Genomic DNA, 72,089 nt, shown 5'->3' with positions numbered 1-72,089 from the left:
CAGCCCAATCAGCTTCGTTCCTGAGCAGCACGTGCCAGGTCCCTCCATCCCAGCACCGTAGACAGGGTAGGTTGAGCTATGTGCACTGTACGCAGGAACTAGGCTCGGGGCATCTGCAGTTTTTGAATCACAGCCCTCACTTAGCATCCACTCTGCTGGGCTTCTGCCTCCCTTTCCCTGTTTCTGATTCTCCAACTCATGGTGTGGAAACCTTTTCCTAAACCTAGCACACACAGCTGAGGTGCTCACGCCCTATCTCTTTCCAGGCTCTTGTCTCAGAGGGACAGGGGAAAGTAGGAAGCCACATTCCATTCCAATTTGCTGGTTTCATCCTTTTCTGAGTAGATCTACACTGCCATCTGCCTGAGGCTGAGCACTGTCACGCTTCCAGTACTACTGTGGCCGAGCCCTGGTCACCGTATTGGACATCCCCGGATATTCACACCTGCCAAGATCAGGGAGCATCAGGGAGGATTAATTCTATAGCTGGGTCAGATCCTTTGAGGTGCAAGTTTCTTCCACCTCCTCATTGCACGAGTGCTTGTCAGCCAAGCCCAGCAACTTACGACATGAGCTGAAAGGGCAAGCTCTAACCAAAACAGCACAGCATCAAAGAAAATCACCAAGTTCAGCTGTCAAATCTGTGTTTCCGCATAAGATTAGGGTGAGAAAAACTTCCATAGAATAGTCTGCTGTTAGATAAGAAATTATACGTATCTTTGGGTTTATACTGGTTCCTTAAAATTACTGACATAGTATCATTTGTTAAGAGATTGAAGTTAATATCTTTGTGATGTTACATTTTCATTTGTTTCTTATTTTGTCACTTAGTTCTTACTTCTGCCTTTTAGCTACATTTTCCCAACCAATCTGAACAGTTACCAGCCTCTCTTCCTGAGATTGATGTTGACAAAGCATCGTTTCCAGTTTTATTCATAATATTACATTTTATAATTCTGTAGAGAACTACATATATTTATGCATTCTTTTTTTTTTTTTTTTTTGGTGAGGAGGATAGACCCTGAGCTAACATCTATTGTCAATTTTCCTCTTTTTTTTTCTTCCCCCCAAAGCCCCAGTGCATAGTTGTATATCCTAGTTGTAAGTCATTCTAGTTCTTCCATATGGGATGCTGCCACAGCATGGCTTGATGAGCAGTGCATATGTCCACGCCCAGGATCCAAACCAGTGAACCCCAGGCCACTGAAGTGGAGCGTGTGAACTTAACCACTCGGCCAGGGGTGGGCCCCTACTCATACAGTCTTAATCGCTGGTCTCAGCCATGCAGGAATGTATCTTTTTAGAACTATACTTTGATCACCCTCTTGAGAATAGAAAAGGAGATCCCAAGGATTTGGCCGCAAATGTAATAGGTAAATTGCTCTGCATGGAAAAGAACATGAACTTGAGGGAGGGAGAGAAAAAAAGATAAGAAAATGAAGGAGGGAGGGGGGAGCAACATGGATGAGGCTAAAGCTTGAGCAATGGAAAAGGCAGGCACTTTGAGGAATAAGAGAACTGCCATTAACCTTCTAGTTGTTGGCCTTTCTGTTACGTCAATCTCTCCATTGCCTCCAAATCTTTAGTGACATTTTCCACACATACCAATGTGTTCTCTGAGTGCTTTTATGATTGTTTTGTTTTGTTCCATTTTGTGAAAATTAAGGAAAAGAGGTGAATTCCATATCCAGAACAATGTGAAACAGAATAGGACAACGCAAGTGTGATAAAGAGCTAAATTGATCTAATCTGCGTCACCAACTAAAGACAGCCACAAGAAAATCATGTCCAGTCCCCCTCCATTCTATACCACTATGACTTATAACCTCACTAATATACACGGCTTCGTAGCATAAGCCTTTGTAGGCTTTTAATAATGATTACTTTTTATTAGGTTGAGCATTCCTAAAGAAAAGGAAAAATATAAGGATCCATAAATCCAAACTATATTTGTCATTGGTTATTATTTAATTCTGTATATTAATTTGTAAATAACTAAGGCTGAGAATCTTTAAGAAAAAAAAGAGAATGTTTTCAAGGCTAATGGTGAGCCAGTTCCATCCTTCAAGGCTTGGGCAAGGGCAGGGTGTGGAATTCTGACACCAGGGCCCTTTAGATGTTTGGACATGAGAAAAGGAGCGGAGAGGAGACCTGTATCTCTGTATAATGTGACCTGGAAGTGGAACTTAGGTACTGCATAGAGGCTACCCCTTGTCTCTGAGGTGCATGTCAACTGGACGGTGGCATGTTGCTCAGACATGTATGTGAGTACTGCCAGAAAAAATGTGCCTTCCACATGGTCTTACTTCCGGATGGTCTGGTCTTTCTTAGTTTAAAAAGAAAATGTGAATAAATGAAATGGATTCCTCCTCCTTCCGAAAAAATTAATTACTGGTCATTTGATTCAAAATCCTTCTTAATAGGCACAGGCTTTGTTTGTGTGTTTCTGACAGTGTGAAGATAAAAGACTCTGCAAGGAATCCAGACTCTCTTCACTCAGTGGGCTCATCTGTGGTACCACAAACAGTGGAGCTCACAGCACTTTCTGCTCTTTATTTCCTGCCCAGTTCCCTCGGGCTTGTCTCCCTGGGACCCCAAGAAATTCCTGTTTTGAAAACTTTGGGGCAAAACCCTGTTCCAGCCAACCAGAACTCATCCAGGGGCCTCCAAGAGTGTGTTTCCAGGGAGAGTTCAGAAAAGAAGAATTTTTAAAACAGCCAACCTTGGCTGTGGTCAGCACCATCCAAGGAGGATTTCTCGAGTTAAGGTTTTGGCTTTCATTCTTTTAAAATACAGTCAACCTGGACTCCTCCCAAACATTCTGACTCAGAACATCTAAGGGTGGGGTCCAGGAACCTAGATCTATAAAAGCTCCCTATGTGATTCTGAATATATCCAGATTTGGAAATCATATCTTAGAACATTCTTAGCCATTGACATTTAACAACAATCCTCCTAGGAAAGAGTCCTAGGACATAACCCAATGCCAAAGATGATTTTGTAGTTTCAAAGCTCACATAGAAGAAGACTTGTCTCACCTCTGTCCCAATCCATTGGAGACATTTCTGTAATAACCACTAGGTTTCCCAGAGGGGACTTTCAATAAATATGCACCTTAACTGTTCAATAAATGTATAAAGTTCATTTCATTATGGGAATAGACTCATTTTCAAATTAACTATTTATGAGCTTAATAAAAGCTCAAAAGAGCAAATCCTGGGTTTCTCTTTCAATCATGATGCCAGCACCCAGAGAGAACAGATGAGAAAGAAGCACACATAGACTGTCTCCTTGTCTGGAAATGCAAGAGACTAGAGTTTGTGCTGGTTAGGACATGCTCATTTATGCTGTGGCAACATCTTCTAAAATTGCAATGGATTAAAACTGAAAGCATTTCTTTCTTAGTTTTGACCATGATGGGTCAATGGAGACTCTGTTTTTCACAGTCACTCAGAGATCCAAGCTAAGCAACTGGCCACCATCTTGAATATTGCCAGCTTTTATCTGAGAAGGAGAAATTCTGGAGAATCTCACACCAACAATTACTTTGCACTCCCAACTCATAGCCTACAGTAGTTGTGTGGTCCTACTATACCACAAGGAAGCCAGGAAACGCAATCCTAACAGTTTCTTGGAAGGAGAGAGAACCAGAAGTATTTGACAAATGGTACCAAAGATAACTAGAGTTATTCTTCATATCCTTAAGATAATCTGTGCTTTAAGTGGAAGAGGATGTGGTCTTGCATAGCAAGAAGTGAGTCCTCCATAGCAGACACCATAACGGTCTGGCATAGCAGAAGACGGGTTGGACATGGATAAAAATGTTTTGTCAGTGGGAGAAATGAGACACCTAAATGGGCTGTTAGGGGAATGTCTCAAGACACCTTCCACAGGGATTTCCAAGAAAAGAAAGTAAATTACCTCTTGGATGACTTCAAAGCGAGGGAATAATCAGCTGATTTCCATTTCAGATGCTAAAACTCTCCTAATCCATATAGTTTTCTCTTTTAGGATTCTATGGTTCTAAGATCCTCATCTTTCCCTTTTCATTTACTCTTCTTCCTTCTATAACAAATGTCTCCAAGCTTTTCTTCCATTGAGTCTTCACAGCCATTGCCTCAATGAGACAGTGGCTGAGCCTCCTCACCAGGTTTGCTTAGCCTGGCAAAACATCTCTATTCACTCTTTCAGGAAAAGAATGTCCCTTACTCATCTCCAGTCCTATGCCGAGCCAGGCTCAAAGCAGGTGCCCAGGGGTTTGAACAAGTGAATGAATGAAGGTGGTCGGTTATTTTATTTCAAACTCTTTCTTGTTCTTTGTGGCTCTTAAAAAGACAAAAACCATCAATTAAATAAACCCTTAGGTGGAATGCAATTAAGGCACAAAAAATAATTGTCTGATTTGACAGAAAATAGCCATTTCTTACCTGTCACTTGAGGTCTATGTCCCATATAAACCATGTCTCTGTCCTTCAGTCTACATTCAAGCCAAACATATTCCCTCAAGCATCTTCAAGTTACTTAACTAGGTCATCAGAGCAAAGGGACCACAAAAACTTGATTAACTTCTTAAATCGAACTTTCAGTGCCCCACATGGACTGCTGATATATTACTTGGATTTCTTTTTCTGAAAGTGAAGCCCTCCAGGTAAAATAGAATTGAAATCATGCTGTTATGACCATCAATCCCCTAGCCTCGGAGAAGTCACTTAAAAATGAGCACTGGACAGAAGCCTACAAAAAAGGCACAAGGGAGACGACAAACAATATGAATCAAAGGCGGAACAGATGGCAGGAGCAGCTGTGGCGTGACAGTCACGCTCAGAATACAGTGTCCCTCTTCCCCATGTAGGCTGTGTCAGCTCATGTGACTCCAGCAAAAGAAGCAGACAAAGTCCACTCCATCTCGTGGAAAGTGGTGCACATTAGCTGCCCTTACAAAGATTTCTCCTTGAAAGAGCTCATTTCCCTAACTTCTTTAGCTGCACCAGGAGTTTGTGGATGCAAACTCCAACCTTTCTTCTCCCTCTTCGTTCTGCAATAAGCTAGAGTTGCAATTGGATAAACTAATTAGGTATTTCTAAACATCTGGACACTTGGCTTAACATAGGATTCAGTAACTGGTTTCTCCAATGAGAATTTTTTAATTACATTTATTGTTGTTCCTTTGTTTCCTGTTATGAAGGTAATACTCTATCCTATAAAAATTTGGAATATTTTAATAAGCAGAAAAAATTTAAATTCAGAGAGAAACATTGTTAACAATTTGATTGATTTCTCTGTTTTTCTATGATTGCCCATGTAAAAGTCTTATAAATACTTTCGCCTTAAACAGTCTCATAAATACATTTTTGATTATGTTTTCAATTATTCCTTAAGGTTAGAGTTGTGGAAGTAGAACAATTGGATCCAAGGATGTGAACATATTTGCAATGTGTAGTATATATTAACAAATTGTCCTCCAGAATATTTGTAAAAAATTATAACCCAAAAGTATATTAAGATATATTCAGACTGCTTTCCTCTTAACATCATGAATATGGTGTGTATGTTCTCTTTGCCAGTTTAATAGACAACTAATAAAATGACATCACTTTAATTTCTCTATAATTGCTTATTTTGGACTAATATTTTTATGCTATTTATTCTGTTTAGTCTTTTCTTAAAAATCACGTGTTCATCTGTCTGTCTCTCCAACTGAGTTATAAAAGTCTTGAGATCAGAGGCTTTGTTATTATTTCTTTATTTACCATGGTCTCTGGTACAATGCCATTCATACTGCATGCATTTAATAAATATTATTAATTAACTTTGTAGACATATTTGATTTTAAATGATCAACAGCAGAGCCAGAGTAGGAATTTCTAAGTGCCTCCAATATGTTGGAATAATACTTTTGTGGACATTATAAAAGCTTTTGACAAAGGTCCTTTGTTGTTTCAACTTTAAAGTGAGGAAAATAGTTACAAAGCCAGTTATAATATAGAATAGCTGTGAAAGCAAACCAGATAATATGACTGATCAGTGAAAAAGTCACAATATTATATAAATGTAATAATTGTATTTAAAATATAGTGTTAATAATTGATAATATCTATTAATGAAAAGTTGTATGAAGATGTCATTTAGCTCATTCATCCATCATCTATTATACTTTTTCAAGTACTAGAGGCTATATTTGTTCCCAAGTTTAATAACAAACTTCATGAAAGGAAAACAAATGCAATTGCTGCTATGTGTATGTTTGTGCCTTGTCATTAGTATTTCCCTAAAAAATAATGCAATCTCCAATAATAAATTCAAAATAACATAAGCAGAATAAGAAATGAAGCCCAAAGGAAAATATAATTCGAAAAATAAAATGAACCCAAGGGTATACACAGACATGTACGCCAGAAAGATGTAAGAAATTATTAAAACTGGGTTACTTTAAGCTTGACTTGAATTAAGAGCTTTGTAGTAGACTACCAAAGAAGGGAGGAAACCTGATTACTTACAAAATTTAAAAATCCAAAAAATAAAGTTTCTCAGGAAAAACTGGCTGTTTTCTGCCTCCCCCACCAACCCCAACCTCGACTTCAGCACTTAAGTCTAAGAGGAATTTTTACCCAGGAGCCTGATGCAAAGGTGAAGTTGTATGTGAAGTTCTAGACAACATCATTAATACGCAATTTACTCCACATTAGCAATTTTCATAAGGCTACTCAATTCAACTCGAGCAAATAAGGCCAAAGAACAACTTTATAAATACGATTCTATTAGGAGCTAAAGAATGTAGTCCAAGTAACCAGTTTTCCAACAAATGGATTCAGTCTTGGAATAAGATTCAGATGACCCCAAATTTTTCTAGGTGTTTTTCAAAGTCTACTGGGCTTTTACTGCTCAAAGTCCAATTTAGAAGATCTGGATGTTACCAAACACAAACACAGTTTCATTTACCCATCACACAGGAGGACCAAAAATAAACAAACTAGAACGCCAGGCTTGTGTCAAGCAAAGGGGCTTTTTATTTCAGATGGTGTCAGCCAGGAGATGAGAGAAAGCACTCAAATTCATCTCTCTGAAAGACAAAGGATGGGGAGGCCAGGAGTTTTAAAGGTTGTGAGGAAAGTGATTACATGGAGGGAGAGGGGTGGCAAGATAAGTGAATCTGCAGGTTGGTGTCTTTGGTTGTCTGGCCCTTTCTGATTAGTTTGTATCTTCAACCTGCATTTGGCCTTGTGAGGCTTAATCTTGACATTTGGACCTTGACTTTCTGGGAAAGACAGCTCACTTGTACACTAAGGAGAGACGGAAAGACCTGGTTAGTTTTAAACAACACTTGATTATGCTGAATATGGACAGCTGTAGTGAGCAAAGCTTATCTCAAAGTCTTTTGCTCTAACGAAGGTTTTTAACGTCTTCATTCTCAGTTTCATGGGTAGACACCAGGAATCTGTGGCTTTTAAAAGCTCTCCAAAGAAGCCTGAGGCACATCTCTAGCTGAGAGCCACAGTTTCAGAGAAATGAATGGATTGTCTATCCTTAAGGAATTCTTGGTGACGATTATCTTACAAAACTATAATTTCTGCTATCTTTAATAGCCCAACATCTTCAATTAACATCAATATTCTTAAAAGACAGTTCTGTGGGAATGCAAGGAATATATAAGGTAGATAAATATAGAGAGAAGGTTAGAGAGTTGTGTGTGATGAAAGGAGGTCAAGCAATCCAGGTACTCAAATGAAAGTGAGGTTGATAAAATGGTACCAAGACTGGGTTCTGGCAGAGAAGGCAGTGACAGGAGATGATGTAAAGTGGTACACAATAATATGACTCATTTTGAGCAGAAGCCTAAATCGTGAGACAGCAGGACACATGTCCAAAAAGACCAGCTATCCAAAATGGCGCTCCTTGGTATCTTGGTCCTCAGTATCTTTCCTAGAAGATAGGGCAGAGACTTCAGAGTGCTTCCGAGTCTAGCACTGTTTTTAATGCTCAGTTCTGAGCTAACCTCATCTACACTCAACCCCAGATCCTGCTCACAGAGATTGCTGAACCTCATTCTACCTCAGGGCTCATTTAACTGGAAGATCCTGGAAGAACAGACTTGGGGACTTAGGATGTAAAGACTTCACTCTTTATCCCAGGACCTCTTGGGCTCTTTTCCTCTCTCTTTCCTTTACCCAGTCTTTCTTCAGTCATCACAAGTCTAAAGGGATGAGCAGAACCCCAGTGATAGAGGGAAGTCAAAGATTAGAGATCAATGGAGATATCATGTGACCTTGGAAAGTCCGTTTATTTCTCTGTATATCCCTTCTCAATGATCTATAAATCCCTAATTCTGGTATTTATTGGGAGAAAGTGTGTGTGTGTGAATATAATTAAACTTTTTAATTGCTGATGAGTTAACTTTTAAGTTTCTGTGAGTTCAGAAAGTTGTAAAATGTCTAGTTTGCTATACATTTCCCAACAACAATTTAATAGGAAAGACCAGCATAAAGTTTGTAGCTATCTTCATTCATAATCCTGTTTTATTTTCCAAACCATTAACAAACATCATCTCATCAATTCCAAAAATAATTCATTTCATTCCATCTTTTCCATATGTGAAGAACTACAACCTTTTATTTTCATCTCTTTAGTTACACATGCAGATGTTATGAATAACCACACTGGCAGTAAATATATAGTGAATTCTATCTCCCGGCAAGTAATAATATTTCTTTTCAAATTATGATAAATAAACAGGAAGCTAAATGCGTACAGATAGTGTATCAAAATAATGGAATGCTTTCGAACACCCGTTTCTTATTTGTGTGTAATGATTTAACAAATACAAAATTCTGGCTCCAGACTCCAAGATATTCATAAAAAATCCTTGTTTACAAATGCAACAGTAACAGTTCATCAAGGAGCTGGGATAGGTGTCTGGTGGAACTTGCATTTCCACATTTCTTAGGATCTCATATATCTAGGTTCAAGCTGGAGCCAGAACTGTGAATGGTGGTTTTTTATTTCCTTGCTCATTTTCACCAGGCCTCAGGGACTTACATCCTGTCCGTAGGGAGACCAAGCTCCCCTCCACTGTGTCAATGACATATTTGGGTCTTCATGCTCTCCTCTCTTGCTCTTATCTCTCTTCTAAAGTCTGCCTTGAGATACTCTCGTTCTATCTCTAAACCCCCTTCTAAAACCTGTTCTTGATAAAAACAATGAACTTCATTTAAAAGGGGCTCCAAATGTATTAATAAATTCCTTCAAATCATGCAAACATGTATCAAGACCTCTTGCAAGAATTTTTTACATTTAAATTAGGGCCAGTTCCCCTGTTTGGCTACAGACCACAGAAAAAGTAGTCCAAGTGAAGTGTCTAGTGTCTGTGAGTGGATCAGGAAGGAGAGGAATTTTGGAAAACAGAGAACTCCTCTCAAAACCTCAGAAACAATATCACAGCAGCAGGCATATTTCCACTGCATCAGAAGGAGTGCATTGGCCAGAAGGAACATTTTGTGCAACAGACATACAGATATAATGTTTTCAAAAAGTTTTATACAACTGCAAGTTACTGCTTTTATACCGTTGTTGGACATTTCGAAGTATGTTCTCTCTCTCCCTAAATGTCTCTTAATAAGCCATTACAGGTCTATTTTTGGTCTCAGTTGGCCTTTCCAATAGACCATCTGTTAGAAAGGCACTGTAGGAAGCGTGGATTTGCAGACTGTGTTCAAGTGCTGGCTTTGCCTCAGACAAGCCAAGTGACCCAGGAGCACTTAGTTTTCTGGTGGCTTTTCTTCTTTACAGAACAGCCAGACAAGAGGCCATGAGGACTGGTGTTAGAGGGAGAACCACTGGTAATTGAAACTTCTTTTGGATGGGGCAGTAAATTAAAAACGAATAGAAGAAAAAGGCCCATCAGGAAAAGATCTGTCTCAAAAGGGAACATAAGTGCATCTCTGTATGCAAGGAGAAAGAATGGCAAGATTGATGGGAGGGATGCAATTTTTTTTGGTAGGAACATTATAAAATGATTCAGTTCATTAAAATGTATTATGCTCCAAATGTTTCCGATATTATGCTGGCTATTACATTCAAATGAGGAAGAAAAATATATATCTAACTAATTAATTGTGACAAATGCAAAATGATAAATGCTGTAGTTGAATATAAACATAAGGCTATAGGAGAACAGGGGAGTGAATAATTTATTTTGCTGGGAGATAGCTTTGGATGTTGGAAAATCTCAGAAAGGATCCATGAAGGAGGTGACATGTGATAAACCTCGAGCAGAATTTTGATAGATAAAAAAAGATGTGAAAAGCAATGACAAGGTATTCCAGAAAGAAAAAAATCAGAAGCTACAGAGAAGGCACAGCTGCATTATTCAGAGTCTTACAGGTGGTGTAGATGAGTGGTTCTCAACCAGGGATGATTGTGCCCCCCAGAGAACATTCGTCTATGTCTGGAGACATTTTTGTTGTCACCACTGGGTTGGGGGGAATGAGGAGACCAAGGATGCTACTGGTATCTAGTGAGTAGAGGCCAGGGATGCTGCTAAACTTCCTGCAGTGCACAGGACAGTTACCCACAATGAAGAATTATCCAAACCAAAATGTCAATAATCCTGAGACTGGAAAAATTCTGCCGTAGATGATGGTTTCTACCCTAAGTGCAGGAAACACCATTAATGTGTTTTGAACAGCAATTTTAAAAACAGGAATTTTGCCCATTGGGTGGGAAACTGACTGGGTAGGGGACATGACAGGATTGGGGAAGTCAATTGGCGGCTACAGCAGTAGTTTCCATGATAGATGGTGGTTTGAACTATGAACATGATAGTAGAGATAGAAAAAGTGGAGAGACTCAGGATATGTTCTGAATTCTATAAACAGGATGTGGCAGTGGATGAGGAAAGAGGAGCATGTGGATTTGCAGCTTATGCAACTAAACGGATGGAGTGGATGGGAGACATTTGGAGACATACATTGGAAATAAAAATTAATTCATTTGGTGTATTTTAAGTTTGAAATTTATTTTAGATAAAACTGAGCTTTCAAGTATCAGATATATGAGTCTGGGGTGCAGGAAAGAGACGTGGGGTAGAGATAAAAATCAGCGGTTCACAAAGATGTAATATTTAAAGATGTGGAAATGAATAACATTACCTCAGAAAGAGTGAATCATGAGAAGAGGCCCCAAATCTGAGCCCTACAAAATACGAATGCTGGGTGCTGGGACAGAGGAAAAAGGAGACAGAAAAATCACTGCTTGGGAAGCAGGAGGAAACACTGGAGAATGTGGTTTAATGGAGGCCAAGAATAGTTAACATTCTAAAAAGAAAGGAGGAAGTGACAACAGTCCCAAATGCTGCTGAGAACTAGGGAATATTAGGAACAAGAAGAGTCCACTGAATCTGATGTGGAGGTCATCGGTGGTATAAAAAGAGAGGAGCCTCAGTGCAGAAGCCAGACCAGAGTGGGTTGAAGAGTGGAGGGATGGTGTCATTGTTGAATGTCACTGGAGCCCTGTGATCCTGGAAAACAGTAATTATTAAGCAATCTCCCCACCATTAGCATTCCAAAAAACAGCTTACAGCAAAGAACCACTCTTCTCCATTTGATAAGACTCTTGAATGCCCGCTTGTGTATCTACAACATGGCCAGGCCCAGCTCCTCTGTATTCCCACTCTTGGCCTCATAACTAATGAGCTAAACTGCTTGTCATCACCGACTAGTCAGGAGAAAATGCTTGCTGACCACACTTTGCTTAAGATTCTCTCCTTCCCTTAGCTCTTTGACATTTGGTCCACCCTCAGTCTGACCTAACATGCATCTCCTCCCTAAGGGCCTTTCCTAGAAAATGGGTTGTCTTCCGCTAAAACATTCCATCGTGCCCCCTTTTCATCCCACTTCCCCATGTCCAGTTCTTTCTAGCCTCACTTTCTCCTCTCTGTAAAAGCAAAACACTTTTTGCCTAATCTTTCAGATGATTGTAGATCTTAAGACCACACGTTCTCCCTATTGCAATAATCCCCCTCCCCAATTTCAATAATTCTTCCAAATAAAATCTCTCCTTACTAAGTCCAGATTTGTTTTTTATTTGACAACATGAGAAAATATAGAGTATGTGTATAACTCTCTCAAAATCCTTTTTGTGAAGCAGCATTTGAAATGAGGTGCAACCCTGAGAGAGTCTGGATTGAAGTGGTGAAAAATTGAGCAGAAAGTCAGCAGAGGGGCAGGGACATGGCCTTGACTGGAGGAAAGGGGGTGAACCCATTCCCATTACTGTACACTTGTTACAGAACTAGGTTCCTTTCGCCTGCCGCACAGAAAGCCAATCATGGGAACGATGAGTTTGCAGCAGAGAAAGAGTTTATTCACAAGACAGCCAATTGAGGAGATGGGAGAACAAATCTCCAGTCTGCCCTCCCAAAAAATGGGGATTAGGGATATTTATGGGATAAAGGGGCAGCATAGTCTGAAGTGTTGAAATAGGTGATTGGAGGCAAGGAGAAGTGAGATATTTGATTATCTGCATAAGCATAGTCAAGCTTTGTGATTCTTCATAGGATGCATATTCACAAAATGGTGATGTTAGCATGATCTGAGGGTGGAGTTTTTGGCCCCCTGATGTCAGGAGGTCACCTGTTGGTCATCTGCACAGGCCCAGTTGAAGAGTCAGTGGCCTTAACTGGCTTGAAGTGAACAAAGAGTCAACTCTTAGATCCTGAAAAATTTAATCACTCGTTACCATGGTGACCCCAGAGTCATCAGAGATGTTGTTTCTGCGGTGGGCTTTAGTAATGCATTATCTAACTACTTTTGAAAACAAACGACTAACTGAGTATAGTTAAAGCAAGTTGACCCCTGGTTTCACATTCACTTTGATATTGATGAGCAGAGGTGAGAACGGGTTGTGGAACAGATGAGGGTCAAGCTTTTTGGTTTCTGTCCTGCTACTTCCAACAACATTGGAAAAGAATGATGGTATCTTGCAAAAAGCCAACCAGGAGTTTGCCCAATCATGGCAGCCACAAGTAGCAGGTAGGCCAGGCTCCACTGGTCCTTGGCTCAGTGACATCTGGAAATCCAGCCAGACAGAAGGTCAGGTATAGAGGGTTAGACCACAGAGAGGCTGCTTCACTGAACACAGACAAGACACGACGTGGAGACCAAATGCCCTACGTGGATGGCCATATTCACCGGGCTTCTGTTAATGAGGTAGGAAGAGTCCTAGTCATTTGGTGGTCAGTAAGAAAAACAAAGGAAAATCTACACACACTGTTTCTGAGCAAGTCCTAGGCCTGCATAGACTTAGAATAATCAAAGGTGAGCAAAAAGAAACAGACACACACACACACACACATTGGGACATCTTGAGGCCTTGCTACTTTCCTGTCTCTGCAACCTTACAAACCTCCTGTTTTATGGTCTGCTGCTGCAAGCTCAAATTGGATTCCATTGGTTACAACCAAAAGAGTCCTAAATCATACAAAATTACAACAGTCAAAAAACACTTATGCTCTGAACAACATTGCTTTGGCATACATAAAGTGAAATCTGCCAGAAATATGAGAAGAAATTGACAGAAACACTTTTATAGTGGGAACTCTAACACTTATTGCTCAGCACTTGACTGATGAAGAAGAACAAATAAATAAAGATATAGGTTCTGAATACTAAAAATGAGAAGGCTAAGTTTTTGGAAGCATATCACACTCTGTACTCTACACAAAGCATTCTTCCATTCAGTATATTTTTGAGAGACTATTATACATTAGAATTGTGCTAAGCAATAGGTTTTCTGTGGGGCATAAATAAAGATCCTGTGCTCATGGAGCTTTCAGCCTAGTGGAAGAGATCGTCTTTGAACATGTAAGTAAATATTTAATTACAAATTGCAATAAGTGCTATAGAGGAAAGAGAACGTGGAGTGGGAAGGGTAGATGTTCTTCTGATCAGATGGTCTGAGAAAGCCTCTCAGAAGAATGAGGCCTGTGGCTGGAGATGAAGTCAGCCAGGCAACCACACAGAGTCCATTCCCAGTTGAGGAACACCATGTGCCATGGGACTGAGATGGGAAAGAGCTCGGTATATTCAAGGATCAAAAGAAGGCTAGTGCTTCTGTGGAACACTTTGTGTGTGTTCAGGTCTTGCTTCTGTCCTGAGAGCAGAAGCAAATGGGGAGCATTTAGCCTATTAGGTTGAGGGATACAAACTGATTAATTTCTTCAAGTCACATGGCTGACAGGTGGCAAATGGATTGGAAAGGAGCAAGAATTAAAGCAGGAGAGAGGGGGTGATTCTAGTGGATGGAAAGAGAGATGGTGGCTTCTATGAGGGAGGTGAAGGCAGTGGGGCTGGAGACAAAGAGGCTGATGTAAACTAAATTTCTGGTAGACTTGACAGAGTTTGGGAATAAATCAGATTTGAATGATGTTGGGAAGGGAAATATTACAAATGCCTCCAGGAAAAATAAACATGTTGTTGAGGAATTTGTGTAACATTTACAAAAATTTATCATATATTCCATCACTAAAGAAATCTCAATAAATTCTCCCAAACAGATATGCACAAGACATGGTCTCTGACAACAATTCAATACAATAAAAGGTATAAACAATAACAAACGACTACAAGGATATTAGGAAAAAAACAAATAATAAACAAAAACTTTTATTGTCCTAAATAATAACTCTCAAGTCAATGAAGAAATCAACCATGAAATTATAGATTAGACATGAAGAACTCTATATATGCGACAGAGAGTAAAAGCCATGTTCAGAGGCAATATCATAAACTTAAATTGTTTTGTTAATCAATAAAATACAAGAAAAATAAAGTAAATTACGCCTTCAATTCAAAGTAGAAAAAGGACAATGACAAAATCCTAGAGAAAGGAATTAAGAAGAATACAAGCAGAAATACAAATATAAATCACAGAAAAATAGAAGAATAGATAAATAAATTTTAGAAATGACTGGTTCTTTGAAAACAAAATCCCTTCTGAAATAGACAGATAGAATGTCAAGTCAAATAAAATAAATAGAAAATACAAATACTCAAAATCACTGTAAAAAATGCTATGTCTCCCACTCTGGAATGACCCACTGCCTGGAGACAGAAAGTCCATGGAGAACGACCTTGGCTCAAACAGAAATCTGTTTCATTTTGTCAAGTGGTCCACATATGGGATTCCTAAGATTCATTTTAGGCAAGGACTCTTAGATTTGCAGGGATAACTTCCGCAATATTTCTAGGAGTTTAAAAGGAATCCAATATATTATTCATTTTCCCACTCCTTCTCTCTTGGGAAGAAAATGGAGGTGGAAGGCTGAAGTGATACCCAGAATGTGGAAGTTCTGAGTCATTCATCATTATGGAAAATATCTAAGGAGATCCTCCTATGAGGCTAGCAACATTATTTTATTTTTATTTAATATTTAATAAATGGTAACATAGTTCTCACTATATTCAGGCCTTGCTCATTATCTCATTTGACCCCCATTGCAAATCTAGGAAGTAAGGACAATCACAATCTTTGTTCCATACATGAGGAAGCTGTAAGAAGTCAAGAAACTTGCTCAAAGTCATACAATTAGTAAGAGATGGCCTGGAACTCAAAGCCCAGGCAGTGTGACTCCAGAAGCCGTGCTGTTAACCCCTTCATCATGCCAGCTTTCATTAGATCTCAGCATTTATTAAAGTTCCACATCCACTCCTTTTTTTAACATTAGGAGTAAAGCTCTTCATCATGATTATAAATCTTACCTGTCTCAATGCAACTCTCAACACCATGTAAGTCAATGACCAGAGCAATAATTTCCAAACTAGTGGACAAGAGGACACTGCTTTGAGAGATATTAATAGATGTGCACTGAAAAAAGTGTCAAATACATGTCAAATGCATTAAAGAAATTCTGCAGACTATACTCTTACCCTTAAGTACATAATGCCCACTGTTTCCAAGAATCCTGTAGCAAATAAAACTGCTTAAATCTAATAAATTATCTTAATTTATTTGAGCATGGGGCCCTCTCCCCTCCCCAAACCAAAGCTCTTAAAATTCCACCCACACATGGTATAATGGGCACCAGTTTGTGAAACAAAGAGTACTTTCTTGGCAAAATAAAGTGAGAATCCCTACCCTCATTACTTCTATCATTTAACATGGATCTGTTAGTTCTAGTCAATAAAATAAAATGTAAAAATGGGTTAAGAAATGTAGTTATTAGAAATACCAATTTTATTTTTGCTGCTCTTGTAATTATTGGCTTAGAAAATCCAAGTGCATCCACTAAAAACTAATGAACCCAATAAGAGTTTAATAAGTTTCCTAGTTAAAAATAAATTTATAATGAAGTAAAATATTTCTCTATATGCTACTGATAACCAGTGTAAATCATCATGTGAAAAATAAATGGTCCACTCACAATAGGAACATAAAACACTTCGGGTAAACAAGAAATATGCAGGTATTCTAGAAGCAAATGACCATTCTTTCCTGAGAGACGTCATCCCCACTCCCAACATCCTCAGGAAAGTTCACGGATATTGAGTGCTTCCTATGAACAGGGGATATTTGGGCTCTATAGATGTCATCTCAATTAATCTTCACAATAAGCCTATGAGGTATGTCCCATTGTCTCTATTTTACAAATGAGGAAACTAACATTTTTGTGTCCGAAAAGTATAAAAGAAATCTTAAATAAACACTGAAGCAAATAGTGTTCAGTTTGAATGAGGCTCTTGAATGAGCTTATTGTAAGTAGAGATAGTGTTAATTCTCCTTCAAATTAACATAGTTTTAATAAAATTCCAATCAGAATCCTAACAGAATCTTTTAGTTGTCATATTCAATTTACATTTTTCATCTGGAAAATTAATGGGTGAATACGGCCAAGAAAAACAAACTAAAAGAATTTTTCTCTAACAGATATTAAACCAAGTCAGAAGGCTACTGAAGAGCTAACCCAGAAAAATAATACTCAGACAAATGAGATGTTAGTCTGTGATGAAGGGGTTATTTCAAATCAGTGTGGAAATGATGAATTATTGAAGAAATGCTGGGGCAATTGGTCTCATATTCTAGAAGACAAAGGAGCATGGATGACTGACCAAATGCATAAATAAATTAACATATCCGGTCACCTGTCTTCAGACTGATTAGCTATCCTTGAAGAGGAACATTTTCTGAAACACTGACTAGCAGAATAAAGTCATTCCAGACGTAATTATCCTGTTGGTTTTTTTCCTTCCTGAGTTGAAGGAGAGAAAAATTGTGGATTTACAAGACATCTTACCTCACCCTCTCCCCTTTTTCCAGTGAGTACCAGAAGTTTACTGAATATGTACTGACTGTTCAGCATCATGGGAAACGTGCCAAGAACACGAATGAGAACAATGAAGAACAAGAGAAGACAGAATCATAAGGAACAAATTCTAGGGGAAGGGATAGCTGAGTGAGTGACGGATTAGCAAAGTAACTTCTGTGTAAGAGGAATTTGGAAATGTGTGGGACTCCGCGCAGAGGAGAAAGACATGAGAGGGAGTGTTCAGAAATGAAGGGGGAGGAGGCAAAGAATGAATGAGGACAGAGAAACAGTGCGAACCTGAGAGACTGGAACAGACGGCTCACCTGGGGGAGTAACAAAGGACGATGAGATTCTGAGTGTGGAGAAGAGAAGAAGCTTGAAAGTGAGTCAGAGCAGTTAGACGTGGTAGGAGCCGGCTCAGGTTTGGAAGCAGGTGAGTGACCTAGAAAGACAGTGGCAATAAAGAAAGGAGTCCCTGGCCTGAGGACGGAGGAGGGAGAAAAGGAAACCAAGGGGTCCAACATGAAGGCTAATGCTGTAATCCAGGTGTGAAGTGACAGGGATAAAGCAAGAGTCTGGTGATGGTGACAAAATGCAGCAGGCACTTTGAAGCAGCATCGCCTGGACAGACTGCAGTTACCTTACAATTACTTTCAACATCAAGGGAAGAACCAAGTGCGCGAGCCAGGTTAGCATGGAGGAGAAACAAGGTCTCCTTCCGACAGTGTCTCTGTCCAGCCTATCCTCAGAGAGAAAAAAAGGACTAGTCACAAAAGTCCCTCTGTCACCCACACCCAAGGTTGGTGGCCACTTCATTCACAGTCTGTAGAAAGGGGTCCAATCCAACCTCTTTCTCCGTGTGTCTTAAAAGAACAAATTTACATGTGTACAGTATTCCTAAGAAAGTCTGGGGCTTTTTCTTTGTTCACCATAATAAGAGGAAACATGGAAAATAAAAGTAAATTAGCTGAATTCTTATGTCTGTTCTGATGCTGAACACTTTGAGCAAGAAACGTCTGTCTCAATTTCTTTACTTGTAAAAAGGGATACTGCTTCCTGGTTTTCAGTGATACTGTGGAAAATTTAAAAATATATATTTATTATTAAAAAATTAAAATTATAATATGTATTTATAAATATATGTGCACATATTTATATAAGTAAATGTATTTTATATATTTTTAAGTTAAATTATATTTATTAAAATATCTATTAAATACCATTATTATGTGTTATATGAATAGTGTTATTATATATATAAATACATATATAACCTGCCAACCTAGTGTCAAGTACTTATAAGATAATAAGTAAAAGGTCCTATAAACTAACAATTATAAACTCAATTCTTTTTGAAGATTGGGTCAATGATTCTCCAAACAATTACATTTTCCTTCTCTTGCAGGCTCATTGATAACAACAGCCCCTGTGAGCACCACACACATGCAATTGGTTTCTGTTGCCTTAACATAGTAGAATTGAGATGCTATCCTTCTACCAAGTAAACTCTTTCTCCAAAGTGGCTCCACCGAGCACAACTCCTCTCCAGGACAGTTTGATGAACTCATTTGCTGTAATTAGTTTCCCCAGGGGAAAAATGAATAAAAGAATCTCATCAGGTGTTGGGGGGGGGGGGGGGGGGCTCTGCAGGTTCTCCAGCTGATTCAAATTCCATTATTTATTTTGTACATCTGGATGGTAAATGGAAGCACCCCTAGCATCGGTTTCTCCAGGCTGTCTTTAAACAGGTTTAATAAGAGGATTAGAAGTTTAAATAGGTTTCCAACTGTTAAAAGTGGTTCTCTCATTTTTCATGTTGACATTCTCAAAACCAACTTATCTGCTTGACCTTCTGGCTTGCTGCTCCCTCTGAAATGTAAGGCTGGCTCCAGCCAGCGGGGAGAAGGGACTATATGCCACTCTGTGATTTCCAGAACATTGACCCATTGGCTACTTATTAAGTACCTACTACATGCACAGAACTGGATAAGAACTAAAGAGAATTCAAAGATATTTGTGGGGGCCGGCTCCGTGGCCAAGTGGTTAAGTTCACGCGCTCTGCTACGGCGGCCAGGGTTCGTATCCTGAGTGTGGACATGGCACCGCTCGTCAGTCCACGTTGAGGCGGCGTCCCACATCCCACAACTGGAAGGACCTGCAACTAACATATACAACTGTGTACAGGGGGGAGGCGGGGATGGGGAGATAAAGCAGGGGAAAAAAAAATGAAGCAAAGATATTTGTGCTGTCATTTTGTGGGAAAAAGTAGAGAATTCCGTATGAAATATTAAGCTTCGTCATAAGAAACAAAAAAGGAAAAAACAAATATTTTGTAAGCTATTGCGGAAGAGATAAGAATGTAGAAATAAATCAAAGGAGAAAAAGAAATGCGAAGGTCTAAAAAAGTGCTTCCGAACCCTGGCTTCCCATTTGAATTACCCAGGAAGCTTTTAAAATTGCCAGTACCCAGGCCTTACCCCAAACCAATTAAATCAAAATCTCCCAGCAGTAGGACTTAGCCATAAACATATATATTTTTAAACCTCCCAAGATGATTCCAACGTACAGCCAAGATTGAAAACTACTAAGGTAAGGCAAAGATAGAAGATTCCCTGAAGGTCTGCAGTGTGACCATTAAGTGAGGTGGGGAGGCTGGGGCAGTGGGGAACAATCCTGATTCTGAGTACTAAATGCATTTTCTTATTCTGATAGTGAAAAATTATTCCCTATAGAGCAGTAAGTACAGGTACCTTCTTTGGTTGAAGAACCCTGCAGAATATACATGGACTCCTATGGTTACAGAGTAAGGTTGATACCATGTTAACCAACAGGTTTCTAAGACAGCATCCATGGTTGGTTATGTGGCTATGGAATTTAACCATGCCCATTGTCCCAAAAGTTGTCATCAGGGAGAGTTGCTGTTGGGGAAGTCAGTATACCTGTAACTATCCAAACAGAAGCAAAGAGAGAATCTCATGTTAGTGGAATACATGTGGCAGAGGGAAGATATGAGGGATAAGAAAGGTTGAAGGAGAAATGGGCATGTGAAGTTTGATAGGCATCATGTGGTAGGGTGATGATAGCCAATGAAAGAAGATCCATTGTGAGACCAAGGCGGAATAGAGAAATGCTCATGTCTTGTGAACTCATCTGCCCATCAATGACTCCCACCTTCACTTCCCTGTGACCTAAAATTCCACCCCTGGAAATATACCTCTTCTTTTTACATCCTCAGAGAAAGCGAAGATTGTTATATTTGGGAAATAATTTGGTAGTGTTTGATAAAGTTAAAGGCACATATATTATGATTTAGCAATTCTACTTAGAAATAAATATGGTAGTAATATTCTGGGTAACACTCTATATTGTCTGTTACAGTAAAAAATTGCGGGAGGTAGAATTCCACTATTTGAGAGTAGATTTAAATAATACAGTGCATTTGCACATGGAATAATATGTAGCGCTTGTAACAAATGACAGATAATAGATAATATAAGTAAATTTCAAAAGCAAAATTTGGAGTGAAAAAGGCAAGTACCAAAGTAATATGTACAGTATATACTACTTAAGTTTTAAAAACACACAAAACAATACAATCTAAATATTTATGGCTTAAATATGTAAGCAGCAAATGTATAAAAATTTATCTGGCAAGAAAGAGAGAAAATATGATTAGGCTAAGTATAAAGGGAACTTTAACAAAGTTTGGGTTATTAAAAAAACTAATCTGCAACAAATATGATAAAATGTTAACTACTATCACGTCTAGAAGATGGGTACCGTGCTTAACTGCACACACTTAATATTCAATAATAAATAAATAAATGATTAGGGAAAATCTCCATATAGTTTCCAGGCAATCACTTAAACCAGCAACCCAAAACTAACAACTAATATTCCCTACATGCTGCCTGCCACCACAGGCACGCCCAACATTTTGTACAGCCCTTTAGACCCACTTGCTAATTTGGTATTGTGGTTACAATTGGATGGGAATTATTACACACATTTCAGTTGCAGAAAATTATGCTCATAAAGCAAGTCACTGGCTCTAGATCCGGAAAGCAGTGCCCAAGAAGCTATCTTCTGACTATTCCTCTTTCCAAAAAGTTCCTGGCGAAACCGCAGCTGGGGTGTGTAGAAGCAGTGCCATCAGTGGGGATGAGGTTTCTAGGTGAGGCCATCATCCTCTGGCTTAGAGAGGGCGGTGATCACCTGGAAGCATCGCAGGTTGGTTTCAGTGGCTTGTGGACTGGGAATTAAGCAGCTTTTGACTTCCACTCTGAGAATTGGTCCCTTCTCAACTTGCATTTAATTCTTCTGATAATTTACAAGAGAAGGTATTAGTTTAGCACATATATGTACTTAACACCTGCTAAGGCTTGCCAAATTATCTCGTTAACAAAGAGGGCCTGAGTCTCAGACAGACTTTCAGCCGGCAGCAGTGACCAGCTTGAAATTAGCAATAAGGTTCTGTTTCTCTGTTTATTTTTATCTGTACTTTCTGGTTTTGGCAAGACATACTGGGTTTTCTGTTATGGTAGCAATCAATTTTTCTTTTTATTAGTGCATTTTAACTTTGAAAGTATGTCAATTAAAAGAAAAATTTTACATAATAACAATACAAGTGGTACTTAGCTGTGGCAAAAATGTTTAAGTTGTATGAAGCTTGGACATCACTACTCTAAGGAAATGCACATCCTCTTTCTTTGGCCTCTTTTCCATTCCCTCTCTGTACCTCATTCCCAACCCTGGGTTGTCCCTTCCTCAATCCCTAGTGCCTTCCAGCGCAGGAATGTTGAGAGCTGGCGGGCTACCAGCAGCCAATGCTACCCCAAAAGTATTCAAAGTTTAACAATTACTTCTCTTCTTCCCTCCTTCTTGACCTCTAAATCCCCAACTTACTCTCCAATTCCTTCAGTGGAGCTGGACTAATTCATACTTACATGTGAATTTAGTCACTCATTAATTCACTTGTCTATTCATTTAACATCTCTTAAGCCCCTACAGCACCATTGGGTACAACACAAACTTAATTCTCCTGACAAATGGGGAACTCTGAGCCAAAACTGAGTAGTTAATACTAGGCTGTACATGCTGTTAACAGATGTTTGAGCAAAGTACCGTAGAAGAAAGAGGAGAGAGGGCATAACTCTGCCTGTTCTGGAAAGAAAGAGAGTAGGGATGTTAAAAGGAAAGTGGTATTTGAGCTGAGTCATGAAAGGGAGTTTGTCAGGGAAAGATTGGAAAAGCTAAGTTGAATGGTAGGTGCAGCATAATCAAAGTTCAAAATTCTGCAATTTGAAAGGAATTGCTTAAGGAATATGCTTAAACATATTCAAATATGCTTAAGGAATAAAAAGAAGTTGAATGTGCAAGGACACTGAAAATGAATGGGAGAAGGAGGAAAGGTCAAATAGGAGGCTTGAACAGATGTCCAGGCCAGGTGGACAACCTCAGCAGTCTTGCTTCTAAAGGCAATGGGGATCCCTTGTACGTTTTCAAAGAAATGAGTCACATCATCTGTCCTGTGTTCTGGAAAGATAAGTGGCTGAAGGATTAAAGGTAGATTAGAAACATATGAAACTGGAGTTGGGTTGTCCATGACTTTTCCAGAACATAGCTAACTCTTCCATGGAGATCTAGAGAGCATTGGGGATCATCTAAATTGACAACGGGTTTCATTCTCACTTCATTTCTCTGTGCCAAATCTATGCTGTAGTCAAAATCCCTTTGGTCATATTATAGCAGCAAGAGACTTCAAGGCTGGAATCCTAAGATGACTGCTGAGAAGGTTCTTCACCCACCGGCTGCCTCTTGATTCGTTCTCCAGTCTTCTCTGTCCCGCTCTTGTTAACACCAGAAAAGGGAGTTCTTCTATTCGCCACAAGACAAGCCAATAGTCAACAGGCAAGGTGGTAGGAGAGAAAGGGCATTTATTAAGTTATAAACTAGCAGATTGGAAGATGGGGGGACTAATGTACAAAAGAAGCATCTTACAGAACAAAGACTATAGGAGCTGGTCTCCTGGGCGTGCAGATATCCGGTCTTAGTTCCTAATACTTTTTTGTTTTACTGGATATGCATCAGAGACCAGAGCAATGCCTTATACCCTGATTTAGTTTAAAAATAATAAGAAAAATATCTTTAATATGTATTGTAAAGATTACTGTTTACATAAGTGGTGACAACACTCTGTTCCATGGGGAATAGACCCCTACAGTCTGTATCACCTGGACTTTTTGGACCCTGGATTTCAGTTGACTTTTGTCTCAAAGAATCCCAGCCGGGAGCTCAGAGAGTAGGGAGACAGAAGTCGAGTATTTGTTCTCCTGACTCTCAGGCTGTCTGTGGTTTGGCAGCAGCTGCATTCCCCTGCCTAAATCTAGAGTTCCTATTGGGTGGCCCCTCCTCCTTGGTTACAGCTCTCGATAGATTCCAAGAACAGCTCCTCACAGATTGTTCAAAAATGTACCCAGGATTTGTTTTAATCAGGTGTGGTAGGATATGTGGACATGGAAATGACTGTCATGAAAGAAGTTTATACTCACAGATCCCTAAAAACAGGAGGCACCGCATCCCACAGAGGGCCTCTTAGGGAAGGACCAGGGTTGAACAGCAGGTAGAAAAGGGTGAGAGCAGAGCATGGCCCAGAGCCTTTACTGGGGTTTTCATGCAAGGTATGGGTGAGGGAGGGTATGTATACTGAGTGAGTTTAGTATTGGAGAGTTTGAATAATTTCAGCGAGCTCTGGGCTATAGGGGTAGTCCTTAATTATGCATTACCTGGCCTTGGGATGGTTTAGGGTGGGGAAATACTGGCTTGATGTGTGAGAGTTTGATAAAGGAGTTTGTTGGGTGTGGACTCTGGATTGGTTGGTTTGCATATCAAAGTCATGCTCCAGGAGAGTCTTTCACTATCTCTAGGAATTAGCTAGCCCTGGCAGGAGCATCGCTCCAAGAATCAAGGCCCTAGTGCCAGAGTATCAGGAATACATAAAATAAGAAAATATAGCCAACCTAATAAATCTATATCTCTTAAAGTCTATGGGTAGCACCAATTTCCCATCAGTCCTCAGGCGTGTCAACAGCTCCCCACCTCTTGTGGGTTCCATTAACCCCATACACACCTCTATAAATAGTCCTTTCCTTAAACTCTTCAGTTAGCCTTTGGAGTGGGCCATCCATTTCCCACCGGGACTCTGACTACTACAACTGCTCATCTCCATTCACTTTAGGCCACATAGATACTACTATGTCACATGAATTTCTCAAATCATAAAATTCTTCTCCTTACAACACTATTGATGTTTGTCATGAGACAGCAACCTTTTCATTTAGTATGCTAATTTCACTCTGTTTATTAAAATTAGTTATGAAAAGTGCAGTCAGCCATAATTAATTTTTCAGTATTTTCAGTGCAGTCCCTTGATCTTATTTCTAAATGCCCAAAGAGTCAACAACATAATAAAAGGTAATGTTCTATAATTAAGAATTTGAAGTCTTTTTTTCCCTTATTGGAAATTCTGTCAAATTTCCTATTAACAGTTCATTGCATGGACTCCCGGCAGAAAGGAGAATAATCATTTCTATTCCACTCCATGCTGGGAGGCTGGGAGCCTCCAGGTAGAATCACCAAACAGCAGCCTCTCTAGTCTTGTTTCAGTTCCTTGGGTCGGCTACTCTCTGTTTCAGCTTTGGAATGAGCTAGTTCCTCTGCCTGGAATGCTCTTCACCCCAGTTCTCAATCCCCTTACTCAGTACCTCATACTTCTTCCTCAGTTCTCAACTTGAAGGTCATTTTCTCCAAGAAGATTCCTGACTAAATCAAGCTCCTGCTCTGCATCTCAGAATGGCCCGCTCCTTTCCTTCCTTACACTTCTCCCATGTTGTCATTGCAGTTCTGCTCATATAGTTGTTTGAATGATTGCCGTCTCCCCCATAAAAGAGTGGACTCTGCTAGGGCAGAAACCATATCTATTTCCCTACCCATTGCTTCCATGGGCTCAGCACAGGGGGCAAAGGCTGGAGGCCCAATACCTACAGGTGAATGGATGAGGGAGCAGTAACAGCTCCCTTCAAAGATAGTTCTCTTTTTTGCCAGTTACAGTACTATATTTGTTTCAGGATGAAATGCTTTTGTTTGTGGATCTATCTTTATACTTAAAATGCCTGAGTTATATCAGTTAATGAAAGATCATGACCTTGAATAAGTTACTTAATTTTTCTGGGCCTGTTTTGCGAGCTGAGATAATATCTGGCTTTTCCCCTCTCTCATGAGATCATGAAGGTCAAAAGCCATGATATATGACTATGCACTCTGTAAATGTAGCAGGCAATGATTATTTTTAATTATCTAGACAATGTACTCTACCATGTATCTCCAAAACCGAGTCCACCATTCCTAGGAAACCATGAGATGAAATTCTAAATCAAATTTCTTCAGAATGTGAAAGGGCTCTGTCCTCATGTATTCATTTATTGATTCATTTACTTAACACCTACTGTAGGACAGTATCTTTGAGAAATGCTGAGACTATTAAGTTAAAGGATGCCTGTGTTCGGAGGCCCACAGTCTATGAGAAGGAGACAGATGTACGCACATGCAAGTGCTCTAATTCCTCCAGGCACTAGAGAGAGGGCAGAAGGGGGTCCTGAGTCAGCGCAGCCCTCTAGGATATATGTGAATGGAGTTTTCAATGAGGGAAGTATTTGCAGAGTTAAGAACATCTACAAAGGATATTGAAGGACCCAGGGCTAGTAACAGTTACTACCTTAGGTTTAGAGGATCAAGAGAAGGAAACAACATTACTGGAGCCCACTTGAGAGCTAGATCCAGGGAAGAAGGGCCATTTGACAAAAACTGTAGATGTAGCATAGACAACGACAGTCAAAACTTCGCTGCAGCAAGGAGGGAGCCAGAGGAATAAATACCCTGACTTCCTTCTCTTCTCCCTCTCATATCTCCCGGCAGGCCTCCCATTGGCCAACTCAAGTGGCAGCCAAAGAGTAAGGGAATTGGGTGAGACCATTCACAGATGTCGGAATCTCAGGGAATGGAGTAGGGCATAGAAGTGCAGAGAATAATATGGGACAGATGTAAAATAACCAGCCAGAACACCCACGTGAAAATTCTCACCTCCACTTAGAGTGGTCAAAAAGGCCTCAGAGGAAAAGAGACTGCATTAGTTTCCTAGGGCTGTTACAGTCAGTTTCCACCAACTGCATGCCTTAAAACAAGAGAAATTTACTCTCTCAAAGGTCAGGGGGTTAAAAGCATGAAATCAAGGTGTTTGCAAAGCCGTGCTCCGTCTCAAGGTTCCAGAGGAGGTTTCTCCCTTGCCTCTTTCTAGCTTCTGATGGTTGCTGGCGCTCCTTGGCCTGTAGATTCGTCACTCCAATCTCTGCCTTAGTTATGTGCAGCCTTCTTCCCCGTGTGTGTATCTCTGGGTCTTCACGTGGCCATCTGATAAAACCACAAGTCATTAAATTTAGGGTCCACTCTAATCCAGTGTGACCTCATTTTAACTGATTACACCCACAAAGACTGTTTCCAAATAAGGTCACATTCTGAGATTCCAGGGGGACGTGAATTTTGGGGCAACTCTATTTAACCCAGGATAGAGATTTTTTTGAGCTAAGTTCTGAAAGATGGACTGGGCATACTGGGATGGGGGACACGGCCTCTGACCACAGCATGTGCACAACCAGAAACCTTGCCCCCACTTTAAACATCGTGAGTTTTCTGTCTATTCCAAAGATACCATAAAGATCCATGGTTGTAATGGGATAGGAGAGTAGCGGCTGTTTCAGGAGCTGCTGGCTAGTGGGAGTTCTCGTACAGAAAGGAAGAAAAAGCTTGGTATCTTTGGGAGAGTTCGTCTAAAGTGGTCTGAGTGTTGAATTGGACCTCAATGGAAATGACGTAGTGAAGTCACTTTTACAAAGAACAGGAAGGGACAGTGTTCCCAGGGGTCAAGCAAGGAGAGGTGGGGCTGCCAGTCTGAAGAGGGCTAGAAAAGATTGCTTTTCCCTTATCAGGTTAAGTCTAGGCAAGGAAGTCACCATCTGTCTGTAGGAAAGTGGGAATAGGCTGGGGGACCCTCTGCCAGAGACTGCAGTGGAAATCTCAGTGTTCAGGGGAGCTGCAGAGTGTAAATTTTCCCAGGCCTAGAAAGAAATACTCTGACTTTAAAATGTTGAACTATAGGCTAAAATTCAGCAACAAGAGAAAAGAAGCGTCACTGAGCACAGCAGGAAAGCTGGCACATCCCCAGCCTGGTCGAGGACAGCATCACTGGAGCAGGGTGAGATGTCACCAAGCACGGAGAAAGGAACTGGTCTCCTTGGATTACTTCTCCCTTGTGAGCAGCCTAACAGGACAATGCAACGGGTATGAAACAATATTAAATGTATGAAGTTACATTTTTCTAGCAATAGTTAGTTGGAAAGTGTGAGGTTGAAGTTAGGCCAAAGTATTTCGTATAGTTATTAGAATTACACAACAAATCCATTTCCTCGTATCTAGCGTAGCGTGTCTCCATAGCAGAGCATGGCATTTAGCAAGGGTTTCCAAACTGTGTTCCTTGGAGACTCGGGCCTGCCCTAGAGGGCAGAGGGGAGTAGGAGGAAGCGTATCTGTAAGATCAGGGTGAGGGGCAGGCTTCCATGTAAGATTCATGTTAACAAATGGTACTGCAATAACACTTATGTAGCGAGAGAACCACAGATATGATTCTAATACCACTTTGCCACTAGAAATTCTATAACCACAGATGATTCACTTTACTGCTTTGTGCTGCTCTCGTTTTGTCTAAAAAAGGGCAAGAAATAAATAATTTTGAAAACACTTTGTAAAGGTAACAGCACTACCTGAATACAAAACATTATTGCTAACATTAGCATCATCAACATCATCATTATCGCCACCATTGCCTCAGTTTGGCATTTAAGCCTTATCTTTCTTTGGCTGCCCTTCCTAATCTCATGTCTTCATTATTACTTTATCCAGACCTTCGATTCTAGTCCACATAAGTATAGTTTATTCATGTATCCACTCTTTCATATTTGATTGTTGGTTTAACTGTTGTCTTTCACCAGACTGTAATATTCAGAACTCTGCCCGTTTTGTTCACTGCTGCATACCCAGTTTCATGATGCCAAGAACAGAGTAGATGCTGAGCAAGTATTTGCTGAATAAACGAATAAATGAGTGAATCTAGTACCATCTTGGAGTGGGTGATTTATTGCCAATTTCTAGATTAGTGATCTTAGAAATCAAACCACAAAAAATGGAACTGAATTTCTGATGATCTGAATGGCACTTTGATATCTAGAAAGGCCTTTGATCATTAAAATAAACAACCACAACTTACTAGTAAAAATAGTAAGAGTTTGCTAACCGGTTTCCCAGTGTCCAATGTCCTTTCCATCCGGTATATCATCCCCGCTGCCACTGGGGATAATCCCCTAAGTGAAAAAGTCGGATTTGTCAGCCCCCTTCTTAAAATCCTGTGTACCAGGCACTCATTTATTTATTTATTCATTTATTAATTCCTCAAATACTTATTAGAAAAATGAAAGAAAAATAGAGAAAAAGATAGAAAGAAAAAGTATAGTTTTTTAGAATATTAGAGTTATATGGATGACAGACTGTCACACTAACCAGCTTAGACAGTGTCACTGAGGTAAAACTTGAGGAAAGAGGCCGTGAAATGAAATGAGTTCATCCAGACAAGGCCACATGAGGTTAACTCTCCTGGCAGATAGACCAGCTGACAGAACTGTAGCCTGACTCCACAATGAATAGGAGCTCAGAAGGTATTTTTCATGAAGGACCAACACTTTGGGAATTTTCAAAACTCTTGAATGTGAAGTAATTCAGATTTCTGACAGTGAGCTTAGAGAGCAGTCTTCATGTTTTACGATGGGTGATTAAAGGCATTAATGAATAAAATGCTGGTCTTGGTGAAGAAAATGCGAACAGAGAAGGAAGAGCTCATCAAAAGTGGGCCAGAGACCAGGTCTAAGAATAGAAATCAAAAGGGCAAAGCAGTAAGAAAGAGTGTGGGGAAGGGGATAAAATAAAATGTGAAGCCAGAAATCCTTATTTTTAGGTGATTCACATACAAGTGAAGCGACTTCGGATATATGGCTCAACCTGAAACTTGGGTTTCTCCTCTGCATGATGGCGGTGATCTCACATCTGCAGCATCCACTCTTCTGGTCTTTCGAGGAAAGGATGAGATAACGTATGCAAAAGCCCTTTGTAAACACTTAATAATTTTACCTTTTTAAACAGCTTTATTGGCGTATCATTGACATACACTGACCCACTTAAAGTATACAGTTTAATAGTTCTTAGTGTATTCAGAGTTGTGCGACCATCACCATGATCAACTTAAGAAGATTTTCATCACCCAAAAAAGATACCCTATAACTGTTAGCAGTCATTCGCCCATTCTTCTCACCACCCACCCCCTAAAAGAACACCTACCACCACCCCCAGCAACCACTAATCTGCTTTCTGTCTCTAGAAAGTTTCCTATTCTGAACATTTCATATAAATGGATTCATGTAATATGTGCTCTTTTGTGACTGGCTTCTTTCACTTAGCATAGTTTTCAAGGTTCATCCAGATTTTAGTATATGTCAGAACTTTATTCTTATCTAATTTATTATTTAGCAATATTCCTCCCAGAGATGTACCACATTTTCTTTAGCCATTCATGAGTTGATGGACATTTTTGCTATTTTGAGTATGCTGCTATGAATATTTGTGTACAAGTTTTTGTGTGGACTTATGTTTTAATTTCTCTTAGATGCATACCTAGGAGTGGTACTGCTGGGTCATACAGTAACTATATGCTTGACATTTTGAGGAACTACCAATTTCTTTTCCAAGAAGCTGCACCATTTTATAATTTTACATTCAAGGTGCCTTTGAGATACACCCAGGAAACCAGTGCTCCTGGACAGAGTGGGCAGCAGAGGAGTAGGATTTGAGAAAGTCTCATAACAGGGGTCAGATCATGTAGGTCACTGAAGGTATTGAGATAATTTTATATTTACTCTCAAAAAGGTGGAAAGCCATCAGCAGATTTTGATTAAGAAGGTGGCGTGATCTAACTTACATTTTAACGGGACTAAGCTGGAAGCTGTGTCGAGAGCAGACTGAACGGGAAAAGATTGAAGCACAAGGCTTGTTACAAGCCTACTGCAATGATCCGCATAAGGAATGTTGATGGCTTAGACCAAAGGAGGTGGAAAGAAATGATTGGAGTCTGAATATATTTGGAAGGCACTACTTCATTCTTCTAATGAAGCTAAGCATCATTTTATAACTCCCTCTACACCACACGCAAAATATGATTGAGATTTTTATTGATATTCTATTAATGTACTGAACTGGAAGGAATCCACTGAATTTATAGATTAACTTGGGGGACATTTGTTACAATATGGTTTCTCTTGCATGAAGATTAGTCCTCATCTTCTTTTATGTGCCCTTGTAAAGGTTTGCAGTTTTCCTCACATAGCTTCTATAAATTTCTTTTTAAGATCACTTTTAGGAGAGAGGGGTGTGTGTGTACGTGGATGTGTTTCTAACTGGTTGTGACTGATCTAGAGAAAAACCATAGACTTTTGTGTATTTATTTATTTATTTATTTGTGAAGAAGATTGGCCCTGAGCTAACATCTGTTGCCCATATTCCTCTTTTTGCTTGAGGAAGATTGTCACCGAGCTACATCTGTGCCCATCTTCCTCTATTTTATGTGGGATACCACCACAGCATGGCTTGATGAGCAGTGCTAGGTCCGCACCAGGGCTTCTAAATCTGTGAACCCCAGGCCACTGAAGCAGAGCATGTGAACTTAACCACTATTCTACCCGGCCAGCCCCTGTGTATTTATTTTTTAACTGGCTACTTTATTCAACTCTCATTAGTTGTAATATCTTTCCTAAGTTTTTCAGTTTAATCTTCATATACTGAGAAATTCACTTGCCCATTTCCAGTATTTAAGCATGTTAGTTCTCTCTCTGGGTGGGTGAGTTCTGATGGTAAAAGGGATTTGGAGATCTTAACATAGGCAATGGAGGGCAGATCCAGTGGTACGTACCAATGGAACTCCAGGATTTGGAGAGCAGCATGAGAGCACCAGGTACTCAGGATATATGTGTGGATGTTTGTGGGGAAAGGGAGAGAGAGAGGGGTGGAGAGAAAGGAAGTGCTTACAAAGGGTGCTGAAATGAGGACTTAGAAAGATATGTAAAACAAGCTTGGGTTCACGTGGATTAGACTTGTAAGGAAACTTGAAAGTTACCAGGCTGATAGCCTCATTAGATCTATGAAGAGAATGAGGTCCAAAGAGAAGAGAATTTTCAAGGCAGCAAGGTTTCTGGCTAAGCCTAGGCTAGAACATGGTCCATTTCTTTTTCCACTCTCACTGCACTGAACGGGGGCCAACCCCCCAGGGGAGGAGCCAAGCCAATAGGAAGCCAAGAAGCAGCAGAGAGTCTTTGGCCCCACTCCATCACTTTTGGTTGGGGAGAGGGTAGAATACCTTCTGTTCTCCACATCCCCACAGGCTGTTGGATTGGAGAGAAAGAGAGAAGATAGTACACTAAGCAATCAAGTACTTCACCTTCTACAATTATTGGACCTTGGAGAAATTCACTTACTTCTCTCAGCCTCAACTATTACCACCTTAAAAATACGGGATCCATTTAGATTGGAAGCTACAACTAGGCTGCAAATGTGTTTTGATTTTGCTGTGTTTGAAAGTAATTTTAATTGTTTGACAGCATTTAGAAGTCGTGAAAGTTCACATAAAATCTGTATTTCTGGCTTTTCTTGAAAAATGTGAAGATCTTGCAACACTAGGCTACGTGGTACCAATTTTCTACATGGGGGGATACTGCTCACCATCTGCCATCATCCCTACTTATTAACTTATTTACGTTGCCCTGCCTTGCCCCTGTGGGCTTGTCTAATATGATCTTACAATCTTCCCAGCTCTGAGGTTCTGTGAGTATGTGATTCGCTGAGTCTCAGCATGGTCTTGGCAAATACATCTCATGTAAGGTTAACCCACATGTCTGTCCCTCCGAATACCTCCTCTGTTATCGTTCAGGCTCTGCTGATTTCTCCAATTCCCTATTGTCTTTGCACATCTCCTCTTCTTGAAGTCTGGGCTACTGGGTCTTGGCAGTGCAATTCTAGAGCCTTTGCCAGTTATTTGGATGTTCTCTATTTCTCCCCTGAGCTAAATGGCCTGGCTTATGGCTTCTGCCCAGCATGGCTTAGGAAGGAGGAAGTGACAGACCTGGCTTCCTCAGCTCTCTCCCAGAACAAATCCCTCTGCTCTCTCTTTATACCCTCATTCCATGAACTCCAGGGTAGTAAATGAATCAGCAACAAATGCTGGGCATTGTATGGCTAAGGAAAAGAGGCCAGTGTTGACACTGGCTGCTTGGCCTGCTAGAGGCTCCTGCAGTACTAAAAAGCAAACCAGCAGAGAATTCATCCTAGGGCAAATAGAGGCTGCTGTACTCTGACAGAGCCCCAGGAACAACCCCATTGTGGGTGTGGCAGAGGACGGTGAGACAACTTAGGAGCAGGACGGCAGGAAGAGGTGATACCAAAGACAACGATCGAGTTCCAAGAGCATTGTCAATTTTTACAAACAGTCTGGGAAAGTGTAAGAATCTTCAGGACATCCAGGCAAGGACAAGAAGGTAGAAAACACATCAAGAGTGCCAGGCTGAAACAGTTATCACAAAAAGAAAAAATGACTTCATTGAGTTGAGTCTAGGATAATGTAACGGATTATGAGAAACACATTTTAGCCATGAAGCCAAGGTGTAAGAAGTAGGCACAACTTGGGGCCACCTAAAAAACAGGCTGGGCTCACAATTAAAGCCCCAGGATGGCAGCTCCTCTACAGGAAATTGACAGACAGACAGCCCTGGTTAATGGTCTCATCATCCCAAAAGCTTAAACCCAACTAGAAGAAGGGTTGGTTAGGCAGACTCAGTTCCTATGTGGAACTGAGTGCATGGGCATGCTTAGAGCCTGCCCTCACCTCTAGGTCAACTACTCACCTCCATGTCTTTGATCATTAGGCACAGAGTATCCAAAAAAAGACTTTGTGTAAATGCCACTTCCTGCAGCCATGCAAGCCACTGCTAACATTAGGGTCAGGATGGGTTTCTTTTGCTTTAGAGGCTTAGTGGGCTCCTCTGCAGGTGGTCTTCATGGGCAGTCAGGTGGAGCTAGGGAAGACTGGGACTCCCATCTGGTAGCTCAATAAGGCTCCAAGTCAAAATTCTACAGAAGGAAGCCTACCACCAAGCTATAACCATCCAGTCATAGATACTGAGAGTCTGAGTCTTCCCAGGCCAGCGTCAGAGAGAAGTCTTGCATAACAATCATGAGCTCTCCAGCTCCCTCTGCTCCTGAGGGCTCTATCTTATGTGTGCCTGCCGAGCACGGAGCACGAGGGAACCAGAAGCAGAGAAGTAAATGATGGTGAGCTGGCAGCATGTTCTTTTCTATCCTAAAGCTCCTCTCAGGATCCCTCCCACCCTCTGTGAGAAATAGTCTAGAGCTCTGTGCCACCCTGCTCCACCACTTCCCAGGGGTAGAGCCATCAGATAGATGAACAAAATCAATGTGTGATTCCCTCTTGCCTCGCTTGGAAATCTATGAATGGATCTTAGGTGAGAATAGAATGCCAGGCAAGAAAAAGATTCAAGGAGAAAGGTGAGCCGGGTTGAGAGAGAATTTAATCTATCAAACATTGATTGGATGTCTTTTAGGTGCCAGGCCCTGTTAGGTGTGATGTTATGAAGGTGAATGAGATATGGATCCCCTTGGCTCTCAAAGAGCTCTCAGGATGTCAGGAGAGACAGACATGTCACATCATGACAATCTGATGTGAGGAGGACTAAAAGAGATGTAGGAAGATGGGGGTGGAGTGGGCCACAATGGGGAGAAGGTAAAAAGAAAGAAGCCTTTGCAGAGAAAGCACCATTTGAGGTGACCTTTAAAACAAAAGCATAAGCTTGTCTGGGGAGGCGGAAAAGAGAGAAGGATGAAGCATTCCAAACAGAGACAAAGCATGCCCAAAGGAACAGAGGTCTGAAAATAATCCTATGTCAGTTGGACAGTGTTGCTAAGCCTCAGCTCGGCATGAATTCTGTGACTTCCCTTCTTAAATTGACCATGTTCTGAAACTAATTTGATACACATTCTTCCCCAAAACTGTTCTTTCCATTGTGTTCTCCTCGTGAATGCTATCCTAATCCTCTAGTTGCATAAATAGGAACCTGGTTTACCCTTATTGTTCCTGTCGTTTACCATAATATCCCCAAGATGTACAATTTTTACCTTCCTTCTATCTGTCAAAACTTCCCCTCCTTCCCACAGTCTCTGCTGTTATGGATTAAGCTCTGAGTTTCATCCTTCCTTGTGTGAACTCTTCCAATAGCTTTCTAACTCAACTCTGTGCCCAGAGTTTGTGCCAAATCCAATCTTCTCTCTAGACAAAAACCTAGTGTTCTTTCTGAGATGAAACTGTAGTGTATTGCCCCTTGGCTTAAAACCCTTCCAGCCCCCTCTCCTAATTTTTAGGAGCAGTAACCATCTAACCCTCCCTGCAGCTGGAGCCTCTTTTTCAACCACTCTCCTCATTTCCTTCTAATGGTACAAAATTGCTGGAAATTGGATGGACCAGAGCCCTTCTCACCGCTGTGCCTCCAACTGGAATGCCTTCCATGTTTCATCATCCAGATAGCTCTTATCCTTCTTCAAAAAGCAGATGGATCTCTCTATTTCTAGGAAATCATTCCTGAAACTCCAGCCTGTGTTGGATGCCTTTAGTACTTGGCCACATTGACAATGAAGTCAATGCCTTCATTACTTGGCTATCTTCCCCACAAGAATAGATGATAGACATTGTCGGTCCAATCACTTATCAAACTAGGTGTCCTCTCCACCTAGCACAGTGCCTGGGCATAGTAGGGCATAATTGTTGAATGAATGAGTAAATAAAATGTTTGAATAAATGAATGGCTCAATTGTTCCATCATCAGTCAGTCTACTACTCCCCAAGGCCCCAGGCTGAACTGAATTCTCTATTAGTGAAAACTTACTCTGGGACCTTTATTAGGCACTTAGAGAGCCAGCTGAATCAAATACAATCAAATTACTAATCAATTTATTCACTTCTCTGTTCTCTAAAATTAGGAGCATGGGAATGAATATGTATGAACATGTGTAATTATAGACGCTTACACACATAAATTATCTCTCAGGGCTCCTGGTGCTATGCTCATAGGAGTGAGATGCTTATTTCCACCTGTCTTCACTATAGAGCTGTCTCTGGAGCCTCATAATCCAAAAGCAAAGTGGCTTAAGACTCTCCCCATTTTATGACTTATTCATTGACTGTTCTTTGATATTCTGCTCTCAAAAGAATCTGAATTCTCCAGTGGCAATCCTGGGTGAGGTAGATCTATGGGATTAGAGGAGATGAAATATGACATAGTAGGGCTTTGAAATTTCATTACATCCCCAGGAAACAAAATATTTCTCTCATTGGTCTTCTCTTCAAAGGATTAGCTGACGACACTTACCAAGTTCTCCATTCCTTTGATTCTTAAAAAGAAAATAGAAAAAAGTGATTTCCTTGTGTTGTCACATGGAGATGCTGGAATTGGTATATTCTGTTTCTAAAAACATTTCTCAAGGAGCTCACATCAGGTGCAAACTTGAATGCTGGCCACTCCTCGTTGCTCAGCAGTTCACAGTTGCTGGAGTCCCCGGACCATGGAAAAGATTATGGACAAATCTATCATACTGATGGCAAGAGTGGAAAGCACGTGTCTTAAATGTGGGTGAAGGATATCTGTCACCTTTGTAGGAGCAATAATGTGAAAAGAAGAGGCTTTTGAAACTAAAAGATACTGGTTCAAATCCCAGATCCACGACTTACTGGTTGTACAAACTTGAGAAAACTAACTAACTTTATGAGCCTCTATTTCCTATTTATAAATCGGGACTTTTTTGTTTAAAAGTTTAAACACAACACCCCTTTCCCTAGGTGAGAACAAGGAGGCTGGGCCAGATGTTCTCTACAGCTCCTGTTTTACTTCTAAGTGATTATGCTGCACCCCAGTGGTGGAATTTATACTTCCTTCCATCCGAGTCTCAAGCCCTACTCCCTCTGTAGCTTGACTTACTGGGCTGTCATCTGCATACCCCATGCCTCCTGCCCACTTACAAGGAGTTTGGTCTTTTTAGCAGTTTAGAACCAATCAATCAGCACCATAACCTAAGCTATTTGACAATTTAGTGATTGCCTCACATAGCCTGGTCCCATGATCCCCCATATTTATAGAGTAAATTCTTGAAAGTTGTCACTCAGGGTAAACACACTTTTGCCCCATCATGACAAGACTGTTTTTTTTGCTTCTCAACTGAAGTATCACCTTCTCAGGGAGACCCTCTCTTATCGTCCACTGAATATAAAGCAGCCACCAAGTCACTACAGTATCACACATCACATTGCATTTTAATTTTTCTACAGAATACTTATCAGCATCAGGCATTATTCTCATTTATCAATTTATTTGTTTTTTGACTGTCTTTTCCCTGCAAAAGGAAAACAAGATCCAAGACATTGTTAGGCATGTAGTAGAGACTCAAGAAATATTTGTTGGGTGGATAGATGCATGGATACATGGATACCAATGCTGATGGGATGTTGAAGATTGTATAATCAAATCCTCTGGTTTTACAGGTGAGTGAGTGATGCCCAAAGCAATAAAAGATCTTGTGCAAGGACTCAAAACAAATTGGTGGCTGAACAGGACAACAGCTAGGACCTTCTGATTTCCGGCCCAATGGTCTTTCCACTATAGCTTAAATTAGGAAGGAAGAAGTTCTGTGTAAGAGCCCTAAGAGATCTGGAGGGAGAAGTTCAATGATTGCATACAGAGTAAAGCGGAAAGGGGGGCAAGCTTTGGGATGGGAAGGGATGGGTCATAGAAGGGATTTTTATAGTTAGGAGGCAAAAAGCCTAGGATATTACACAATTAATCTTTTAAAAAATAATTTGGGCATAACATTAATGAGAATTATCCCCACTTTATTTTGTGGTTTTTTGGTCACCTTCAAAAATCTATCATTTTAATTATTGCTACAGTGGATTTTCTTTCTTCAGGGAGAAATAGACACCATTCTAATTTTCTTTTACTTCTTAGAGTCCTGGAGCCTCTTTCATATATTCTGGGTAGTTCTTGTTTGTGTCCATTGTCTCTTCTTCCATGATTCCTTTATTAACCCTATATGCTCCAATCAGGGCCCAAATACTGAAACAATAAATCGTGGTATTTCACACTTCTGAATTTTTGTACCTGGTATTCTTTCTTCTGGAATATCCTACCCCATCTTTCTTCCTAGTAAATTCTAGTTTCTCCTTCAAAATCCAATTTACAAATCATTTCTTCAAAAAGATCATCCTTGAACATCAATCCTGCATCTGTCAAACATTGCTGTGGAACACCAACTTCCACATCTAATTGACAGACAACAAGGAGAATTTATTTCTTGCTCTTAAGTTTGGGGGCTGACTAATCTAAGCTGGGTTTAGAGAGGTAAATCTTCTTCAAGCTACAGATCTGTGGGTTTGGGTCAGCTCCATGCGTCTACACATCTTTCATCTTCCTGCTGAGTCAATCAGGTTAGCAGGACATGTTCCTCTCATGGCTTAGTGGAAGAGCAAGGCCACATGTGCAATTCCGCAAGCACAGTTCAAGCCTCTAACTCATGTTTGCTAACATCTATTGGTCTAGGGAAAAAGCATAGCCAACTAAAGTTGGGAACAAAATAAATAATTTTCCTAGGGGCCAGCCTGGTGGTATAGTGGTTAAGTTCACATGCTCTCCTTGGGCGGCCCAGAGTGAGTTTAGATCCCTGGCATGGACCTACGCACTGCCCATCAAGCCACTCTGTGGCGATGTCCAACATACAAAAGAGAAGAAGATTGGCACAGATATTAGCTCAAAGCCAATCTTCCTCACCAAAAGAGAATATATATATATATATATATATATATATAATTTTCCTATAGGGATGGAAAGAACTGCATTAGTTATATGGCAAAGGCCGTGGACAAAGAAAAGTTCAAGAAATGGTATCAGTAATTCAATCTACTTTCAGATTAACTGTATCCCCAGGTCTCTTCTGTGCTAACTCTGTGTTTGTATGTGTTTCTACTATTGCATTTAATCATGACATATTGTAACTGTTTTGACAGTTGATCTTGCCAGTTAATGAAACTTTAAAAATAATAACTAGCTTTTTAGTGGTGCAGTATGCACCAGGCAGTGCATTAAAATCTTTGCAGTTATAATCCCAGGTTACTTCCCCAAAAACCTATGTATTACAGCTATCTCAAATTTACAGATGAAAAAGTTGTACTGAGGTAGCTTAGCCAAACTCACAAAATTCCAAGTTGAGTCTCACACCCCAGGCTCATTACAAAGCCTCTTGACTTCTTCACTAAACTTCTCTCCCTTATGTGATTAAGAACTCGAGCAAGACCTTTATCTGATTTGCCTTTCATCAACTCAGTACTTACAGCAGTGCCTGGTACATAGTAGGAACTAGATTCTTGCTAATTAAATTGAGTTACATCAGCTCTAACTTCTCTTTCCAGCATTATCTCCTGCTTCTCCTCTAGGTAAACTCTCTGCTCAGGATGCCCTACTATTGTTAAAATACTATATGCCTCTGCCTCTCTTCCTGCCATTTCTGATACTCAACCCTTCAATCACTAATTTTAAATTACTCATCTCGAATTCATTCACCCCTATGTCTTGTAGACAAAACCTAGGAGGCTAGATCATGAAATCCATTGTTGTGCTTGCTCTATCCATGGCTGAGGAGAGCTTAACCATGATATCTGAGCTTCCAAGGCTATGGACCACTGGATGCATATTTGAAGGCCTTTATTGAATTCACCTTGTCTATTAAGTGACAGGGAATAATATAGGGTGAGATGCATGTTTTATTTATGCGATGATCATTCTTTCCAAGATGACAGTCATAAGGCTTAGAATGACATGCCATATTTCATAAACATGGAGGTTTTGCTATAATAGAAAAATCCCTGTATTTAAATTGTAAGATCTGTATTCTGGTACTCTGTCATTATCTTAACATTGCCTCCCCTCACTAATCATCTCAACTCTCAGTGGTGTCAGCCGTCAAAATTGAAGTGTTGTGGGGACGGCCCGGTGGTATAGCAGTTAAATTTGTGCACTCCGCTTCTGCAGCCTGGGGGTTCGGATCCCAGGCACAGACCTACGAACGGCTTATCAACCCGTGCTGTGGCAGGTGTCCCATATAAAGTAGGGGAAGATGGGCACGGATGTTATCTCAGGGCTAGTCTTCCTCAGCAAAAAGAGGAGGATTGGCGGTGGATGTTAGCTCAGGGCTAATCTTCCTCAAAAAAAAAAGCAAGCTTTATTTTCTGGGGAAAAAAAACAAATCTAAGAAAAAAATTGAAGTGTTGTGTGCTCCCCAATGCAGGATTAAATTCCCCATGTGAAAGGAGCTAACATGTGAAAGGGACTAATATGTTTGTGTAAGCAAACACATATGGAAAATATAAGACTCACTACTTATTAAAGAAGTACAAATTATAACGTGTATTTAAGTGTATACATTTAGCGGCTATATAAAGTATCTGCATACTTCATATACAAAGAATTTAAATGTAATACATTTACATATAATGTGTTTATATATAAAGTATCATTTAATGCCAAGTAAATTTTAAATGGATACATAAATTTTCAACTTAGAAAGGCTGATTATAATTTATACCCATAACGGCTAGGGGCAATGTAAGCTGTCACATGACAATTTGTTGACAATTTATCAATATAATTTGAAAGAAGTATACTATATGCATAAAGATATTCCCTAAAGAGGAAAATATAAGAAATGATCTGTGCAATATTTGAAAAATGGTGATGTTGACTTGGCACATCACTTAACATGGAATAGCATTCAGGCATTAAAGTCATAACTCTGCATCACGTGGAGGACCATACAGTATGTAGAAACTCTATATCCAGCAATGTCAAATTTTTAAAATGTAGAATAAAAAGGGGCCGGCCCCGTGGCTGAGTGCTCAAGTTCACATGCTCCACTTTGGCAGCACAGGGTTTTGCCAGTTTGGATCCTGGGCACGGACCTAGCACCACTTATCAAGCCATGCTTAGGCAGCGTCCCACATAGCACAAGCACAAGGACCTCCAACTAGAAATATACAACTATGTACTGGGAGGTTTTGGGGGAAGAAGAAGAAAAAAAGAAGAAGATTGGCAGCAGATGTTAGCTCCGGTGTCAAACTTTTAAAAAAAATAAAAAATTATAACTTTCTATGAAATTAGGTAAAAAACATGTATTCGGGTAGGCTAAGTGCTATAAAAATAATCTTAGTAGCTGAAACTAATAAAGCTTAATTTGTCACTCACATCACAGTCTAATTTAGGTCTGTGGGGAATGGGGGGTGGTCTCTGCTCCACACATCTTTTTAAGGACACAGGATCCTTCCAACTAGCGACTCGACAGTTCCTAGTGCCTTGCGCCCTGAATCCTCCTGTTCTGGAAGGCAGATGGAGGAAAGGAGAGGTGGAGAAGACTTACCTGCTCGTAACTGCCTCTGCTTGGAAGCAACAAACATGGCTTCCGCTTGAGGACATTGACAAGAACAAGTCACATGGCCCTGACGGAACCTCAATAAAGGGGACTGAAAGATGCAATGTGAGTGCTCAGGAAGAAGGCAGAGTGGGTCTGGTGAGCACCTGGCTAGTGTGTGTCACAGTATGTATATGAATGGATAGGAAGAGGATATAAAAATGAAAGAGTAGATGTACTAAGGATAAACTAGATAAACTAAGGTTTACTTGCTAAGTAAAAGGTCTCACTTAGGAGATAGGCAATTTTTCTTAATTATTTATATTACCTGTAAATATATGTATATAAGAGATACAAATATATAAAGTAAAAATCAGCTTATAATACAGGAATTAGCTTTAAAAAATGTAGAAGGCCAATTCCACCTCTAATATCCAATGACTAGTAATTGCAGCATAATAAGATTTTATAATGCAACCCCATTTCTGTCCATACGTCTCATGTCTTCTGAGAACCTAGACCTCAAGAAATATAGTCTAAATTTCACAGACCATTTGACGGGAGATCTGAAGCATGGACACTCATTAATAGGATAGAAAATTTTAATTAAGCTCCATATGCAATTATAACTTTGCCGGTTATTAACAGTGATGAGAAAAATTACACTGCTACGATCACCGGCAGAACTATTAATGGGTTTCTTGATGACATAACATTTGTTTAATGGAAGTGTTTCCCTTTATGTTCAAGTGCCATCTGAGGGCAGTTTGTCATTGTTATTAATTTAAGATCGTTTGATCTGTCGCTCAAGACCAGGTCCAATTAAGAGAGAGATGATTGCATAAGCCTCCACTGAGCAGCCCTGCCAGGCAGAGAGGTTTAATGACAAAAGTAAAATTGGGACAAGCATCAGAATCTCTTTAAAGGGCCAGGCCCCTTAAAAGACCAGAAGTGCTGTACAAAAAGGAAACTGATTTTTTTTTTCCTTCCAGAAAGATGAAAGCTGTTTATGCAGCTTGGGTCATCAGTGATAAAATTCTTTGCATGCAGACTAAGGTGACCATTTCTTCTTATAATGAAATGATGAGCGTCACTTTGGCGATTGCCAAGCCCAGCCTTGAATGTTCCTCGTATACGTGCTGCTGCCAGGCCATGATGGAATGAACCCACTGGAAACAATCACCTTTGAGTAGGTTTTATAGTCCAAAGATGATTGTACTCATTTGCTACGACTGCCACAACAACATGCCACAGACCGAGTGGCTTAAACAACAGAAATTTGTTTTTCATAGTTCTGGGAGCTGTAAGTTCAAGGTCAAGGGATCAGCAGGTTTGGTTCCCCCTGAGGCCTCTCTCCTTGGCTCACAAAATGGCTGCCTTCTGGCCGTGGCTTTGTGTGGCCTTTTCCTTGTGATTGCTCACCATCCCTTGTGTCTCTCCATCTTCTTATGAGGACACCAGTCATATTGGATTAGAGCCCCGTCCTTATGACCCCATTTAACCTTAATAATCTCTTTAATGGCCCTATCTCCACATACAGTCACATTGTGGGTGAGGGCTTCAACATACAAATTTGAGGGAGATACAATTTAGTCCATAGCAGTGATCATATTAACTTTTTAATTCCAAACACAGATGAAAGAGATCTCCAGGCCTCCATCTTACAGTGAATCGGAAAGAAAGACAGGCAGAGTAATTACGCCTGCCCTCTCCTGCAAGGAAGTGGATCCCCAGTAATGGTGGTTGCTTGTCAACCACCTCCTGCCCTCCTTCAGGTCTTCACCTTAGCCGCATTGTACAAATGAAAGGATCTAGGAGGGAGGTTTGCTCTTCAAGGACACAGCCAAACTTAGTTTCAAATTCTTCCTGGTACTATAATCCTTTTTGACAGGATTTAGAACAGTGGTAGAAGCAAAGACGCCCCCAGGAGATAGAGAGGGGTCATGAGAGAGCTCAGATGCTGCCTACCTGTGCCCGGCAGCCACGACCCCACCTGAGGAGACAGTAGAACAATTCCCAGATAGAGAGTGGGAGTCTAGTGTGAGAGACTGGTGGACGTAGATGCTATTAACCAGGTTCCTGACACAAGAGGAGATGCAGATGCCAGGATAAGTGGAGAAGTCTAATTTCAGACATGTTGTGTGAGGTACCCATGGCTGAACCAGGAAGAAGTGCTCAGGTAACATGATTAAATGGGGACCCAATGAGCTGCGTGCATTATTTTATGTAGGGAAGGAAAAAATTTTCCTTTACCCATCTCAGGTTCTTGGTTGGGGCTCCGTAATAATAGAGTAACAAGAGAAAAACAAGTTCGTTAACATGAATATTTCTTACATACTTGGGAGAAACTCGGGGAAGAATAACTCAAAGAGGCAGCTTAGAATCCAGCCTTATGCAGCATCTTCAACAACAAAAGAAAAACAATAAATTTGTAGAGAAATGGCAAGACAAAGGAAAGAGTTTTTAGGCTTCCAAGGATGGCAAACTGTGGGAAGGTAAATATATGGGAAACTGATGGTAGGTAAAGGCTGGTCGGTAAAGATCCTTACGCACATTCCTCTGGCGCCATCTGCATACTGATAAGAGTCTACAGTTGTCTCCTCTGGTGAGTAACTTTTGTCCTTCCAGGTGGAGAGGGGAGGAGGGACACCTTTGAAAACGTATGTCCCGCTTTTAGGCAAATACCAGGAGGGCAGGGAGTTTTTCTTGTGTCTGCTTCTTCTCAATTGCCTTCAGCTCAACATATTCTTTATGCCAAAGTGGCATATTTTGGAGTGACATATTCTAGTTTCCTTCAGTTGATAAGGATCTGGAAGTTGAAGACAAGGTAGGAAGAAGCAAAGAGGAAAATAGAGAAGGTAAAGAAGAGGGGGCAGTATACTGAGTAAAAATATTTGGGTTGCGCCTCGTACTAGCTTACATAAGAGGCAGCATGGAATAAGTTTGCCCCTCTATCCGAAAGTTTTCACTTTACGCCACTTCGCTTTCACGAAAGACCTACCTTAGTCCCTGCTTTTGCTAACCGAGAGAAATCTCAAGAGATTTTCGCTTTTACAAAAAAACGTGAAAAGCAAAAATAGTGTTGCAGCCAGCCAAGCATACTGTCGCATTTCAAGCTGCCACATCAGCCACATCAGACGACAAACCTTGACCTTAGACATCAAGGCAGGCAGACACAGAAGAAGGTGTGGACGTTCGTGACCTGCCTGCCCTGATGGATTCAGACACGATGAGATGTTCATAGATGCCTCTCTTCCTCTGTCTCCTGCACCCCAGTGTCCTGTACCTCCCACCACCCCAACCTCCAACCACTCAGCCTAACACCCCATCACCACCGCCTCTCAGCCTTGAGTGTGCTCGCTGTCTCCCTGATTCTGGTAAGTGAAACCACACTGTACATACATTGTTTCTACTTCATAGGCTGTGTACTTATATCATTCTTGTTTTTACCATATGTTAGTGTTATTTTAGGTTTTATGCATTATTTGGTATGATTTGTTAGGTTATTTTTTGGGTCTGGGCATGCTCGAAAATGTTTCCCATTAAATTAATGGTAATTGCTTCTTCACTTTACTCCACTTCAGCTTACAAAACGTTTCATAGGAATGCTCTACTTTGAAATAGCGGAGGGAACCTGTATCAGATGCAGACCGCCCAGGGCCACGTTCTGGCTCGAGCACTTCCTTGTTGGAAGAGGCTAGAAGAATTACTTTGACATCCCGTGCCTTGGACTCCTTTTGTCTTTCTCCTATGTCTTTTTTTTTTTTTAAAGAAGGACTATTAATGGTATCTCATCATAGGGTTGTTGAAAGAATTAAAACAAATCATATAAGTAAATCACACAGTAGATGAACAGTAAATGGTTTTTACTTATTACTAGCTTCCTAGCATTGGGCAAGTGACTGGTGTTTCCAGTTCCTCATTTGCAGAATGGGGATAATGATACTTTTCTCAAAAGGTTATGAGACATTTTTAATTATTATAACTTTATTCATATATTTATTTATGTAGTGTAACTATATGAATAATTTATATATAAATATAACTTTAACATATTATATAGTATATATTATTTACATATACTGATGATAAATAATTTTCTTTATATCTATTCATTTAATTTATAATTTTGATGATATGCTTAAAACTAACAGCAGTGACATCACAACTGGTAGCATGCTAATGGAGCAGGATGGGAGTGTAGAGAATTTTAAAATACTAATGAAACCAACCAAAAGTCAGTCCGCTTTTATTGTCACCATGACCCCGCAATCCCAGCAATTCTAAACATGGTTGGTGATAAAATGTTCCTCCCACTATAGTAGACTGCTTCCACCACCCCATCATCTACCCAGCCCTTCCCACCCTGCTCCTGCTTAGGAGATGCTTTATACATATTTGTTTATCTAGTCAGTGGTACGAACAAAGAAGACCCTGGATAAATACTAGCTTAACAAATTCCAAGTAGAATTTCTTATATGTGTGGAGTACTTAGTTTTGAAATGCACCTGACACATTTGCTCATTTGGTGTTGTCAAGGTTGAGTCACCCTCATTGAGATTCAACGCAAGTTTACCACATGCCTGCTTTCTATTGGTTCTCAGACCTGGCTGCCGTTCACATCATCTAGGGAGCGATAAAAAGGATCGATGCCTGGGCCCCACTTCAGGCCAATTAAATTGGAATTTGGGGTGGGGGGGGGATGATGCCCAGTCATTGGGATCTTTTAAAAGCTGCTCCAACAATTCTACCGTTAAGCTAGGGTTGAGAAGAGTGAGCCAGGTGATAAGGCACAATGGTTATGTGCTTAGACCCTGGCATTGGACTCGCAGGTCCAAATAGGGTAGCTCTCCATGCCTCATTTTTTCATCTATAAAAAGAGAGTAAAAGAACGATGTAACACATTGAGAATAGTACCTGGCACACAAGAAGAATTCAATAAATGCAGGATATTATAACTGTAATAGCACTGTTGCACATGACCCTGGCAGGGTGCTGTCCATTAGATGCACAAGGAAACAGGTTCAGAGAGCTTAGTTGCTTGTCCAATCACAGAGCTTGTAAGTGAGAAAGCAAGAAAATACAAAGTGAGAAATTACAAGTGAGAAAGAGCTCAGAGTAATTTGTACAATACCAAGACACTTTGAGATTTATTAAACACCTACCGAATATCGAGTGTGGTATATGACTGTCAAGCCTTCTATTACAATGCTCTTAACCATTATTTGCCTATTGGTATGTTTTCAGCGAATACCACACTTTAGACCTAGGCAGGCAGGATCCTGCCCTCCCCCTGACTCGGGGCACTCCCTGAGTTTTTGCCTTGGAGCAACTTTCTCTATATTTTCTAAGTCCCCCTCCGATGACTGGGACTGTGAGGGTCAGATTAGGGCAGCCCGATAGCGCACCCTGAGCCCGACTGCGTCCTGTGGGCCTCAGTTCCCATTTGGACCAGAGTGTTCCTGCTGTCCAGGGTGGTTTTCCTTTAGAGGAATTGCACAAGATTGGGTCCCCAGAATGGAGCTGACATGTTGATTTGGAGTGACTGAAATTGTTTATCTAGACAGGAAGCCCCCCAAAGTTTTTGCTCGGCTGCATACCCCCTAAAGGCAGCCTTGTTTCCAGCGATCAAAACTATACATTTTATATTTAAGCGAGCAAATGTTTTCACTGGAGCTATTGATCACTGCATTCCCCTAAGTCTACATGTTCTTCATTTACATAAGTCAAAGGAAACAATCCGATAAACATTATGTGTAATCAGAAACAACGTTATAGTACCATGCAAAAACAGCAATATGAGGCACTCTAGTGGCTACAACAATGTATTCATGAATTTTCTAAAAAGACGTTCTTGTATTCTGTGACCTCTCAGCCTAGTGAGGTAAACAAGAGAAGAGTGTCTTGGTTGATACCATATATCTGCACCCACTTAACCTCTGAAACTCAGTTTTCTCATCTGTAAAATAAGCCTAATAACAGCACCCACCTGACAGAATTGTTGAGGGCCACAAATGAGATAGATAGTAAATAGCTTAGCACAATGTAACCAATGTTAGTAGCCGATGATGTAGTACCAATTATACTAGTAGTTACACGAGTAACATTGGAAATGCTCACTAAACTTTGGCCTCAGAGCGGACTGTAATAAGTAAGAAGATGAAGCTACAAACAGTCTGTGCCAAGAATGTGTAAGAGACAAAGGCAATTTCCACTGGGAGAATATGGAATGGCTTCCTGGAAGAGATGTTTATAGGCTGGTCTTAGAAGGAAAAGCATAGTTCTTCCAAAGTATGAATGAGGATTTGGAGGTGGGGTGGGGAAAAGAAAAGAGAGAAGACAGAAAGACTACATGGACTCCCAGAAGCCAAGTTGAGGTGGGGGGAGTGCGGGGGAAAGGGGAGTTAGGTGGCTAACACCGCTGAGTGAAGGTTGTAAGGGAAAGATCATTTAGATAAGCCTGAAAACCTACTGGAGAAATCCACAGGCAAGCACTTCAATCTTTCCCTGAGGAGTCTGCAGTGACCCCTGAGGGCATGAGGAGTGGCTGACGAAACTCGACACCTGCCATGTATGTGATGAGCAGAGGAATTATGCTTCTGACACTTGAGACATACGTTGCCACCCAAAAGGCAGTCAAGCCTCCAGATGACAGGTGGACCGTGTAACAACTAGGAAACCAGGTGAAAAAACAAGAAAGGAGCCAATTCTGTCCAGGCCCAAGAGCTGACAGAATTTCGCCTTTGTCTGCACTCCCACATCCAGAAGCACCAGTCAGCACTTCTGTGGCCTTTTGGTGCCTTCCTCAGGTCCTATAGTTGGTCCCACGGGTGCCCCTCAGCAGCAGGCTGGCCCTGGCCTTGTTCTGGGCCAGTCTCATCAAACACAATGCGGTTGGCAGGAGCAGGATCTGGTGGGTCTTAGAACCAAGCCTGAGCCCTACACCTAGCCTCAGCTCGTGGAGTCTTAGCTGAATACCTGACTCAAAGTTCCAGATAAGCCCAGGATAACAGCTTGTGAGGTGCGCTCACCTCCTCCATCTGTCACACCTCCTGAATCCACAGCTTCTGCACAGTTCCCCTGCCTGGTCTACCAGTTCCTTTCTAATAGGATGGCCCTAACCTGATCTCTGTTTGGACTCTGAATGTGAAGTGCCACCATCCCCAGAGAGCTGTCTTCCCACCTTGTACATAGTGCCAATCATACAGGGGCAGACACCACATACTCATGACTGCCTCTCGACTTCCTACCACTGTGCCTTGGTTAGGTTTTATGGAGCTGACAAGTGCTGAAGTCATGCCTGACCTGCCTTGCCTTTCGCCTTTGTGCTTTGAGCCTTCATCACAACCTTCCTGTGTAGCTGAGTCACCTTCCTTCAGCATCCTTGTCTCATGCATCCCCGTGTGCTTCGCTTCCCACCCAGCCCAATGGGGCTCAGTTTCCTGCCCAGCTCACCCCTAGGACTAACCAAAACATGACTAAATGTTATTTAAACCAAAGTAGGAAAAGAAATTGAGCATCAGTTTTTACATCACAAGAGGCCTTCTCTGCTGTAAGCTGCTCAGCCTAATTTGGACCATGGGTGGGAATTCAACAGGAGGTGTGGAATAATTATTACATGATAAAGCAAGACTCTCTGGCTCTCTAGCAGCCTCAGCAGGAGAATTCATCCCAAGTAGAGCTAAAACTCAGATGCCGCATCTCAGCATCTTGCTCCCCATTTCCAGCTGAGACCCTTAGCATTTAGCAGGTCCTTCCACATAATTAAGTCAGGATCAGCGGCTGCTGACCTTGGCCATACATTAGCATCACCAGGGAGATTTTAAAATCTTTGTGCCCAGACTAATTACAATAGAATCTCTTGAGGGGAGAGAGACGTGGGGCCCAGAGCTCAAACGTTTCTAAAGCTGCTCAGGGGATTCAAGTGCAGCCGGGTTAGAACTCCTGTGGGGGGCAGAGCAGACGGCAGCCTCTGGACATGGCATCCTGTCTCCAAACCCCTGATACCCTTAATCATAGTCTCTAAGGCCATCCTGCCACAACTGTGGTATGGAGTAAACCCCTACCAAAAAAATATATTCTTGAGAGAAGAAATCAAATGAATGTCACTCACCAGAGGAAAACTGGATGTGAGTGAAGTCTCTGGTAGCAAAGAATGTGTCTGCTTCTGGGGCTTTGAAAGGGAAGCTCAGGTGGTGACATGCATGCGCATAGAGGAGAGACACAGGGAGGCAACACTGACTTCACTTCTCTCACACAGAGCCCCACATCCCTGGAGAAGGCAGCCAACCCACTGCAGCCTTTAGAGAAGTGGCTCCGTTTGAGGGGGATGCTCCTCCACTGGGAGTCCACAGACCCAAGCCTGTCTCTTAATAACTATGCGATCTTGTGCAAGCCACCTCTTAAAAAGCACATTTATTGAACTAACATACACGGAAGAGTGAACAAATTATAAGTGTGCAACTCAATTAACTATCACAAAGTGAACACATACATAGACCTACCATGCAGATTAGCAGATCAAGACACAGAAAACTGGCCAAGTCTCTTTTAATTTACTTGATCATCTCTTTTGTGCAGGGGGGCCATGAGGGGCTGCACACGCACAGATAATGACATGCAAGGCCTCTGCCCTGAAAGAGCCCCTGGTCTAGAGAGAGACCAGGATATCAGCCACTGCAGCGCCGGTAGCCACATGATTTTACAATAAATTCCCTTCAGGTAATAAGTAATGTGTAGTGGATGAAGATAGTTTTATTTAAAACTATTAAAATAGTTCCCATAGGGAATTGTCTGTGTTTGGGTTTAGTCTGTATGTGCAAGGACCATGTTTAAGAAAGCCTCTTTGAGTACAGTAGCCAAGGCCATGGTTTAGAAGATAACAGTGGATCAAATTGATAGCTACGTGGTTTTGTATAAGAAATGAACAGGAGTTGGGGGAACTTGAAGAGGGGAAAGGAGGGGAGATGGGAAGGGAAAGAGAAAGACAAAGAAATAAAGCAGGAGATTGGCTCCACAGGCAAGTGACCAGTGAGAAGTTCCCAGGGACAAGGTAACTGAAGGACTTAAGAACAGGAATGTGGAATATCCCAATTAAAATGATTAATGTTACTAATCGTCTTCTCTCCTCTCCAATGCTTCCATAACACTGGAGATGTCTTAAATGCTTGGTGTGGATGGTTTGGGAGAAAGTGCTGAGTTCTAGAGGTAGATAAGCACAGAGCAAAAGGAATGGAACAGTCATGGGAGGGGAGATGAAGGAGGGTGAGGGTCCAGGGAGACAGGTGCTCTGAACTAGAAATGCCCAGGAGAAGAGAATTCCTAGAAATTCACAGAAATCTCAGAGAAGGCATCGAATTTCCTATAGGCTGTTCAGTGGGGAGTGAAGACAATTTTACTTACATCTCAAAGCTCAGGGTGGCATCAGCTGACAACTGCTTGCATGTGGAATATCCTTGGATGTCATATTTGCCCTCCTCTGCAGCCCTGAATATATCTGAAATGCATGCCATTCACTCCACCTGCAGTGAGTTTAGAGTGCACAAAATGCCATAGATGCATAGATTTCAAGGCCCGGTTGTGATGCAGGAAGCACTGAAATGTCCCAGGTCACATCAGCCTCCGGTTCACAGTTAACCATTCAACTCATTCTACACAAAAATGGAAGTTTGCGCTTCTTCATGACAAAGATATCTGGTTTTCTGCCATCCCAGAATGCTTCCCTATAGGCAGACATTAGATCATCACAAGGCCCACCTGGACATAGCACTGGGGTAGAACTCACAGCCTCCCCTCAAACCACAGCCTGCTCCAATTCCAAAAAATGGACGGAAAACCCATCCAGCTCAGCAGAACTCACCCTCCTCGGTTCCTGGAGCAGGTTTCCAGGTGTCCATGATCTGCATCAGCTGCTACTTTCTGGAACACACAGGCCATGAAGTCCTCCATCTGAAATATTTATTAAAAGATGTCAAGGGCGATGTGAAAGAGGATAAAGTCTAAGAAGGTCAGTATTTATTTTGGTTTGACAGGGAGGTCATGGTTTGAATGTCAGCTGACTGAGATGTACGCTGCTTCCCGGCAAAGAAAAAATAGAAAAACAGAAAACACAATAAGAAAAAAATAAAGCTGTTAGAATGAGCTATCCTGTATAATGCCAGAACTGAGACCAATGGGAAGCAGATTTGGGTTCAATGTAAGAACATTGTAATGGCCACATATGGCGTAGTGGGAAGGCTTTCTTTATGGAGTGGTGAAAAGCTAGCAACTCAGAAAAGACTCTGAATTGCCATTTGTCAGATCCTCTCTAGGGAGGGAGTGTGCAGTACCAGATGCAACACAGAGATGCATGGGAGCCTCTCAAACCCACCTGAAGCCACTCGAACTCCATCCATGACCTAGTCCAGTCCTGGCCAACAGGATGGTCCCAAAGCACTAAATCACAGGGGATAAGTCCAAGTGCTCTGTGGTTGTCTTAAAGAGAAAATTAAGTGGACTGTGAAATGATTGCTCACAAAGCGAACTATGAAGAACCCATGAAGAACAAAACCGACTAGACTCTAGAACTCTATGAGAGTCTAAGATTAACTCTATTTCCTCGGTGAAGGCAGGCAAGGTGGAGCTTGATGCTGGTTACTGAGCCAAGCAGTGACTAAGAGGAGTGTGGTCGGAAAAATTCTAAAGTTGCCTCCCTCCCAAGAAATTTCTGTCCCCGGGTTCTTCAAACACTAATAGAGGCACTGCTGTGAAGGGATTTTGTAATTAAAGTCTCTAAGTCAGTTGACTTTAAGATACGGAAATTTTCTGTATAGAGCTAATCTGATCTCATTAGCCTTTAAAAGCATAGAGCTTTCTCTGGTTGCTGAGGGAGAGGAAGGCAGAAAGAAAAGTCAGAGATTCAAAACATGAGAAGGACTTGAGGGACCGTTACTGCTTTGAAGATGGAGGGGGCCGCATAAGAACTGCGAAGAGCCTCCAAGAACTGAAGGCAACCCTCAGCTGACAACCAGCAAGGAAACAGGAGCTTCAGACCCTTGGTCTCAAGGAACTGATTCTGCCAATAACCTGACAGAGGTTGGAAGTGGAATCTTCCCAGAGCCTCCAGATAAGGACCCAGTTCAGCCAACACCTTGACATCAGCACCTCATGAGACCATAAGCAGAGAACGCAGTCAAGCCTACCTGAACTTCTGACCTACAGAACTTGAGAAAGAGTAAATGGGGGTTGTTTTAAGCCCCTAAATTTGTAATAATTTCTTACACAGCAATAGGTAACTTATTCAAGAAGCTACTGTTCCCCATCACAGAGGAGCATGATAGTTCTCATACTACAGGCCTTACCTACACACTTCTAATGAAGAGTTGACCCTGGTCAATAGGTAGATGAGTTAGTCTTTTGTGCCCTAAGCTTCCCATTTTGGGCCCCCTTGCTCACTTTTGGTGACTCTCATACTATTCTATTTTGTTCCCCTAATTAGATCTTTCAGTCAGGTTAAAGTGTAAATAACTTAGTATAACCCTCCCAGGGAATTTCTGTTTCAACTGGAATCCAAGTTAAACTAAGAGTTAGAATTTAAGAGTAGGATGGCAGCCTTCATTTTCCTTGGCACCCCCCTTGAAATCACAGAACATTGACAGGTCTGAAAATGTGAGTGGCACAGAGAAATGACAGATTAACAAGAAATAAGGTTCAACCTGGCAGCCGATAATAGGGTAACAATAAAAATCTGGGTGTGCCATATCCCAAGATCACTCTTCAACATCTTAGATGTCAGCTTTGTCAAATGTTAACTTTAAATGCTTTTAAGTAAAATATGCAGGGGGAGCCAAATTAGGGAGACAATATGCAGGAAAAAAATTAATCTTTTAATTAGATTCTTCTCATTCAATAGACTTACCCTATTTCACCTATTAACTTCATTGATTTTACTTTCAGAAAAGGAACAAAGACCCCTGAATATCTAAAATAATTTTTTACTTGATTAAAAAGAAAAAATCAAACTGCTGAGAAAAACATGTCCAAAGGGAAGGTTGATTTTTCCTCTGGTCTGTAATAAATCCATTAGCACTAAGTTAGTGAAAGATTCCAAGATGGATACACATTCTGGAAACTTCAAGATGTTCATTGGATTCTGTTTGCCAGTATTATGGGCTCAATCACGCCCCTCAAAATTCATGTGTTGGGGGGTGGAACCAAGACGACGGAGTAAGAGGTCTTCTTTGTCTCTCCCCCGTCGAATCTACAGCTAATTGGACATTCACCGATTAACAAAGGATATCCAGATAGCATCTCAAGACGCCTAAGAGTCTCGTGCTACTACACATCAGAACGCGGACAGACTTCTCCCCGGGAGGAGGTGGAAATAGGTGAAAACTCTCCGACCCCCGACCCCCAGACAGCCTAGTTCCTGCAGGAGGCTCTCTTCCAGTGGACTCCACCATAGCATCGCCAAACACCAAGGGCAGGAGTGTGCACTCACCAGCGAAGCGACAGTGGAAACAGGTGACAACACCGCTACCCAAGCCCCCCACGATCACACCTAAGCCCAGGGGGATATCCCCAGGGCCCTGCACCCACTGGCAGGGAAGGCCTCTGCTCGCCATTAGCAGGGAGGCCCTTCCCAGAAGCCAGAACAAAGAGAAGCTCCTGGCAGGCCCAGCACGGCACCAGACCGCAAGCTGCCACTGAGCTCACGGTCTTCGGCGCAAGGCTCGGTACAGGGAGCACCCTGACTTCCCTTAGACGTGCTTGGGGACACGTTTGGAGCTCCAGCGCCTGGCTCTGCGGTGCGGGGGAAGGCTTCAGGGTCCCACACCTCCCCGGCAGGGAAAGCCTCTGCTCGCCATTAGCAAGGAGGCCACGCCCAGAATCCAGGAAAAAGGGAGGCTCCTGGTGGGCGGATCCCCCAGGGCGGCTCCAGACTGCAAGCTGCTACTGGGCTCACGGTCCCTGGCGCAGGGCTGGGGGCAGGGGGTGCCCAGACTTCCCGTAGACGTGCCTGGGGACATGGTTGGAGCTCCAGCACCTGGCTCTGCAGCGTGGGGGAAGGCTCCGGGGTCCCGCATCTCCCCGGCAGGGAGAGCCTCTGCTCGCCATTAACAGGGAGGCCACACCCAGAATCCAGGAAAAAGGAAAGCTCCCGGTGGGCGGATCCCCCAGGGCAGCTCCAGACTGCAAGCTGCCACAGGGTTTACGGTCTCCAGCTCTTGGCTCGGTGCAAGGGGCACCCGGACTTCCCGTAGAGGTGCGTGGGGACATGGCTGGAGCTCCAGCGCCTGGCTCTGTGGCGCGGGGGAAGGCTCCGGGGTCCCGCATCTCCCCGGCAGGGAGAGCCTCTGCTCGCCATTAACAGGGAGGCCACACCCAGAATCCAGGAAAAAGGAAAGCTCCCGGTAGGTGGATCCCCCAGGGCGGCTCCAGGCCGCAAGCTGCTGCTGGGCTCACGGTCTCCTGTGCACAGGTCGGTACAGGGGGTGCCTGGACTACCCATGGACGCGCCTGGGGACTGGGTGGAGCTCCAACACCCAGCTCTGCGGCCCGGGGGGTTGCTCCAGGGTCCCACACCCCCCCAGCAGGGAGGGCCTCTGCTTGCCATTGGCAGGGAGGCCCCGCACAGCATTCGGAACACCAGGAAGCTCCCTAGAGCAGAATTCCCCACAAGGCAGCAGCTTACAAGCCACCGCCAGGCCTATGGACTCTGGCCATGTTCCAGATGAGGCAAGGGGCTCCCAGAGATCACGTGAGAGTAAAGTAGGGCAGAGTAGAGCTCTGGTGAAATGACTAGGTAGCTCGGGGGGAACTCCAGGTTCTTACAGCAGCCTCAGTGAAAGCCTCTGCACAGCACTAGTGGAGAGGTCCTGACTGGCAATCGCAAGGCAGGAAGGCCCTGGGGGGCAAAAGCAGCACCGCTAAGTGAGCTAATGACAGACTGCAGAAGATACCCATAGCTCAGCTGGGACCTACAGTGGACAAGTGTGATCTGGTGGGCTCTGTTAGGGACAAATCGGAGATTATAGGTGATCCTGCTCCTGGCTGATGGGAAAGCCCACAACACTGCTGCAGACCACAAGGAGGGAGCACATCGAGGTAGGCTGCAGCAGTAGGCACCAGCAGCCTGAGGCCCCCTTGTGATAGCCCCCACAACTGACGAGGGTCCCCACAGGACCACTGTGACTATGAGGAGGGGCCCAGACCCAGTCAGTAACAGCCGACAGGGTTCCTGGCTGGGGCAGTCTAAACAGCTGCCCCCCCCCACACACACCAGTCGCAACAAGTGGAAGCAGTGACTAAACTCTATCTCTATGCAGAGGCACAAACCCACACCATCAAGCAGTATGAAAAAATATATTAAATCTCCAGAACAGAAGGAAAATGATAAGCACCCAGAAAACAGTTCCAAAGACAATGAAATCTACAACCCAAATGACGATGATTTCAAAACTGCCATTATGAAAAAACTCAATGACCTAAAAGAGAATTCAGATAGATGACTCAATGAGTTCAGGAGCTATGTCACAAAAGAGCTTGACACCATAAAGAAGAACCAATTAGAAATACTGGAGATGAAGAACACAATGGAGGAGATTAAGAAAAATCTGGACTCTCTAAACAGTAGGGTCGGTAATATGGAGGAGAGAATTAGCAATTTGGAGGATAGGAATATAGAAATGCTGCAGGCAGAGGAGGAGAGAGAATTAAGACTAAAAAGAAATGAAGAAACTCTCCTAGAATTATCCAACTCAATTAGGAGATGCAACATAAGGATTATAGGTATACCAGAGGGAGAAGAGAAGGAGAAGGGGGCAGAAGGCCTGTTCAAATAAATAATAGCTGAGAACTTTCCAAACTTGGGAAGAGAGATGGAACTTCATGTCACAGAAGCCAATAGATCTCCAAAGTTTATTAACGCAAGAAGACCCACCCCAAGACATATAGTAGTGAAACTAGCAAAAGTCAATGACAAAGAGAAAGTACTAAGGGCAGCCAGGCAGAAGAAAATAACTTACAAAGGAAACCCCATAAGGCTATCAGCAGATTTCTCAGGAGAGACCTTACAGGCTAGAAGAGATTGGAATGAAATATTCAAAACTCTGAAGGATAAAAACTTGCAGCCAAGAATACTCTACCCAGCAAAAATATCCTTCAAATACAATGGAGAAATAAAAACTTTCCCAGATAAACAAAAGTTAAGGGAGTTCATCACCACAAAACCTCCTCTTCAAGAGTTGCTCAGGAAGAAACTCATTCCTGAAAAGTCAAAAAAAGGAAAGGGGTTACAAAATCCAGAACAAAGGAGATAAGCAGAAGGACAATAACTCAAAGTAACAGCTCTCCATCAGGACAAAATGCAAAAGAACCGGAAAGCAAGTGATAAAATTGCAACAGTAGGCCCCCACGTTTCAATAATCACACTAAATGTGAATGGATTGAACTCTCCAATCAAAAGGCAGAGAGTGGCAGGATGGATCAAACAACAAGATCCAACAATATGCTGCCTCCAGGAAACACACCTCAGCCCCAAAGACAAACACAGACTCAGAGTCAAGGGATGGAAGACAATACTCCAAGCCAATAATGAACAAAAGAAAGCAGGTGTTGCCATACTTATATCAGACAAAGTAGACTTCAAAACAAAACAGGTAATGAAAGACAAAGGGGGGCAGTATATAATGATAAAAGGGACGCTCCACCAAGATGACATAACAGTCATAAATATATACACACCTAACACAGGAGCACCAAAATTCGTGAAGAAACTCTTAACAAAACTAAAAGGAGACATCAACAGTAATACAATAATAGTAGGGGACCTCAACACCCCATTAACACCAATTGACAGATCATCCAGACAGAAAATCAACAAGGAAATTATAGAATTAAATGAAAAATTAGATAAGATGGACCTAATAGATATATATAGGACACTTCATCCAAAAACAGCAGGTTACACATTCTTCTCAAGCACGCATGGAACATTCTCAAGGATAGACCATATCTTGAGAAACAAAGCAAGCATCAATAAGTTCAAGAGGGTTGAAATAATATCAAGCATCTTTTCTGATCACAATGCTATGAAACTAGAAATCAACTACAAGAATAAAGCTGGGAAAGGGCCAAAAATGTGGAGACTAAACAACATGCTACTGAACAAACAATGGATTATTGAAGAAATTAAAGAAGAAATCAAATATTATCGGGAGACAAATGAAAATGGAAACACACTATACCAAATTATTTGGGACGCAGCAAAGGCAGTCCTAAGAGGAAAATTCATTGCAATACAGGCTCACCTCAATAAGCAAGAAAAATATTACATAAACAACCTCAAACGACACCTAACGGAATTAGACAAAGAAGAACAAACCAAGGCCAAAGTCAGTAGAAGGAGGGAAATAATAAGAATTAGAGCAGAAATAAATGATATTGAAACAAAAAAGACAGTAGAAAGGATCAATGAAACAAAGAGTTGGTTCTTCGAAAAAATTAACAAAATCGACAAACCCTTAGCCAGACTCACTAAAAAAAAAGAGAGAAGTCTCAAATAAATAAAATTAGACACGAGACAGGAGAAATCACAACAGATACCGAAGAAATACAAAGGATCATAAGAGAATACTATGAAAAACTAGATGCCAACAAATTGAACAACCTAGAAGAAATGGATAAATTCCTAGACTCATACAACCTACCCAAACTGAATCAGGAAGAAATAGAGAATCTGAATAGACCAATCACAAGTAAAGAAATAGAAACAGTAATCAAAAACCTCCCCCAAAATAAGAGTCCAGGACCAGACGGCTTCTCTTGAGAATTCTACCAAACATTCAAAGAAGATTTAATACCTATCCTTCTCACACTGTTCCAGAAAATAGAGGAAGATGGAGCACTCCCTAATACATTCTATGAAGCAAACATCACCCTGATCCCAAAACCTGACAAGGACAATACAAGGAAGGAAAACTACAGGCCAATATCACTGATGAATATAGATGCAAAACTCCTCAACAAAATTTTGGCAAACCAAATACAGCAATATATCAAAAAGATTATACACCTTGATCAAGTGGGATTTATACCAGGGACACAGGGATGGTTCAACATCCGCAAGTCAATCAACGTGATTCACTACATTAACAATATGAGAAACAAAAACCACATGATCGTCTCAATAGATGCAGAGAAAGCATTCGACAAGATCCAACATCCATTTATGATAAAAGCCCTCAATAAAATAGGTATAGAAGGAAAGTACCTCAACATAATAAAGGCCATATATGACAAACCCACAGCCAACATCATACTCAACGGACAAAAACTGAAACCCATCCCTCTCAGAACAGGAACAAGACAAGGGTGCCCACTTTCACCACTCCTATTCAACATAGTACTGGAGGTGTTGGCCAGAGCTATTCGGCAGGAAAAAGAAATAAAAGGAATCCAAATACGCAACGAAGAAGTAAAACTCTCACTGTTTGCAGATGACATGATCTTATATATAGAAAACCCCAAAGAATCCATACAAAAACTATTAGAAACAATCAACAACTACAGCAAAGTTGCAGGGTATAAAGTCAACATACATAAATCAGTAGCATTTCTATATGCTAACAATGAACTAACAGAAAAAGATCTCAAAAACTCAATCACATTCACGATCGCAACAAAAAGAATAAAATACCTTGGGATAAATTTAACCAAGGAAGTGAAAGATCTATACAATGAAAACTACAAGACCTTCTTGAAAGAAATCAACGACGACATAAAGAGATGGAAAGACATTCCATGCACATGGATTGGAAGAATAAACACAGTTAAAATGTCCATACTACCTAAAGCAATCTAAAGATACAACGCTATCCCAATCAGAATTCCAATATCATTCCTTACAGAAATCGAACAAAGAATCCAAAAATTCATATGGGGCAACAAAAGACCCCGAATTGCTAAAGCAATCCTGAGAAAGAAGAACAAAGCTGGAGGCATCACAATCCCTGACTTCAAAGCATACTACAAAGCCACAGTAATCAAAACAGCATGGTACTGGTACAAAAACAGATGCACAGATCAATGGAACAGAATCGAAAGCCCAGAAATAAAACCACATACCTATGGACAGCTAATCTTTGACAAAGGAGCTGAGGGCCTACAATGGAGGAAAGAAAGTCTCTTCAACAAATGGTGCTGGGAAAACTGGACAGCCACATGTAAAAGAATGAAGATCAACCATTCTTTTTCACCATTTACTAAAATAAACTCAAAATGGATCAAAGACCTAAAGATTAGGCCTGAAACAATAAGTCTTCTAGAAGAGAATATCTGCAGTACACTCTTTGACATCAGCTTCAAAAGAATCTTTTCGGACACCATAACCCCTCACATGAGGGAAACAATAGAAAGAATAAACAAATGGGACTTCATCAGGCTAAAGAGCTTCTTCAAGGCAAGGGAAAACAGGATTGAAACAAAAAAACAGCCCACTAAGTGGGAAAAAATATTCACAAGTTATTTATCCGACAAAGGGTTAATCTCCATAATATACAAAGAACTCACACAACTCAACAATAAAAAATCAAATAACCCAATTACAAAATGGGGAGGGGACATGAACAGACATTTCTCCAAAGAAGATATACGGATGGCCAATAGACACATGAAAAGGTGCTCATCATCACTAATCATCAGGGAAATGCAAGTCAAAACTACACTAAGATATCATCTTACACCTGTTAGAATGGCAAAAATATCCAAAACCAAGAGTGACAAATGTTGGAGAGGCTGTGGAGAAAAGGGAACCCTCATACACTGTTGGTGGGAATGCAAACTGGTGCAGCCACTATGGAAAACAGTATGGAGATTCCTCAAAAAGTTAAGAATAGAAATACCTTATGACCCAACCATCCCACTACTGGGTATATATCCTAAGAACCTGAAATCAGCAATTTCAGAAGCTCCATGCACCCCTATCTTCATTGTAGCATTATTCACAATAGCCAAGTCATGGAACCACCTAAGTGCCCAGCAACTGATGATTGGATAAAGAAGTTGTGGTATATATATATACAATGAAATACTACTCAGCTATAAAAAAGGACAAAGTCGTCCCATTCACAACAACATGGATAGACCTTGAGAGTATTATGTTGAGTGAAATAAGCCAGACAGAGAAAGACGAACTCTGTACGACTCCACTCATAGGTGGTAGTTAACATATGGACAAAGAGAACTGATCCGTGGTTGCCAGGGGTAAGGGGGGGTGGGGGGAGGGCACTAGGGGTGAAGTGGTGTACCTACAACGTGACTAATAATAATGTACAACTGTAATTTCACAAGGATGTTAACTTTTATAGCCTTAATTAAAAAAAATTCATATGTTGAAGTCCTAACCCCAGGACTTCAGAATGTGACCGTATTTGAAAATAGGGTCTTTAAAGAGGTGATTATGGTTAAATGAGGTCATTGAGGGGACCTTTATCCAATATGCTGTGTCCTTATAAGAAGAGGAGATTAGGACACAGACACACAGAAAGAGAAGACCATGTGAGGACACAAAAAGAAGACAGCCATCTACCAGCCAAAGAGAGAAGCCCAAGAAGAAATCACCTCCACCAATACTTTAATCTTGGACTTCTAGCCTCCACAATCATGAGAAAATAAATTTCTATGATGTAAGCCACCTGGTTTATGATACTTTGTCATGGCAGCCCTAGAAAATTAATACAGGCGGTATTCCAGACAAGAATGTGTGTATTATCATCTGTGTTACTTTAAAAAAAAGTCTCCAGATGTTTGCATACTACCAGGAAGAAAAAGAATATTATAAAATGCATGTTCCATTCATTAATTTACTCTTGAATTCAATACACACATATTAAGCACCACTGCATTCTCCCTGTCAGTCCTCTGTGAGGCATCTCTGTTGGGTAAGAAAACAGAGAAATTTAAAACCAATCTCCACCCTCAAAGACCTTACAACTCCAAGGGAGAGACTTGTGAAGACTCAGAAAGGCTTATATTCAAGCCATGACACACCCAGGTGAGCTTGCACAGGTGATTAAACTCTCTAAGCTTCAGATTCCTCGTTTATAAGTTGGGGCAATAATAGTGATCAGCACATAGAGGTACTGTGAAGATAAACCAGATAATATATATAATATACTCAGCAGGGTGCCAGATACATATTAAACTTGCCAGACACATATTAAAGCCTCAAGCAACATTAATTATTGTTGGTATAATAATTATTTTAGTAATGAAAAATATATACTCAGGGCCAAAAGGAGGAATCCAGGAATAGAAGATATTAATGTGGGCTTGAGTCATTGGCCATCGCAAAGGAAGGGCATGGCTTAGAAAGGAGGCATTCCAGTCCTTTACATGAGCAAAGGTTCAGAGAAGGACAGGATTGATGGGTCGGGATGGAGAGCAGAGGGCTCACTTAGGGGAGGTGCCAGAAGCTAAAGTTGGGAGCAGGCTGGAGCTCAGTGGTCCTTGGGCTCCTGAGCCCAAATTACACTTGGAACTTAAGCCTACTGGCATCAGCACAGCCCTCCTGAATTTCGCTGTCTTCAGTTATTCTTTTTCAATATTTTTATCAATTCCCAGCCATGCACATCAACTGCAACGATGACATTAGGCTGAAAAGGAAATTAACTTCTTATAACCCAATTTCAAATGTATCTTAATAGGCTAGAGTGATGAGCTGAGTCTTAAAAGATGTCATTTTTACAAGGGTAAATATAAATTCCTACACCTGGGTGTAAACAGTCAACTGCACAAACAGGCTAGGAGAAGAATATGGCCCTGCAGCAGTGAGAGAGAAAAGGCCCAAACATTTCCAGGGACAGAGAGCTCATTGTGGCTGCCATCTTCAATGGCCTCAACAGAAACATGACATCTAAAATTGGGAAATAATTGTTGTTTTATTTTTAGTTAAGATCTATTTGACCACATTGGATGTGTTATGTTTAAATTTGACCATCACACTTCAAGAAGGAAATAAACAAATTGGAGTGTACTCAGAAAAAAATAGTAGCACTGAAGGAACATCAATTTGTGTACTTATAGGAAGAAAAGATAGAGAAGACAGAATGTGAACTGGATTTGTGAGACAGGAAACTGGATTGTGGACAGGAAAGGAAAACCTGGAAAAAAGGTTTGTATTCAGAGGTGTGTAAATATGCTCTGGAGATTGTGAATAGGTTAGGCTGGTTGGAGCGGATATTTAAAAAGCAATTATATCCTTTTTTCTCTCTCTCTCTTCTATGAATATACAATTGGTTATGCCTCTAACACTCAAAATAAATTTTCACCCTATTCCTATTCCCCCTGAGCCCACAAAACAGCTAACAATTTGTGAACCAACACATGAGGCAGCTCACCGATTAATGGAAAGACATGCAGAGAATCATTTTTGTTCTGTGAAAGGAAGAATCATTCTGTTACCCTATACCTCCTGAGCTATTCTTTTGTACTGGAACCTCCTCCCCTCAGAAGGGCTGGTAATGAAAGGAATGCTCATTGGTAATCTCAGCTCTGTTCCGTCCTCACTGGGTTTCTTCCCAATAATGTTAGATGATTGACTGGGGTTTTCTAGGACATCTTATTTTGATTTGCTGACATCAGAACTAACCTAAGATAATACTGTGAGATCAAGATTGTCAACAAAAAAACTGGACAGCCACACGCAAAAATGAAACTGGACCACTATCTTACATCATACACAAAAATCAATTAAAAATAGATTAAAGACTTGAATGTAAGACCTGAAACCATAAAACTCCTAGAAGAAAACATAAGCAATAATCTTTCTGACATTGGTCTCGGCAATGGCTTTTTGGATTTGACACCAAAGCAAAGGCAACAAAAGCAAAAGTAAACAAGTGGGACTATATCAGGCTAAAAACCTTCTGCACAGCAAAGGGTACCATCAACAAAGTGAAAAGGCAACCTACTGAATGGGAGAAAATATTTGCAAACCATTCATCTGATAAGGGGTTAATATCCAAAACATGCAAAGAACTCATACAACTCAATAGCAAAAAACCCCAAACAATCCAATTAAAAAGTGGGCAGAGGATCTGAATAGACATTTTCCCAAAGAAGACATACAGATGGCCAACAGGTACATGAAAAAATGCTCAGCATCACTAATAATCAGGGAAAAGAAAATCAAAACCACAATGAGCTATCACCTCACACCTGTTAGAATGGCTGTTATCAAAAAGACAAGAAATAGCAGGTGTTATCAAGGATGTGGAGAAAATCGAACACTTGTGCACTGTTGGTGGGAATGTAAATTGGTGCTGCCACTATGGAAAATACTGTGGAAGTTCCTCAAAAAATTAAAAATAGAACTACCATATCATCCAGCAATTCCACTGCTGAGTATTTATCCAAACGAAATGAAAAAACGAACTTGAAATGCACTCCCATGTTCATTGCAGCATCATTTCCAGTAGCCAAGATGTGGAAGTAACCTAAGTGTCCATCAATGGATGAATGGATGAATAAATTGTGATTATATATAGTTAACAATGCTGTATTGTACATTTGAAAGTTGCTAAAAGTAGATCTTAAAAGTTCTCATTACAAGAAAAAAATTATAACTATGGGTCGTGATGGATGATAACTAAACTGATTGTGGTGATCATTTCACAATATCATGATGTTGTACACCTGAAACTAATATAATGTTATATGTCAATTATATCTCAACTAAAAAAAGAGATTGTCGATAAAATCTGTGACTGTTTTTCCAAACTCCCTTTCCCCTTTCACAAGCCTCTTCTTCAAAGTACCACCACCACTGACAGAAACAGAGTGTGTTGCAGATACTTTCTTTAGTTCTCCAGAGCCCCAGTTGTGGGGAACAACACACTCTTCCTGCCTAGGCAGGTCCTGGACCTTTCCTGGCTCCTGCCCCTTTGTTAGAAATGGCCTGTCCTACTAAAACACCTTCAAGAGAGTCAATGTTATAAACCAATTCATGATTAAGGTGGTTAGCGCTAAATAATGGCTTAATGTATTTTTTAAGTATTTTATCTAAGGAGGAAGGGGTTTTTATCCAAAACTCAAAGTTGGGAAGCTCTTTTCCCATCCCCCAGTGGAAATGCATCCCTTGGGTCTGAACTCAGGTTCTTTGCGCCCTTCTCTCTCTGGGCACACAAAGGGTACAAGCCTTTCACCCAGTGTCCGAATTGTTGTTGAAACAGGCCTCCCACAGAGCTGTGGCTTTAGACAAGTATAAAATATCCGAAAAGTAGCAGAAGCTATAAACTCTGAGCTGAAACTTGTCAGGAAATGTTCACTTGTTTTCTTCAGGCCACACCAACAAAAAATAAAGATCACATGACTAAACAGATAAACAAGAATGACAAACCTAGGTGCCAAAGGGTGTTAAAAACAGGCGATTTCTGCAAAGCTCATAAGTTCACCTTATGGAGCAAAGCCCATCAAAACAGATGACACCCGCATAAACCCCCACAGAAAAGAGCATAAAACCAAGATTAAGCCAAGACTGAGAATGGGCACTTAGGGACCCTTAGGTTTGTGGATGGCAGAAGTCAGGCTGGTATCCCCAGCTGCCTATCAGAAAGAGTCGTCTGGGGCTAAGTTCAGAAAGTCAGTCTAGACTTGTCTCCTCCTCTCAGTGAGACAGAAACTCTGCAGCAGATGTTAAATGTTGACCCTGATCTCTGCCTTGCTTTTTCTCTGACAGTCGCTTTGTATGCAAGAGAACTTCTGAGGTCCAAAGACTTAGGAGGTTTAGGAGGATGCTAATTGGATGTGATGCCCGTAAAGAACACTAAAGACTGAAGCAGTCTTCCAGCAACCCTTGGAGCATCCTACAATTTTTGGAAGGGATTGAGACCAGTCCCATATACCCCTGCTGAAAACATCGGTCTTCAGCTTGCTCCTCAGCCCCATTGCCCTCATCCTTGATATAACAACAACAACGCACAAAAACCTTTTCCACCACCACCAATACAATAACACTAACCAGAAAAAAACACTACCTCCAACCACAGCAGTACAACACTGCCACCAACAAAATGAGTTAAATTTTATTGGGCACCTACTATGTGCCAGACACCATCTGTTCGTGTTAAGTGTAACATCTCATCTAAACTCCACAGCACTCCTATTTCGTAGGTGAGGAAACTGAGGCAGAGAAAGGTTAAAGTGCCTTGTCCAAAGTCCAATGACAAATAAATGGAGGAACCAGCCCTGTTCTTAGCCAATAAGCTCTAATGGCTTGCTGATACCTATACAAGCTGATCCCGGTACAAACCTCTCCTTGTGGCCTCTTTTTCCAAACCACACCTACTCTCCCCAACATTCTACTTTCCCTCAATGCTCCACTTCTCCCCCAATATTCTAGGACATTTCCTGGGCACTCCTGCCCTTTATTGGTCCTAAGTGATGCCTGGTTGTCCCATAACGCTGGACTTCATCCTCAGATACATCAAAAGAGTGTTGATAACTCATCTGACCCCTAACCTCCCAGTTCCTAATCCTCTTTGCCTGCACTGACCCCCTACCTGCAGCCTCCAACCACTTCACACCTTTTCCTTACTCGTAATTGCTCCACCCCCAGGATCCCCAGCTGGTAGCCATCCATCCAGATGACAAATGTGTTTCCATTCGCCATTTCCTGTACACCTGCTGAACACACCCTTCAGATCACGATTCCTGGAAATTGTACTTGGCTCACTTCCCACAGCCCGCTGACCTTCTGCTGACGACACCATGGGCAGCCACCTCAACACTGCCCACATTCGGTCCTGGTTCCCCCTCTCACCCTTTGCTGTGCCTCTTTACCAAGCCTCAATCCTTCTTGCCCCTTCTTACTTCACTGTAATCACAGTATATTTTTATTCCAATAAAATAATTGGGATTAATTAAAATTTTCACCACATGCATTTTTTAAATTGAGATATGGTGTCACTTATCACATAAATAAATAAATATTTTTCAAAAATAACACACTATCCTAGTGCAGTCATGGTGAAATATGCTTTCACATGCTGCTGGCTGTGGTAAAAAAAGAATTATACAATCTTCTGGATGGCATATGTAAATCAAGTGCTATCAAAATTAGGACTAGTAAATTTGTGTCTATAAATCTTTTCCTATTAAAGTTTATTCCACTTCACTTGGTAATTTGATTTCTATAAATCTACACTAAGTAAATAATTAGACAGTTTCCTGAAGTCCCTGCCCCTCTAAACCTACCCAAATCTACACATTTATCAAGACCCAGAACAATTTCTTCCACCTCCGTGAAACTTTTAAGGCCACAAGATCTCTCTCTCCTTTGAATTTCTAGTGCACTTGGTGTCTCCGCTTCTCATGCCTGGCATTGCTGGTTATCAATTTATTCAAATTCAACAAGTTTTTATGATACATGCCCACAATGAAAGGGAGATGTTAGCCCTGGGGAGACAAGGATAAGGCATAACCTACAATCTTGATAGGTCACGGCTTATCCTTTCTCCCTAACTGGGCTGGGTTCTCCTTGAAGGCAAGGACCATGGCTTATTTATTTTTTATATCTGAAGCACCTAAAATGAGGCCTTGCAAAAATGCAGCAGGCTCTCAGTTATTTAATAAACATTTTGCTGAGAGACGCATTTAATGATATAATGCAGTGTCATCAATCCCAGAATCCTTATTCCAAAAGGTTCTCTTATGGTAGGCTAACGTCAACTGAGAATGTCCCAGCCTTAGATAGTCTGGCTTTGACTGATGGATATTTGGGGAAGAACTTAATTTTCCAGGTAAACATTAATCTATCTTCCCTCCTACATGTGTCACAAAAATGAAGTTTTCCTCTCCAAATTTTTTTCACTAGAAAAATGTATTTTTACATAACTAAAATATAATTAAACCCCACATAGTAAGAAGAATACGTGTCATTTATTAAGGTCTTATGGCAATATTGTCTACACATTATAGATGAAGCTACCAAACCTTGGAGAAGTTAACAGATGATGAAACTAGTATGTAGTGGATTACAAATTTGTTCCCAGATTCCTTCCCATTGCCTATTCTATTTCCCTAATATACATATGTATGTGGTTTAGAAACAGACCTTCCTAGGGGAAATTTTTTCTGTGTATCTCAAAATGATCCAAGGTCACTGTAAGTCACTCAAATACAAGAAACAGAAGACTTCTTGTTGGAGGGCTGGTCTTTCTTTCATCTCCAGCTCTGTTCACCTCCACTCCCACCTCATCAGTCACATCACATATACTTTTCTAGCCCCCATTTTGCCTGGGTTTTCTTTCTTGGGTCATTATGCTTATTTTTACTTCACAAAATGTCCATTAGTGGAAAGGATAAGCCAGGGGAGAGCTTGGTACATAGAGCATGGACCTTTCAAGGCACTTGGACTCTTTAAGGATCCTGATAGAACATAGGGTCCCAAAGGCAAACAAAAGGCAAGCTCATATTAGGATAATTTAAGGAGGATCAGATAAAGAGATTGTTTAGAGATAAGATGTTTCCTTTGTAAATAGGTGTGTCTTTTTTGTAAATAGTCATTACTGCCCCTAGATGAGAAGGGACAAGGAGAAGGAAAAAATACAGAAAGAGGAGAAGTCCACTTTAAGAGGAGCAGTGGAGCCAACCTGAGATGACCTCAGAGGTGGAGCTGGGGAATAAACACCCTGGCCTGACTCTCTTCCCTCCCTCTGATTTCCTGCCAGGGATCCCCATTGGCCAAATCCAACAGGGCGCCTCCTCCTGAGGGCACAAGAACTCGCTGATATAGTTCATGCAGGTCAGCCTCCCCAGGTGGGAAGCAGGGCAGGAAAGTACAGAGGAGTGTGAAGAATGGATCAGGTGGAGTAAATGGAAGATATCTGGCACAAGTGGTGAGAGTCACCCTCAAAGCTTTGCCAGGTATCGCATCTTTCACATAGACGATAGAACTTTTAATTAATCAAAGGTTGGTAATCAGAAGGAATGTTAGACTCAAAATGAGAAATGTCCAATATATAGGATGTCCTAATAAAATCCATACACACTTGGTTAGTGGGATATCAAAAAATATTTTATTATGTAGACTGAACCAACATTAACCAGTCAAAAATGTACAAAATACCCACCATCAGGACCAAAGCATTGTCAACAATGGCATACACAAAAGCAACACGTATTTTGTTATTAGCGTCTTGAAAGAGCTTGTATTTTACTGGGGATTTGGTGGTGTGTGTATAGAAGCACGTGCATGTGCACACATATAGAAGCACGTGTGATGAGAAGAGGGCACCAGATCTTAGAAGTGGAAGACCATGGACCTCAGAGTCATAACCAATAAAATGGGAGAAATAACATGTGCCCTACTCAGCCAGAGAGTTTTGTTGTGATGGACACGTGAAAGTCCTTAATAAGCCATAAAGTGCCACAAACACATTCACCTTCTATTGTTGTCTCATTATATATCAGATCTTCCCAGTAGGCTGAAAGCTTCTTGGGGGCAGAAACTGCTCATTTTTCATGGTGTCTATCACAGAGCCTGGCATATAGTAGATGCTCAGTAAATCATTTGTTGATACATAGATACATGTGAGCACTTTCCCAATATTTAATAGGATTCAGTCTTGCCATCATCCCTAAGCATAGTGATTTCATATGGAAAGACGAAGATACAGAGTTAGGGAATTTTCATGAAATTGTTAGCTCATGCCAGAGCATGTTACAAAGCATGTACATACTCCTGGTGGAAAATCCATCAGTGGAAACGATAAGCCAGAGCAGGGGCAGGTGTGTGGACTCACTGCTGGAAGGAAAGGGTATCAACATCCCAAGAAGAAGTGGCACCCTTGTCAGGCCAGGCGCTCAGCCCAAGCAGAGGAGCAGGTGTCCTTGTGCAGAAGCCCAGCCTCCCTGCAGAGATCTTCTCCCCAGAGAGCCACCCGCACCTCCCAGCCAGCCATGCCCTTACAAGCTGTCTCGACATTATTCCTCTCAACCAGGGCTCTTTTGTTGCTAACTGTTAAAACTGAAACCTTTTATGGTGTACATAAGCCAGAGGTGACACAATTAAGTGAAACTATTTGTCATATAAAATTTATATCAGCAGGAATTAAACGTCAAATAACTTAGGATTGACAGCCTCTACTGAGTCATAAAGACTCTAAATTAGTCTTGTGAAGGGTATTCTCACCCAGTCCCTAATAAACCCCACTCCACCGAAGACTTACTTTCCAAAAGTGCCAAAAGGAGAATATCAATGATGAGGTGGCCTTGTCCCTCACACAAAGTGGAGTGCAGATTAAATATTCATCTTGTACTAACTCTGGAAAGTGCAGCATAAGAAACCTTGGATCCTGTCTCTGACTGTTCCAGTTGGGTGACATTGGGCCAATCCCATCGCTTCTCTGATTTTTAGGAAATACCACTCACTTCTCCTCATTGCTTCATGAAGCTTTTTCTTTTTTAATTGAGAGAGTTTATTTTTTAGAGAAATTTTAGGTTTATAGAAAAAATGAACAGGAAGTACAGAGAGCTCTCTTGTCCCCCCCCTCAGGTTCTCCTATGATTAACATCTTGCATCATGTGGTACCTTTGTTACAATTGATGAGTCAATATTGCTTTGTTATTTTCAAGTAATTTCTGTAGTTTATGTTATGGGTCACTCTTTGTGTTGTACAGTTCTTTGGGTTTTGACAAATGTCTAATGTCATGTATCCGCCATTACGGTATCATACAGATTAGTTTCACTGCTCTAAAAATCTGCTACGCATGGAGCAAGTTTAAGGACTAAATGAAATAATGAAGGGGTATTTTTTCAACTATAAAACTGTAAGTAAGTGTTAGCGTGTGACAGTCATGGGTTTTGTTCATTCATTTATTTAACATAATACTGAGTACTGGAGACAGCAAGATGAATAGGACACAGGCCCTGGGAAATGCGCACATTAATGGCAGCCGTGGCTTATGGTGCTCTTTCTAGCAGAGATCTCTAAAGAGCTAATAGAAACGGTTAACATGGATTAAGGATTGATTCCGCACCAGGCAGAGGTACGTGTTTTATATCATTTTCTATCATTAGTCCCCACAACCAGCTATGTGGTAGATACTGTCACCATCCGCCTTTTACACACGAGGGCCTGAGAGAGGCCCAAGGACTTCCTCTACTGGGAGCACAATGAGCTCCAGAGAAGAGGTGACTGAGCCGAGTTTTTAGGACAGTTGGGAGTCACTGGGCACGCAGCAGGAAAAAGGGCACGCAGGACAGAAGGAGCAACGGGAAGGAGGGCACAGTGAAGTCACAGCGCACACATGTGCTCAGATGCCTGAGTGAGTCCATGTGCTCAGAAAATAGGCAAAAAGGAGGCTGCAGCTGGAGATGGAGAGAAAGGCAAAGGCCAACTCATGGCAGGTGTCGGGCCTGCTGCTCAGGCGTTGGTTCTTTATTCTGCAGGAAGTAGAGTGCGTGGAAGGCTTTTATAGGATTTTCTTGGCCTTTTGAAAAGATTATTCTGGAGCAGGCTTTAGAACAGATTGGAGAGCTGAGGGAAAACCAATTATGAGACTCAGTTTAGTTGGTAACACTTGATATAAATGCATACTGCGTGCCAGGACTGTGCAAAGTGTAAGAAGTGGCTCACTTACTCATCTGCCCATTTGGGGCCAGGGAGGAGATGACAGGACTCTATACTAGTGGACATGAGACGATGAGATACTTTTGAGAGGTGTTAAGGAAACCAGAGGGGTAAGGTTTATGGATAAATATAGACCACAAGAGTTTACACTTAATTCTTAGGGCAGAAAGCTGGAAATACACGATAGAAACAAAAGTAAAGCACAGTTATGCTAACGTCTTGAGAGACTTGGAGAGTTCAGAACTGGAGCAGCCTTAGTGCCAACAGGTTCAGCAGAAAGGATTTAGCCAGACATGAGTGACCTCAGTCCTGGACATCAGTTGAGATGCTGGAGGACATCAACTTCAGAACCAGCTGTGGGGGCCAAGACACATCTTTGTCAGCAGCAGCAGCTTAGTCAGCGAGATGAGCAGCCAAGCAAGGTAGACACCGTCAGACAAGATGTGGGGAGATAATATTTTTAAATATTTCCCAATTTACTTTTTCTTTCTCAGGGATGATTTTACCATTATCATCATCATCATTTGCTTCCCTCCAATATTCAATATAGAGCAGAAGTGGCTAATTACCCTAAATAAAATAAAACACAGCAAGACCAGGCTGTAGGAAGTCTTTTGCAAACCTATAGCATGTGCAAATGCACATACACACACACACAGACACACACACACACGGACACACACACACAGAGTCTCTTGAAAACCATGCCTTTCAAATGCAGGAAACAAGTGCTTGATGGAGGACAATATTTTTGTTATTCTAAAAATCTCACTTTAAAGACTAAATAACCATAATGTCATGGAGAAGTTCCAATATTTCTAGATAAATAATATGTTGGAAAGAAAATGCAAAACATGTAAAAGCTAGGTAGGTCCCACCCAAAAGTTTCAAAAGTTTTGCCAGCCTGTCCAAAGGCTTACTCTTCCAAGAGAGTGTGACTGGACCAGGCCAGGAGTTTTAGAGAATTAATGTCCCCTGGAGCTGCCTTTGGTCACAAACTGATGAGAGACAGTGTGTAAATATCCTGCATCCCTCGATGGGATATCTCAAGCATGTGTTCTATGCTGACTCCCAGAATTCTCATAGGATTGAGCTCCTGTTAGTTACAGAGAAAACTTGCTTGACAACACCTCCTTTGTTGGCTTCCTTCCCTTCTCTGTGTATGTCCCACTTTCCTACTGATGTTTCCTGGGATCACTTCCCAAATAAACTGCCCACACTAGAATCCTTGTCTCAGGGACTGATTTGGAGACAATCTAAACAAGGATACCTGTGACATGAGCTAAATGAATAAATCTGTAGCAGAAGGAGGAGGAAGATGGGGAGAGTTTATGGCTATGGGCATTAACTTTCTTTCTGATAATAGGAAACAAGGCCATCTTTGTAGAATAAATCTGAGGAGTGGATGGAGTTGTATAAGAGCTGTTGTGAGGAACAGATGAGGATACCAACTTGGACCATGTAGG

The 72,089-nt window shown here is 41.3% G+C and overlaps 1 long non-coding RNA gene across 1 annotated transcript; it reads right to left on the bottom strand.

The window, feature by feature from the left end:
• Positions 1-26,628: 26,628 nt before the first annotated feature.
• On the bottom strand, positions 26,629-50,966 carry LOC139045497 (uncharacterized). The gene is made up of 3 exons (XR_011503905.1): positions 50,871-50,966; positions 50,414-50,532; positions 26,629-26,761 (listed from the first exon to the last, which is right to left on the bottom strand). It is a non-coding gene; the product is annotated as an uncharacterized lncRNA (long non-coding RNA).
• Positions 50,967-72,089: the final 21,123 nt, after the last annotated feature.

Source organism: Equus asinus, chromosome 6 (genome assembly GCF_041296235.1).
Source record: "Equus asinus isolate D_3611 breed Donkey chromosome 6, EquAss-T2T_v2, whole genome shotgun sequence".
Classification (NCBI taxonomy): domain Eukaryota; kingdom Metazoa; phylum Chordata; class Mammalia; order Perissodactyla; family Equidae; genus Equus; species Equus asinus.
Note: the sequence above shows the minus strand (reverse complement) of the source record. Positions and strands in the feature narration are given on the sequence as shown.